At 35.9% G+C, this 62,053-nt stretch overlaps 1 protein-coding gene across 1 annotated transcript; it reads left to right on the top strand.

The window, feature by feature from the left end:
• The first annotated feature begins 11,992 nt into the window (after window positions 1-11,992).
• On the top strand, window positions 11,993-44,509 carry LOC118741376 (lipase 3-like). Its single transcript, XM_036473328.1, has 6 exons — window positions 11,993-12,238; window positions 36,197-36,374; window positions 36,745-36,956; window positions 37,042-37,191; window positions 37,305-37,463; window positions 42,755-44,509. Exons 1-6 carry the CDS (start codon window positions 11,993-11,995, stop codon window positions 43,832-43,834), a joined length of 2,025 nt encoding a protein of 674 aa, XP_036329221.1. The 3' UTR covers window positions 43,835-44,509.
• Window positions 44,510-62,053: the final 17,544 nt, after the last annotated feature.

The raw sequence follows: 62,053 nt of genomic DNA, 5'->3' as shown, positions 1-62,053 counted from the left end.
GTTAAGATGAAGATGAAGATGAAGATGAAGATGAAGATGAAGATGAAGATAAGGATAAACTTTAACTCATCTTAACTTAAAAACTTACGCCACCTGAGCTCACCACACATTAATTCACCACACTTTAACTCCCCACACCTAAATTCACCACACCTCAACTCGCCACACCTTAACCCCCGCACCTAAATCCACCACACCTAAATCCACCACCCTTAATTCACCACACCTCAACTTTCTCACCACACCTTAACTCTCCTCAACTCACTACACCAAAATTCACCATACCTCAACTTTCTCACCATAACTTAACTCACCACACCTGAATCCACCACACCTAAATTCACCACACCGTAACTCCTACACCCAATTCCACCACACCGCAGCTCACCACACCCAATTTCATCACATGACATGATATCACTTGATGTGGCATCAAAGGCAACATCATTTGGCATAAAATGAACCAAAATAAATAAGATTTAGATAGAGGTGAAAAAAGGGATAAAAAGGAAATACAACTGAAGAGTGTGCGATGTTATATTGTGGTGTGTTATGCTTCATATGTTAAGTTATTTATTCTCATGTTATGGTTATGTTATGTTATGCCAAGTACTAAGCTAAACTCCCCTCCACTTAACCCATTCCAACTAATGTTATTTTAGCTCTTTCAACTTACATAAACTATCCTTAATTTTATCGGTTGAATTTCAACCGCTGGGCGAACACTAGTTAAAATAAAATTGTATAGACTATAAAACTGCATACTCAAAAATGTTGTAAAGATTCAGATTACAAAGTTAAATTTTGATGAATATTTGTGGAATGTTTCTAAAGTTTTTATAGAAAAATAACAAAAAAAAATTTGTTCGAAAAACATTACGAATGTTAAAAAAAATCAACACGTGGTCACTTGTTGGAGTCACTGTATATATTTTTGTTGGACGGCAAAAAATTGTACATTTTATTTTATTTTGAGCCTTTTTACTTGTATATCGTGGTACACAAAATTTAGATGAAGTGAAAACCATGACTCCATTAACAAAAAGTTGAGAGATGCGATCAAATAGCATACAATATTTTTTTTAAATTCCCTGTTTTACATAAACTAGTAAAAAAATGCGCATCAAAAGTACTTTTGCGTTACTACTCCCTCTCATTACATCCATAAAACTTTTGGATGCTATTGATTTGAAAGTACTTATATGTATGGGCAAATCTAAAAAACGTTTTTTTTTTTTAATATTAAGGAATAGTTAAGGTAACAAAATAACTTCAAAACTGAGGGAGTTATTTATATAGTTAAAATTTAATCAAATTTACAACTTGCTCAGCTTAATTTGAACCGAACTTATTCTTTTGTTTTCTATATTAGCAATCTGAATTTGTATTCCTTGTTTAACTTTTGAAGCACTTGATAAAAATTAATTACACCTATATTTATCGATTTATTAAGATATTACGAATAGAATCATATATAAAACACACTGTACGGCAAAATCAACTTTTTTCTGCGTATTGGACCAAACCAATTTTTTACGACCTTGAGTCATAGGTAAAACAGTGATTTCTCCGTTTTTCGAAGTTGGCCTCCGAAATCAAGATATGGGCCTTCGAATATAAGGAATTAAATTTTTCGAAGGCCTGAACTTTGACCCTTATAGCACCTGTAGAATAAGTTTGCACAAAAAATGTTATATACCATTTAAATAAGAGAAAAAGGAGGACGATGTCTATATTTTTTGGTTTTTATTTATTTACATGCAATAATTAAAATAATTTTTTACCAAAGGTCCAATTTCGAACTTCGAAGGCCCACATCTCGATTTCGGAGGCTAACTTCGAAAATCGGAAAAATTACTTGTTTTACTTATGACTCAGTCTCTTAAAAAAAGTTGGTTCTGTCCAATACCCAACCGAGAGCTGTACATTGATATATATAGGTGTGCCAACAAATTAAAAAAATATATATTTTTTTTTTAAATTTACCTGTTTTTTAGATTCGCCCATATAGGACGTAGATAAAGTATCAACTTTCTGTTGGAAATTCTGTCGACAATCTAATACCTCGGGTCTACATATTTTTCAAGCGTGTATTAATTCAACATCTGTAATTTTTATAAATATGCTTCGCGTACTAAAGATATTCAATGGCGGCATATTAACCCCTTTCCCATATGATTAACATGTTCTAAAAAATATTTCTTCGCGTTATCTGACAGAATTACAGGTTTGAAAAATGTAACGCAGTGCTTACCAATAAAATGGTTAAAATTAAAAACTTTTTTCCAATATATTTATTCCATCATATGACATTTATATTTCGCAAAAATAAGTATCCTGCAGCCCTTATCTATCTGCTAACTACACGTATGTTTATTGCCATCTTAATATAGAATAGGGTCTACCCATTTTTTTTCTTTACAGAAGTGATAAGAAACAGTTCTAGAAAATCAAGTTCCCTAGCCAAAAATTCCTTTTAACGCTGTATTTTATTAAAGACTCTAAGTTACGCTGGAGTAGTTATTTTTAAGTTCTAATAGGAATGCAGTAAGTCTCATAAAAATATAAATTTTCTAAATATCTCGACTCCAGCACGACCTGGCTAGTAAAGTTTTGGCTAAATTATTTTTTACCAAAAGGGGACTAAGCTTTTGAACTAACTCGGACTATAAATAGGTATTTTTTTAAATATCTCGACCACAGCGCCGTCAAATAAAAGTGACTTGAGAGATGATGGAGGGAGGGTCTTCGCGAAATCTTAACTAGGATTGCCACCTGCCTGCCCATATGTATGTATGTACATATGTATTTAATTCAATTCACAACTACTTTTGAGTATATTTCCACTAACTCATTTTAATGTTGCATTGTTATTTTTGGCTCCCCACTGCGTGTCGCTTCTGTGCGGGTGTTGCAGTCCACTGCCATCCAGTCAAGGTTAAATGAAGTTTAATAGCTGCAATAAGCCACACATCGTTGGATTTTTAACATTTCCAGCTTTTGACATTTTACCAATTTCTCAGCCTGATTACCATTGTTTTGACCTTAATTTGTTATTGCAGCGGCATGTTTTTTCTTGCAACCACAACTTCATCAACTTTGTTGTTGTGGTAATTTTGGCCCAAATGTACTTTGGCTTAAACAGTGCGTGACATTGAAATTACAAAAACAGAAGAAGTACAAGTAAGAAGAATAAACAAAAACAAAAAACAAAAAACCAAGAAGCCGCTCAGTGAGGTTACTGTGCTGCCAATTTGAGTGGCAACTACAGGCGAACGAGAGAGTATCTGCTATAAATATGTATGTATGTATGTATGAGTACTGCTCAATTGCCTTGCCGTCGATTTAATCAACCTGATATTTTATGTATTCACTTAACTTTTCACTTTTTGTCTTTTTGCTAATTTTAATTATAGCTCTGCGGTTGGAGCACCGCAAATAAATGCCGCGCACGCATACATACATCAGTATTCTTGTATATAAATACACATAGATGTATGTATGTATGTTTGTAAATATGCCCCGCAGTTTGCTTTAATCCGTTTTAGCCTTGACAGGAATTGCTGCCACTTTGCTGACAGTTGCCGTGTGACACACACAGTGTCTTGTTTTTGCCTTAATGCATTCTCAATCACCGTTTTTTTAGTTTAACGTGCAGCAGCATTCGGTCTCGAGGTACACAGCATCAGCCACCGCCTTTGCCGCTATTCATTCCCTTTTCTGACTCGCCTTCGCCTTCGCCTGCCGCCCTCATCCCTCTCTCGATCGTCTTAAGTAAATGCACTTTTTAAGCAATTTTTCAATGATGCATGGCACAAAGGCCATCGCAGAACTGCAACAGAATCCGGTAAGTGGGAATTGCAACTGCAGCAGTCAACTTAGTGTTGCCGCAGTTGACACAATTCCGCCGCATGAAACCAAGTTAGTGCATCGCGGAGCTGAGCAAAGTGTTACAAGGACTTTCGAATAAAGCTCAATGCAGAAAAACGTAAAGCGGCTACTTGGGCCCTGTAGGAAATCAATGCAGTAGTTTGTCGCGATCTACTTCAATGAATTGTGAAGCGTGTTCCTTTCAACACAATCAAAGTGTTTCGGCGATGTTACGGCGATGACACATGCTCGCACAGGATTTTCGATACGAAATCTAATGGTAGTGCAAGGTGGTGAAACCAGTTCCGTATGGTTAAATAAAAATATTCCCATGCCAGGCCTTGACCTTTAACGCATTCATAGAGAATGTATCAAGGCTTGTATACATAGCTTTTATATCTTTCAGATCAATATGCCAAAATTAAAAAGATAAACATTTTTCTCGAAATCAAAGAACCTTCAATAATGCCTGCCAAGAAGCCATTATCAGGAGACTCATTCAAGTGCGGCTGAATCGGCTTGGTGGAATTTGTAAGAGGAACTATCTATTCATAAATGCAGTGAGGTTTACCTCAAGATGTAGTCTTCTGATCCGTACTGTAGAACCTGGGACGGTTAACAAATCATACTTTATACTGACACTCGCAGCATCGGGGAAGCAATTCCAAACACAAAGCGACTTTCTACGGACTATTCTCTGTTTCATGAACTCCAGGGAGAGTGAAGTTAATGTTTATCCGATCATACCGAAATAACACTTTCCACTTTTCAGCTACTCCCTCCCTCCATGAAGTGAAGTTCACATTCTCTACCGAGGTTAAACACCTCATTAAATTGTGGCTTTTAAGTCCGACTGGAATCACAAGTTGGAGTCGAATGGAAGAACAGCACAGTTATCTCATGGACAACCTTGTGGATATCATTCTTCAGTCTATAGAACACTGGTGCAACGTTTGTCATATGGCACGCCTTATTCTCAGGAGATTTACTCTTGGAGTAGGAGCGCATTGTAACCTCGGTCGTTCCAACCGCCGAAATAGTGCGACTTTGACTCCGTGTATTCGAAGCATAAAGGCGGATTGGAACCTAAGCCGTTGTTCTCAGTTTATCTGAATGTTTCAGCTCTGGGCTCAAGAGTCATTAGCCTTACTTTTTTTATAGATAACTAAAGTTCTTATACATTATTTACTTACACGCATTTATGTTACAGTATCTTGATTATTTGGAAAGCGATTCCTATTTGGATCATTCACTTAAACTGACGATAAATCTCTCGCGCTAGGCAGTGAGCATTAATATTCATAAAAACCCATAAATATGTAAACATGCGAAAGGATGAAAACCAAAGCTCTCAAATATACATACATACATAAATATGCATATAAGCAAGTGCACGTACACACATGCATACTTACATACATAGGTATTCATATGTAAAGCGTATTTTTCTGCCACTCGATGAGACAAAAGGCAAAAAGCGAGCTCTTGAAATTTGTGGCTGAAATGTAAAGACTGAGAAAATAGTCTGCAATATTCCACATAATTGCACGAAAGCACGAATGATAAACAGCAGCTTTTAAGCAGCACAAGGCACAAGGTAAAACTAAAGAATGAAATTTATAATCAAAACAAAGGATGGCGCATTTCAAAAGAGTTGGATTTATGTATGTTAATGCAAGACTTAAGAAAATAAACTTGAAATGAGGAAATGAAGGCGAGTAGCGGCAGATAAGTATGTAATCAACGAAATAAATTTTGAAAGAATTTTAACATTTCAAACAATGCGTGAACGAGAGTGAAAAGGTAGCTTGAAAAACTTAAAAACTAAAATATTTGTGCCATGGTTGCTTCATAGAATTCGCACGCAATGGAAGAACCAACCTTGGTGGTTCAAAGAAAACGCAAGTGTAAACCACTTGGAAGGAAAATGTGAGATAACATAGTGGACAATTTATGAAAAAGAAAACACATTAACGTAAAAGGATATACAGAAAGTTAAAAGGAAGATAAAGCTCTAATAACAAAATTCTTGATAAACTAAAATCCTGGTTTCAATTTGAGGCGCGCAGTTGACCTACGCATCCTTCTTCTAATTTTACTAAGCCCTAATTCAGATTGGTTAGTTACAAAGCCATTAACCCGGATGGTCCAGAGGTGCTGAAGCTAAAAGATCAGGGGTCATGGAGTGTAAACCTCAACTGTGTCAATGACCTGTGGCTCGCCATCCTAGTCATAAGAGTAGCGGCACCTCTTAAAGCCGGCATACTCGTAAATCTATCCCTCAGAATGTGGGGCCTTATTGCTTTCGTCAGTTGTGCAACATCTGAGCTCATCCATGAGTACATCCATAGAAATAACGCCATTAACACGCTGATAAATTGTGGCCTTAACCAAAATCATCCACGTTAGACAAAGCTTTCGAAACGTCTACACAAAAGGCAGGTTAAGGGGTCGCGACAGAGTTCTCAAAGACAAGAAACGGCTCTAAACTATGCTGCGCCTGTGCAGTCGTCTTAAACGAGTAGGAAGTACCGGTAGAAGTGTCAGATCTGTCAAAATACCAAGCATGACATAAGGAGAGTTAGTTCGGCGGATCCACAGCTCAATCAAGCGTCAAGCGTCGGATGGAATTTCGCAACCACCGTAACTTACACAGACAGTCATAACTGTGTTGACGTAACACGGATCAACATCCAGAATACCATTTCGACTATTTAGAATAAATACGTATGTAAGTGGAGAAGCGCATACAACGAAGGAAGGGTAACATCTTGCGCTACCGCTTCATCTGCCTGCATATTCCTCTCTCACTTTCTCTATATCTCTCTCTCGCATCTTTTATAATACGACGTAAAAGCTGTTTAAAGTTTACGTTAATAAACTCCCTAAATGTATTTAGATGTTGCTCAGACAAGTGATCGAACCTAGGTCCTACGAAGTTTCTTATTAAGAAGAAACCGATTTCGTTTCCACCAAAAAATGCAACCTTCTCCTATCCCTCTACGCACAAACACTACGAAGAGGGCGATGAGAAGGCAACATTTTTTGTAGAAAGGAAACCGCCATTAGACGATTACGCAGACTTGGCAAACTATTGCTTAAAGCCTTTCAGAGATCCCAAAGAGATTGGAGATTTTACTCTCCAAGCTCTCCAACATAACCTCAACTATGATGATGGCATAACGACACATTCAATTCAGTTGCCATTGATAAGGCGATCTATATAAAATAATACAGTCTTAAGTTAAGAAATTTGCATAGCAAAAATACCTACCTTCAAGAATACCAAAGATTCCAATAACAAGAAAAAAAAAATAAAGTCAATGCAAATGCGAAGCTATTCATCGAACTTAACAACCAACCAATGAGCCAACCACTCGACCCAAGAGCCAGCCAGTCAAACATCTGCCGCATTACCGCATTCATTCAAAACAACAAACAGCAACATTTCCCAACAGCAGCAGCACAAAGCCAGCAAGATTTAAAAATAATATCAGCTTGAAAGAAAAAATAGTAGAATAGCCAAGAAAAGTGCAAAAATCATCAAAACAAATGCGAAAACTCAATGTGCAAATAATATACAAATATAGGTAAAAATATCGAAGGAAAAAAAAGAAATAGAAAATAAAATGCCAAGCAATAAAATATGGAAAATGCACGGCAAAAATGTAAAGTGAATGAAATGGAAAAGATGCCAAGTAGTTGAGTTGAGAAGCCCCGAAGAAGGAGTAGAAGAAAATAAAGAAGTATGCCCCATTAGCAAACTACTCGTAAGTGCTATTGCGGCGACTTACCTGTCGATAGAGAGGCAGACAGACAGGCATATGGGTAGTAGACAGATATACAAACTAGTAGCTGGTAGCAAATCTGTTGGTTCGGGGTATGGGAATACATATGTACATAGATATGTGCATACATGTAGGTTTATTGCACTGTTCGATCACAATTTACACATACATAATTTTTGCGATACTCTGAGGAAAATGTGAAGCCGGAGACGCACTCAACCTGAGTCACTTATTTCTCTAAGTGCACTGTTCCGTAAAAACTTAGCAATTGTACCGAATAATTTCGATATTGGGCGGACTACATGCAAAGCTCCTTGTCATACGTATGTAAGTAGTGTATACAAACCTACAAACGTACATATATATGCATGTACATACGAACGAACATGCGTAGGTACGTACGTACAGGCATCTGTAAGTAGCTCCAACAACAATAGCGCTGCGCCTGGCACGAGCCAAAATCACATATGTAGCTATTAAGGTAGCCTCGAGCCAAACCAAAATGTCCGTCCGTCCAACCAACAGCAAGCAAGTAAGTGCATATGCACTTGTCGTGTCATATGTTGCATTGTATGCCAAATCGCCGCTGTGGGCTGTGGAATGTCGTCAGACACCTGTTTGCAAACTGAAAAGCTGTCGGCTGGCGGTGGAGCAAATAGAAGAGAGTTCCCAACGCGCGATCAGCTGATCGCTGAAAAAGCAGAAAATTACAAATCAATCGACTCATACCGCTGCGCGCATTCATATGTACATACATACATACGACTTGAGCGTGTCTAATTGAAGCTATTGCAATGCATTTGGTCAGACATGTTGCAGATGGCAATAGTATTCTTCTTTACGTTACTTTTTTTTTAATTTAATTGTTTCACACAAATTTTTCCAACACTCTCACAGTTTTTGATGGCTGGAATCAGTTCAGTCTCCCATTTCTCAATCGACTGATTTGTCCACAGTTTGCAAACTCGAAGATATTCGCAATAGTTATCGTTGCAAATAACAAGAAATATTTACACTTACAAGCTCTAGACAAAAGAAGCAACCAGAAAATAATAGGAAAGTGCAAAAAATAGCTTGCGTTGGCAACAACTCAGGAGAAGCTTAACATGATCTTTCATGGTGTGGGGCTCAAAAGCGCCCACAGACTTAGGGTAGCCAAGATGTGGAAAGCCACAGGCAACGAAAATACCAGGTGAAATAAAAAGGCCGGCTTAAAGGAATTAAATTTGCCTTAGTAGCCGGTACGACCTACGTCACCCCCGTTAGGAGCTTCAATACAAGCCTACATAGGTTTCCTTCAGAGCAGGGTCATGGTCTACCTGTGGACGACGATGATATATCCATCTGCACTGATGGTCCAAAGAGGGGCGGGTAGTCGATGCCGATCACTTTCTGTGTCGATGTACAGGCCTGCAATCGAGGCGACTCAATCACCTGCGGCCACGTTTATTTGCCAGTGAGGCAGAAATAGCTGAGGTGGGAACTCTATTACCTTCTAGACTTCTTTTGCGATTGCAGGTGGACATCAGGTTAATGGCTTGCTTATTATTCCCTTTATCTTTGGAAATAAACTCCGATTAGTGTAATGTTCCTGAGCCAGGTACTTACTCACCACGATGGACAATTTCAAGTTGAAGCATGGAACTTTATATACACACCCTCCTAAACCAACCTAAACATAAAAAGTTCTTAAGGAATACTTCATTCCAAGAGCTTCTCCCAGTGCTGTGGAGTAAACCTCACACACTACAAAGAAATGATTGCTTTTTGCAGCTGTGGTACATCAACTCTAGGCAGCTTAAGCTAGACCATATAATTAGGTCTGTACAAATAGCTGGAAGGATGAAAATAAATTCTCTTTGCACTTGACTAAAGTATCAATGGAAAGAACAGTTAATCCTATTGTTTTCATATTAAAAAGATGAACAAAACACTGTACAGGTAAAATATTTGCAATCGCAGAAATAAGGAATGCTTACCATAACCTCGAATCGGTTATGAGGAATGAACATATCGCCATGCTGCTAGAAACACACGTCGTACACGTCTATATTGTTCATCTAGGCCAAAATAAATCGATAATATTCGTTCTGTAATGTTCGCTAATGGCGCCGCCGGCACAAAACTCGTACCAAAAAGTAACTTCTTCCGCGGGGTGATACCAGACCGATGGCGTCGAATTTTCGTACCGAACGGTAGAGAGTCACTATTCTAAAGTGAGTTCAAATGGTGCAACGCTTTGACTAATGGACACTAACTTTGATATTATAGTTTCATCACTTGGACTTGCTGCTCAATCATGTAACTTTTCTGTGTGATTTGGCATTGGTGACTCAATAGTGGCGGCGTTAGGCGTCGGCGATTGGCTTGCTTGTATGCTGAAATCGAGGGCAAAGGTCCCTTCCTGGCGCACCCTGAACTGAAATCTCCAAGCATGACTTTTGTATCATGATGAGATCAAGCGCTCATAGAAGACATCTCTGCCTCGTTTTTTTCCTCTACCGTTGGGGTGTTGGCCCAAATGAATGAAATGGATTCTAATCTCGCTTTATTGCAGGCCTGACGAGTTTCTTGTCCTGCCCTGTCTATCGAATTTCTTTGATGGCGCTAAAGTCAGCCTTTGTATTTTTGAGGACATCAACCAGCCTGCCAGAGGTACCTTCCACATTAAGGGTCAGGACATTACATGTCCAAGACATCACATCGTTTCCTTTCTCACATTATCCCGTTTCCGAACGTACATATGTATGTTCGTATGCTACCCATAGGTGTAAATATCGGACGTCATAAGCTGCTTTAAATGGCTGTTATGTGGCTATCAATCAAAAACGTTCGACATGCGTGGAGTTCTGCACTTGACAAGGGATGACGGAAATTCGTTCCAAAATAAATAAATAATCTAACTTTACTTTTTCATTTTAATTAAAAGTATGTAAAAGTAAGTATAGAGTAAAATTTTGAATTAAACAAATATATCCTCATATTTTGCTTAATTCTTGCAACCAACTTCTTCTTTAACGGCCGTCGAGCAAGTTCGCTACTCTGCTGCCCGACCAAAACCGTTCGAGTTCGAGCTCAGCGGCGTCAACAAAGGCGAGGTAGCAAACAGCGATGCGATCGCCGTCTCAAAATTAAAGCTTTGCTTCAAAACGCGCTTAGTGCCGCTGCAGTTTGTTAGCGAAATTCAAGTCGAGCGGTGGTGTTAAAAACCTAACGTGGAGATTCCAACTAAGCATAAAACTTGTGAAAGAGCGCGAAAGGAAAATATTGAATAACCACTGCATTTTTTAACAGCAACAATAACAACAACAACAAAAAAGACGCAGTAAATATAATGTGAATGTGCATTGTTTCTGTGTTGCAAAATTAATAGTCCATTTTTCTATGCTTTCAAATTTGTGGCCCAATTAACGGTAAAACGAATGCAATCACCTAATGTGAATGAGTTTACTCGGCCGTGAAGCGCGCGCGGAAAGAAACTAAAATTAGTGCAAATAATTTGAATATTTTGTTGCGTTGAAGCGCGGAAATTCGAAATTGAGAAATTTAACGAAAAACTGCATTTCCTACAAATAACTCAAAATCCAAAAATAAATAAATATAAAAATCAACAACAACAAATAAAACGGAATAACTAAAAATTATAGTGCATGAAGTTTCGAACTATAAAGCAAACAGTAGTGAAACATCAGTTATTAGCATAGCATTAATACATTTTAAGCCACAAAGTCAGTAGGTAGCGCTCGACAGGCACGGCGCATAGCCAAACAAACCAAAATAGGAAGTAGCAAAAACGTACATAGTTGTGCGAAAATAAATAATAATAAGAAAAAAAACTTGTAAATAACTTTTTTGCTAAAAAACAAAAATAAATCACTAAGCCAGCAGAAAAGTGGCAAAGGAAAGTAGCCGCCGCAGCAACAAAGAAGTGCAAGCAACCGCGAATAGTCGCCCACTGCGCCCCCACCGCCTAACAGCCACCGAACAACCCGCGTTCAGGCGATTGCGTGCCGCGCATGCGCAGCGCACATTTTAGCTAAATACTTTGGATATTCGAAAAATATTTTTTTGTTTTAAATTTAAAAAAAAAAAATCACTTCGCAGCGTGCTAATTTTTCACATTTACGCGTGTCGTATGCCCGTTTGCCTGTTTGTTGCTTCAAGCGTATTTTCTATTTGTACGCACATGCGCTTACGCTTTTGACTTGTGCAACAGATCGCCGCCGCTGCACATTTTTGGGCGCGTTTGCCGCGTAACTAAATTTTATTTGCACAAATTTTCTCGTGCTGCTGCAAATAAACAGAAAGACTACGTTGACGACGCGGCGACAACGATGCAGAAAAGTGAAAATATTTGTTACCGGATTTTTGGCCTGTGGCCGCTGGCGTTGGTCTTTTTGATTACACTACAGCTGCTGGTCGGCACCGCGGAGGCCTTCACTATACTCTCCCCATTCAGTTACACATCGTTGAGTTTTAAGAATCTACTAAACTCGGTGCTATTGGCGAGTAATGCGAATTTGGCTGGCGGTGGCCGAAATCTCAAATCAGATGTGCTCGAGGATGCGTCTTTGATAACGGTAAGCGTACACAGAGAAATTGAACGTAAATTGTTTCAAATACTTATTTACATATAAGGTGAAAAAGTTGGTGAGCACATTAAGAGCGCGGTTACCCACGAACGTGTACGTAGCGTTGCGTAGAAGTACGTAGAAAGATATCAAGTGTGCTGTTGACAGAAAGAGAGCGAAGCAACGTCTAGGTCACGACCATGCGGTGCTGAGTTTTTGTTATCACGCAGATCCCATAAGATAGATCGTGTCAGCTGACACGTTCTCCGGTTTTTACGTGCGTACGTAACTGCACACAACAGTTTGTAGATATTTGCTCGGGATCACATAAGAAGATCTGCTTTAAGTTTAAGCAAAGTATAGATACTAAACTGAAAGGTTTTCCAACTAAAGGGTATCAACGAAAATCATTTTATTTGCGAAAGCTCCACTAAGGCCATTATGAATGGAACATAGCATCGTCAAACTTCCCGCCACCGGTTCAATCTGCCATATAGATCCGGCTATTAGCTGTACGGCTATCGGTCGATCGCGGCTTATTGGAATTAACCTGCAACTTTCTAACGGGGTCAAGTCGCACGATCTTAGTGGTCAAAATACAGCACCTGCATGCCAAATGTGCGTAGTGGTATCCGCTGTAAAGGTAAGGCAACCACCACGAAGACAACAATTGTAAAATGTTGAAATACTTTGTCTGGCACATCTTAAATATCCCTGAGGAGCTCTGGGGCATTGCGACTAGCCGAATTTGTAATTACATAATCGGCTCGAGATATTTTCTCGATTAAGTGTGGGTGCTTTTCAGAATGTGATATCCCAAGGGACAAACTCTTAATTTCCTAAGTCAGACTCTTCCTTCTAAGGCTGCCCCCTAACCTAACTTAGGAGCAAAGACAGGAAAAACAATCATTTTGTACTTCAGATATGAATATGTGTATGGGACGATTACAGACAGACAGCTAAACAAGCAGTACAACGTAAAAATGAATTCAGAGCTGTCCAGCTGACGAGAAGAACTAACTCCTAAGTTAAAGAGAGTTAGGTTTTTCGTAACAGAAGATGTTCTGCATATGCAGATGATGAGACCGGTATTTTCTCCGGATCCAATTCCCACAGATGTTTTAGATAAAAGTGCTTACAAACAGATGTCTCCACTTTTTGTATCTTGAATTGGCTTTCCGCAAACGCAAACAAAACTAATATTTATTTTTGTATGGGCCAAATTCCTATTAATGTTGTTTGCTGGGTTGGCGCTGCTTCGGCCGACGCTCTCGTGCCATCTTCCGGGAGTCTGTTGTATTTAAACGATAAACAATAAACATACATGGTTATATTCAATAGAAAAGAAGATTAAAAGTTTTGATTGCCTTTACTTTTAATGGAGCTCTGCTTCCGATGTTTTTCGAAAAAAGGTTTTTGGACCCCCAAAATTTTAGAGTTTAATAATAATACTCCTTAGCCTTTTACTGAAATAAAACACGAGTAATATACAATGAAATTTCTCGAAAAAAAACACTGAAGGTCAGGAGATATCCAAAAAGCATTTAAGGCTTTGGCTACCCACCTAATCATTTCCAAAGGGGGTTCACATTGCACGTTTTGGGGTTAAGATTTTTGCACTCTGAAGTCTATACCACAGTGAGCGTCAAATCAGGACTAAGAAACCATTTGCAGTTCGGAGGTGGCGCTATTTGGTCCCTCTATTTTTGTGGCAACATCAAGGCACATACAACAATTTAAAGCAGAAACTCGATACAGCTCTTAGTTAAAAGTGTGTTAAGTGTCCGCTATGTTTTTTAGGTATCTCAAAAAAAAGTTAGTATTTAAATAAAAACAACAACATTTTTCAAATATCATAGCCACTTGACCACCTAGTCCGAAAAGTTAACAAAATCTAAGAAATCTCTGAAAAGTTTTAATTGCATTTAACTTCAATGCGGTAAAGCTTGAGCACAACACCTCATTTTCCCACATTTAAAAAACCAAAGTCATAAGAACACAATGACTTTGACCTAATTACAAACCTTTTGTAGCCACTCAAGCACAGTTTATAAATAAACTTATGTTCAACTGACTTTCAAATACTTGTATGTACAATAAATATTCACCATCATTATGGAGTATTATTTGATTTACACTATGCTGCTAATGAGTTCTTCCAACAATTGCTTTTGGAAAACCTTCAAATATTGTACTAATGGCTCATAACGTCCACTCGTTGAATGGTCTCATCACAAACAAATCAAAAAAAAAAGCTTAAGCTTTAGTTTTTCAAGTGTCTCTGTTGCAAGCGATTCTATGCGCTTTCATTCTTTGGTGACTTATGTACACTTGTGGTCAACTGATTAAGTCAAGTGACATTTTGACCAGTTTTGGCTATTTTTCTTTTGTTTATTTAATATTTATACTTTTTTTTTGTAAAAGTCTGGCACTTTACCTAACCAGCGCCACGTAAATCCACATTTCAAACTTCGTACAAAAATTATGAAAATTCAACAAACTTTAACATCTGAAATCGAAAATTGCAAACTTTTTATTCAGAATTTCTAGAAAAATTTTGGGTATGCACTAGCTAGTCAAAACTTCATTCGACTTAATGAGCTGACCACAAGGTTATATATTTGTACATGCATAGGTACATATGTTTAAGCGTAGAATTGTAATGTCATTCAACTTCATTCTTTCTTTGAGCTTCGCTTAACGCTTAAGTTACCTTTTTACATTTTCATGCTTTCATCTCTCTTTGCAATTGGAACTTAGTGCTTTCTGCATTCAGCTTTTCGCCTGACTGCAATGAGCAGTGAAAAGTGTGAATTATATTTGGCATATGAATGTGTTAAACATAAGGGTTGTCCAATAAAAGTTAAAAGTGATTTTTTTTAATCAAAAAGAATTTAGAGACTGCTCAAAGCGCTTCAAGTTTTCCAATTTAGCATTTTGCATGGGGAAAAACCCAATTTTTCGTAGAATGGTAGAGCATTCCTGAAAATTAATATTTTTGATCGAAAAAATCGATTTCGTACCATACAAAACTAGATTCCTCTTCAGGAGATTTCTAATAATAACATCCAACTGTTTCTTTAACTACTTTTTAAAATTAACTCTTTTTTGGTCACCCAAAAAGCCCCAAAAATGCAAGGGTGGGGGCGGAGGGGGGGGGGGGGGCGTGCCATAAAAAATCGTTGGAATTAAAATATGGTAAAGAAAACAGTTGGATGTTATTATTTGAAGTACTGATTTTCAAGAATTCTATACCATTCTACGAAAAATTGTTTCTTATGGAAAATTTTGAGCGCTTTGGGCGACCCCTTAATTATTTTTGGATCTCAGAATAAAAACACAATCCTGAGAGCATTAAAATTCCGATTTTACTTTTTTCATATTCATATCTGGACCACCCTAATGTACGGACATACATACGAGTATATACATAAACAAGTTTGCTGGTTGTCCAAGAAACTGACAGTGACTCTAAAATTTGGTTATTTACAATCGGGCATATCCGATTTTTCGTCTAGTGTCTGTAACTAAGCACATACAAACATACATACATATGTATGTATGCTTGAATGTCATATTGCAGTTCTGTCTGTAACCTATGTCATTGTCAATGCTAAGTGTAGGTTAGTCTTTTTAGCGCTGAAATTGCATTTTCATTTGTGTACAATCGTCCGAGTTTTTGTTGTTGCCGTTAATATAATTTGTATGTGTGGTGTTGTTTGTGCGTAGTTTTAAAGTTTATTTTAACTGTTTTTTTTTTGCTGCTTGCATTAACCAATGTCATCACCCGTCTGACAATGGAAATGACACTGCATTTTCCGAAAGCTAAATTATCGAAAACTTAATGTACATTAGGTGCATGCTTACCAATATACATATGTACATGTGCACAATACTTTATAACACAAAGTTCCTCCTCTATGAGATCCGATCACCCTAATGTACATACATACCTGCAGACTATGCACTGGCCCTTTTGCACATAGTTGTTGCTGGATTCTGTAACTGTGAGTTTTGAATTTTGTTCGGTGAGTTTTGCACTCGGTGTAACCTACATTTCCTCACAGTTACAGAATTCAGCCCCTGGTCCTCAAATTTTGGCAGGGTACATATGGAAATATTGTATCGTTTAGAATACCGATAGGTATCTGCATATCAGTATCGATGAGTGTCGATATTTGATGCTCAATATTTTGCCTACACATCGACAGTTTAGACAGTCCGAACGGTTTTAAGATATTTAGAAATACACTCAAAGGTATTTTATTGGCAGCCGAGGACCCCCTTTTTTCTGAATTTCTTGTAGCTCTGCATCCTTGGTTTTTAATTTGAACCATTGTAGAAATCTCTAGACTCTCTGAAAGCCAAATTATAACGATTTTAAAGCCAAGCTTCGCAAACGCATTCGACATTTCTGCTCCAGTTTTAAATTTTTTTTTCAGAGTACACTCTATAGCTCGACACATTTTCTTTGAGTGTGATACCGTCTGCAAAATACCTGAGAGAAGTTTAGGCTCAATGTGGCCATAGTTTAAGAATTTTCACCCCCTATCCAAGAAAGTGCCGCTGAACTTTCTTAGCAAATTCGGTTTTAAAGAAGTGTTGTGAAGAGTTTAAATATTCAATTTAATCATTCAAATATTCATGTTCTTATCCCAACTTTATCAGAGTGTTATTGTTTTCGACAACAAAATTTGTAAAGCTGCAAATGCGCATGTTGGAAATATCTTTCTGTTAATATATGTACATATCTGTGGTCATAAGCAAAAATCGGCTAAGTCGACTCAAGAAAGAATTTAGTTAAAAAAAAGAATTTAGTTTAAACTCCCATCTCGCTAGCTAGTCTATGTATAAAGTTATAGATGGAAATATTTTGGTTTCCCCATAAGGTTAACATTACAATCCAAATCTTTAAAGCGTTTTTTCTCGAATTCAGGTTTTTGACTTCGGCGAATATTGCTTATGACCACAGACACGTCCGTTATTGAGCTTTTACTAAGGAAACATGTTTTTTCTTTTAGATTTATCTATTCATTTACCTATTAATTACAAACATGAACTTCTTTTGTGCAACATAATAAATGCATTTTACACACAGATCTATCACAGTTGATGTCGCCGAGTGATAGCTCACTTAGAGTGTATTTTAGAAATTATTTTGTGCATTGTAAATTTTTGCCACATATCGTAAATGCAGACATACATACATACGAGTACATCTAGTGACATTTTTCCAATTATTCATTCAAAAGCAGTAGCTTGCCAAAAAAAAGGCATAAATATAAACAATGTTATGCAATCGAAGTGGAAATAAGCAAAGTGAGGAATCGGAAGCACTGCAGCTACGTCCAGTAAAGTAGGTGAATGCAAGTGGGCACGTCTCCAGCCAAACGACAAGCATGACAAATGTGTATTTTCATATGTATGTATGTAAGTGTATACGTATGTATCTGCATGCAAATTTAAACAATGAAATATAATAGATTGATAACTCTTTTGATATAGCCCCAAGGGAAGCTCCGACACCTGTGACGCACCTTTAAAGTAAATAAATATTTTCATAAAATTTTACAATAATTGATGTGAATAGTTATGAATTTGCATTAGATAAGCTTAGAAGTATATACTATGTGTATGTGTACATGCACACATACATGTGCGTATGTAGGCAAATGTCTTTATTTTTTTTGAAGCGCTGTATTGTAATGTTCCGCAAGCATTGATTACCGAATAGAGTCAAAGTGATGAACGAGTAGAAGTTAAATGACATAGTAAAATTGGGTAAATCAAACAATTTTAAAGCGAATATTGCAAAGACAGCTGACAACATTGTTAATACTTTTTTCATATTAAATGAAATATTATTTCCTTCTGCAATGTATTGAAATAGGCTACCTGCTCGTAAAGAGTAACAAGCGCATGTGTAAATGGCAATAAAGTAAGCTGTGATTAGGAGTAATATCTTATATGCACATTAGGAATGTTAGTCCCGGGATCCCGGACTTTTTCAGGTCTCGAAAATCCCGGGATTCTTGGCAGGTAATCCCGGGATTTTCGGGATTTGTAATTTGCACTGATGGCAATATTCTTTTTCTGTTTAATAACTAATATTTTTTTATAAATGTCTATAATAGCTATAATGTTATAAATAGTACAGTAAATAGTACATATAACACCGCGCGTTAGTAAATTTTAAACACAAATATCTATATATTCGCGAAAACCTGGGCCAAAATTGCGTTTTTAGGTTATCGCTCTGCCGTCAGTAATTCCAAAATGATTTAAAAAATTCAGAGAAATGTGCTTAGAGAAGAAGTATGGGTATAAAATTAATGAGGAAATCCTGTAGAATTCAAACAGATTCAAGTTTCTGGCGCAGAAGGGCTGGTAAATATGGAAAATGTTATTTTAAAATTTTATACTTGAAATTTCGCAATATTTGTTTTTGAAAAAATTATATGTTAAGGGCTTATATAAACTCGATAACATCCTCGAATTTCGTTGTTCTAACTTTGTCAGCTTAAAAATTACCTATTTGTCCTTGTGAATCCAAAATATTTAAATTTTTCATATCTTTTTCATATTTTTTTTTCAAAATAAATCCTGTGGTCAGAGAGAAAAAATAAAAACGCCAGTTTAAATAAAAAAGAAGGCTTCTAACCCACTTATTTACTATTTATTTCATGGTAGTCAAGTTGCTGAAATGTAATAAATATCTAAATCCCGGGACTACTCCCGGTATCCCGGGATTGTGATGACGCCATCCCAAAAATCACGGGATCGGAAAAAGCCGAAAAATTAACATCCCTAATGCACATATTTATATGTACGTAACTGCTGTAAGTAGGTAGGTAATAAATCGCGAAAAAATACAAACAATTAATAATCCCAAGTGTAAGTGACAAATAGGAGAGAGAGGAAGATAGAGAGCAAAAACAGCTTATGAAAGCTGAAATCTACATACATACGTTAGAATATGATTGAAAAAATATCTTAAAAAGTCCAAGTGTTTTTGTTTCTCAACCGGATAAAAATAAATAATTCAATGGAAACTAAAAAGTTTTGTCTTACATTTGTGGGATGACAAAATTTTAAGGCAGGGCTTGAACGGTCAGCACCTTGAAAAGTTTTCCGGCTTTCTCCAGGCTCAGGTTACATACCAACATATGTACATATAATCACAGCGCATAACAGTGGGCACGATATTTGAAAGTTTTTATGCAGAGGTCCTATTCGAAATGTTTCATTGGAAAGATCTTGCAGAGTGTGTCCAGAAAATGTATTCAAGTTTTAGAAACGATTCTCCGAATTCTTAAAAATTTCCAAATTTTTCGGTCCTTTTGACAGGCCGTATTTCGGTAAAAAAAATGGGCGTATTGAGACTTAAAAATTGTTTTGAAGCTTTAAGACTCTAATTTTCAGATATCTTGGCTAAAAATTTTTAAGAGCCGTGGTTTTCATACACTCCTATCACAAAGTTAAAAAACAAATTATCAATTTATCTTTAATATAACTCAATTCAAGGCGAATTCATACAGGGTGTTGTTATTAGACCAGCTGATTGCTTCTTCTTTCATTCGCCTTGCATGTAGTTTGTTTTTGTCGTTACCTACTGATTTGACAGTTGTCCCAGGTTCGGGAGGGTGAGCTCAAATATTCGATATAACCAAAGTCTGTCTAAAGTGACAAGTGCATTTGATTAATATCCCCGAACTCGAAAGAAATTAGCTGTTAGTAAACGCAACGTCCCCAGGAAGAATGTTAGTTGTTTATGCTCCTAAACATTGCAAACAAATATCTTTTAAGTGCAATACACGTTTGTCCATAATATGGCGTGGCTAAGTTAATCGTAATTGGCAAGCAGTAATGGGTTATTATGCCACTTAAGTACGTTTTCGCAATGGATAGCGGCCAAAACCTTGTAAATGTAAATAAGTAAGTACTTGGTCAAACTAAAAGCACAATGCTCCATTCACTTATTTTTATATAAGAAAAGGAAGCAGTAAAATTTAAAAAAAAAATAATAAAAACAATATGGTGCACTAAAAGTTCAGTGTGCCAGCCAATAAAGATGCTAAATACATGCATATCTGCACACATAAATATGTACGCTGTTATTACCCAGGTGTGTTTGGGTGTGTGTGTGTGTGTGTGCGAATCGGCCTCATGGTTGCATGCATGCAAATCATTCAGCGCTTGACATTCTCCTTTCAATAAATCCATGTAATTTTACACAATCGCAACTTCCTAGTTGTCACTGTCAATTTAACAACAACAAAAACAGCAAGAGCAACACAATGAGAGCAGACAAATAAAACAACAGAGCAAGCACTTTTTGCCCAACTCATTTTGCTAAATAATTTGCGAGCTTAAATGCCGGAGAAAAGGGAAGAAATGGCAACAAAGGCAAAACAAACAATCCACAAATTGGCCAAAAACGATTTGGCACAATTTTGCAGCAATTGAAGAAAATAAAAGAAAATTGACACATAAATGCCAATCAAAAAATAGAAGAAGACTATTAGAAAGGCAGCCAAGATGCCCCGACATCCAATCTGAAGGCTTATACCGCAGATGTTGCCCTATTGGCATAAACTCATTTTTTCGGGTTGAAGTGGAATTTTCAAAGACGCTCTAAAGAAAGTGCATATGTAGATATCTGAGTCGTATATTTTGCTCTTAGAGCGAATCCAGAAAAGGTGGTTTGATGCTTTTGACAAATAGTTTTAGTGAACCTAAATTCAAGGGTACAGAACTAGGAGATAGAGTACGCAATATCCTGAAGTTGGTCTACACCATAAACTGAGGGCTCAACATTGAAGAGCAAGCGAGAAAGGCTTCAGTAGTCTTAGTTTCATGGATTGGACACTGGTTGTAGACGGCTATTGTCTGATTTATACTTTCATATGCAGTGCTGGTCTTCTGGCTAGCCCCTACAAAGGGTTAAGTCGTAAAAAAGCGCTTATCTGAATTTAGAGCTTTGCTGTTGTTGGTGCAACGGTTGCGATGTGATCCTCCTAATGTAGGTTCTGAACCTTAAGTGGGCTCCCATCTGGTATAAAATAGACTCTTATCGATACGGAAGCACTTTACACCGACTCCATTTGACCAATTTTTTACCTGGACCAGCAACGTGGCACAAAAACCCCTAGCCGCAGTGGCTAGATTCGGGGAGAGAAGCAGACCGCATAGCTGATTTCATAGACGAATCAAAGATGGAATGCAGCATAGGCCCAGGTTAACATTTTCACTGATTGCCAAGCGTGGAAGTCTCCTGTGGAGAAACAGAGTTTTCCGATCAAAAATAGTGATTTTAAAGAATTCTACACCATTTGAACGAAAAAGGGTTTTTCCTCCATATAAAATATCTATGTACGTGGTAAGCTTTGAGCAACCTCTAAATATTTTTTGATTTGAATATAAAAAATCAGGTGTATATCTTCGATACAGGGGATGAATTACACCGAAAAAAAGTGAGCTAAATATATTTCTCTCAACACATAATTTGGTTATAGTTGCATTATTTAGTTATAGTTACCAAATCCTGTGTTGAGAGTAACATTTTTAGCTGAGTTTTTTCTGGGTGTACAATACACTTTGCAAAATTTAAAAAAACTAAATTTTTCGCAAACATTATCCTCATCTCACCCTCAAAAGTAAGGTAATTTTTCTTTAACTCAATAAAGTATATTTGTACAAAGTTGAAAATGTATTTTCTTTGTTGCTGCTGGAGATGTTACAAAACTCTATTCCAATAGTAAATATTCATGTACGTACTTAAACTTATGTACGCTTGAAATTTATGTACGGTAAAAATAATCGAGTAACGAAAATATTGGCCATAACAAAAATCAGCAAAAGAAATTGTGCCAAGTCGTGCAAAAATAGACCGAATGCATCCACAATAAAACTGAAGACCAAAGCAAAACCATAACAGCGACAAAATGCACTGCAATTGGTATGTATGAATGTCTATTTATCCGAATCCGAATATTTCCGCGTTTTGTAGCAAGTTTTTATTTCGAGTACGAGTATCGAATTCACTTACCTGTTTCGTTTTGGGCTGTCTGCCGGCATTAATTCGCAGTATTATGTAAATATACAACTGCTGCCTTGTGTGGTGCAAGTGGATTTGCTGCGGGTGGCGAAATATGTATGTATGTACTTAGTACCTGATAACGAACATGCAAATGTGGGTGAACACAAGCGCACGAATTTTAATGCTCATTTGCGATGTTTGTTGCCTTGTTCATGGGCAGGGTTGTCAATTCAACAGCAACAACGTCGCTCAGGCGTATCCCGATCAGGTACAGTGAACAACTTTAAGTTTGACCAAACAACTTTTCATTGACTTTGTCAATTGTTGACCCACTGCAGGGGAAAATATTTAAGTTGATTGCCATTGTGAAAAATGTGTCGAATATATAATAAAGGTTCATCCATTTTGCATTCTCTAAGCTAAACGCCAATAACACCAGCATTTTCGGAACAGAATAACCTTGGTATATTTTTGAAAGATTTGACATTTAGCCGACCATTTCGTCATAGCCTTGCATGTCTGAGTTGTGTTTTATTTGCACTCAGGTCGGTCATCTGCAGAGAATATACTCTGTACTACTTTATACTCCAAGGAAGTTAAGCGCTAGAGCTCTTGTCGACTTTTAGACTATCCGGCTATTCGGTTAGTCTACTAGTAGATTAGCAAATTTTTTTTGGGTTGGTAGTCGAATAGCAATTCCTTAATTCGACAAACCGTTCACTTCCGACTAACTGCTCACCATCGACTAGTCTTAAAATCGACCAACTGAAATTATTCGAATACTGACAGTTCTTTACTATAAAAATATTATTATTAGCGCGGTTAGGCTTTATCAATGAGCATAAGTTTTCATAAAATGTGAAAAACTTAATTGAAAGGAAATAAAACAATCGAAAAGTCTAAAATTAACCGTTAGTTGTTGGTGAGCGATTAGTCAGAAAAGTCAAAAGAAAACGGTTGGTGTAGTGAACTATTTTTTTTAAAGAACTTTTACTGATCGATTAACTCGACTAAAGAATCGATAAGTAAGAGCTCTAATATGCACAGTGCGTATTCGATGATACCTATGAAGACCATAAATCGTTCCCATGGGATGTGTCCTGTTATCTGCTCTATTAGGGCTCGTAATTAGTCAGTAATTTCCTGGTGCTTAGTAAGTGCTTCAAGCGTAAAATGCTTCATTTCATTTCACAGAGATATGGTGCTGAGTTACCGTCAAAATTTCTAGCGGCAAAGAGCTGACACTATCAAAATAACATACGATTTTACTTATACATATGTCAAACTCGTTATGTACTCAAATTACTGGCATGGATATTTTTTCAAACTGTATTTTTTATGTATGTATTCCATTTTTTGCCTGCAGTTAAATCTCTAAAAAATACTCAAATTCAAATACTAGACACTCCAGGGATCACTTTCTACGTGTATTCGGGTATGTGACGATTGTTTACTTAGTTTTTTTTGTGCTTCTCCTAACTATTATTTATTTATTGTTCATGAAAAAAAGAGTAATCACTAATAGGCTCAATTCCAGTATCCAAAATTACAAATGACTGTTTTTATGTATCAAATAACTACTGGCCATGTTTTCTGAATCAAATTAAATCAGATGCCTCATGAAGGCTGTATGTACAGCAATAAAATCTTTGTTGACCGCTACAAATTTTTTTTTTTTGCCGATATAAACTATTCGCTTTTTAATTACCACCTTGACCGTGGCTCTTCTGCGCGAATAAATTTTGTAAACGAAAAAAAAAAAATGTAAATTTAAAATGCCAATGCCGTCGAATAAAATTAACAGTTTATTAATGATAAATAGCTATGTTTTTTAATAAATGAATCAACAATTTCCTTCCGAGATGCATACTAAATACAGATGCATATGTATATATGAATATATGTGAACTAAGAGAGCGGCTTTTTACATTTTAGCAATAAACAAAATTCATAATTACAATAACTATAAAAAAACTATACCGTTAACAATAAGGATCACCTATTAATTCTTGACATATATGTACTTATATCAATACGCGTGAAAAAATCGCGAATCACCAATAATAATTCCCATAAAATTCGATTTTAATAATCGCTTCCTGAACTGTGTTTTAATTTTAGCTGGAATTGCCGGAAAATGTCATTAGTTTTAACTTTATTATGCTTATCAAACGCTCATTATTCTGAAATATTCGTCATTCATACATTTTTCTGATTAATGACCGATTAATGCAGCCGCAGGGCGATTGAACTATTAATTGAACTCTACGAAAAGATAACAGCCGTTGATTAAACTAAAAATTTGCATCAAAACATTAGATAATTAATAGTCGTAATTGAGCTGTAAGAAAGCTCACTTACTAAGATTCATTTTAATCCATTTTTATTATTATTAATTTATTGTTTTTATGTATTTATATAGTATGTATTTTTTTCTCATTAATCTATATATTCACACGCATATGTAAATATTTATAGACCACCGAATGATTATCTCACTATAGTTCCGAGAATCATATACTGACAAATACCGTTGCCTTATCGCGTCGGTTAAGTACTTAAGGAATATATTGAAAAAAACTATCAGTTTCCTCTTAAAAATACAGTTCATAGCGCAGTAGTTGAGAAGATTAAGTTATTCAAAGAAATATTTACTTTTCTTTGGAATATTTAAAATTTGTAGTTTTTATAACAAAAAAGTACATCAAGTGTTAGTTTTTTACTCGCAAATTCCATTAATAAAAAAGGCTGTTACATAATTGATAGTCGATTTTTTTTATTATAAACTTTCCTATTCCGCATCTAAAAAATTTAGGATATTCTGGACCGTTGCATTACATTAAAAAATACTTATCGATCTTATTTTTTGTAAAACATTTTTTTTTTTTTTAAATGGTGGTCGTTATATATAAACTACTACATAGTTTCATGTTGTACTTTTTTAATTATCATTCATTAAGAGGTGCCTCAGTATTACGTGAATTTTATTAGTATTTAGAGAAGGAAATTCGCTGAAAAACAAAAAGCTGTAACCAACTAAAAATCCAAAATTCTTTTTTTAATTGCTTATGATGCATTTCATCGTATTATAAGATCCTACATAATTTTATTCAATAAAAAATTTTAGTTAGTTGTGGCCTTTTTGCATTTACGCACTTTCCATACTATACTGACGAAATGCTATTTAAAATTTCGTTCCATACTAATTTTTCCGTTTTTTCCACCAATTTCGACTTTCCTACGCGTTTAAGGTTGAGCGAATACTTAATTTTAAGATCTTCATTTTGAACTTGAATTACTAGAGATTTGTCTACGTTCGAGGAGTAGTTCAGCTCCGCTTACAAACCTACAAAATAACGAAAGCTGCGAGGTGTGCTTCTCCGCTGCAAATCATTTGTTATTATTTATTTGTGAGCTTTACACCTTCATCTATTTTTGTATGTTTTGTGTTTCTTTTAAAAATGCGGTCACGAAATAAGGCAAAAAGAGTCCGTTTGGAAAATAGTTCCCAGTATTCGGATCATATTCGTTTATAGGGATCAGCACAGGCGATTACTTATGTCCCTTTTGGTTACCATTTATAGGTGAAATAAGTTTGCTAAGATAATAGGTGTGACGCATAAAAAGTGAGCTTAAGCTCAGCTCAATTTTTCCACTGATGGGGTGAGCTGAAACTCAAGAATTTGTATTGAAAATCGAGTCGGCGCGTATGCTGACTTTTTAGGCATGTGGGCCAATATTATTCGTCTAGCATTGGAATTTTTAAAGTTTGAAGATACCGAACAAATGTAATCATATGTATATACATACATACATATGTACAATAAATTCAACAGCGATTTTGTACATTTCAGTTATGATATGAACACTTAATCATATTAGCTAATTAAATTGCAAACAATTATACAAACAAAACTACATAAATATGTACATATGTATGTACATACTTGTATGTCCCTTAAAGGTACACTTGTCATTGCCAATGCAAATATTTGTCAAACGAATGTAAATAAATGTCAAAATCGAAGTTGTCAAGTGACCGTAGCGAAGAGACAAAGCAAAAACCAAAAATCACCAAAAAAAAACAGTTATGGGCAATCGAGTCAATAAACCAATGAACACACGAAAATATTAGCACCCTAAGCTAACAAAAACAATGCTAACAAAATTTTAACTAACAACTGAAATTTAGTCATTTTGGCATTAGGAAAACAAAAGCCGTCAAATTTGCATAACATATGTTTGCGTATGTACAAACATACATATGTACGACTAAAACAACAACTAACTAAGCCGGTCGTGATAACGCTAGCCGTTGTAATTATCACCATTGTAATTTACATTGCGCTGGCCCGCCGAGCGGCACGAGTGTTTTACCAATGTGTAGATACATATGTATGTATATTGATTTCATTTATTTATTTCATATGCTTTGATTAGTTACATATGTATGTACGAGTATGTTGTCTATAGCTTAGGTGCGTACTTATCTACTTACATCAATATTTAATTTTTTTTGCAAATGCAATTCTTATATTTATAAGGGGTATTCTCTGAGTTTTGCGCGGTGCACAGATTGCGTGGTTTGCAAAGCTATCCCAGACCTAAACCAGTTTTTACCATGCATTCCGTGCAATCTATGCACCGAGCAAGGACTTTGCAAGACTGGGAGAATACCCCCATAATATATTATGTACCCAGATTTCTACTTTATATGCTTACATTCATATGTATGCATATGTACATATGTATGCCCACATGTGTGGACATACCTACTTTATGAGCTGCTCTTCTATTTATCTTTGCTATTTGCGCGTTCGCTAAAAATTCCACTTCAACTCCGCTGTTTCTTTCACAATCGGTTATGAGTGCAACAAATCTCTTTATGTAGTTTGTACTCGTTCATTTATTTATTTGTATTACATATGTATGTATATATGTATGTATGTACATACATGAATATGTGGAAAAGGCATATTTACAAATCAGATCTTTTACCATCAGCGTTGCCGTTTTGCTTAAATTTAAGCAAAATTGATTAACTTCCTCCTGCCTGTTAAAATGTTAAGCCTTTCTTCGTTTTGCTAAATTTGCTTATTAAAATAGTCAAAAGGGATAATTTTCTTCAAAAATTCATGAAAAAAATTTTCAAATTGATTTTGGGAAGACTGTCACATCCAGATCCCATATAAAGTTCCCAATCTGCGGTCGTCGCTTTTTCAAACCTCCGAGTGTACTTCTACCATGAAATCGCTTCAAATTAATCAACTGACTATAAAGTCCTTATTTTTGACGACAAATCTCGACCTTAGAGAGCCTTTACTTACTTACCTGCTTACTTTTTATTTTTATAGCCAATTTACCAAGCTCAGGAAGAACAAACAGTTACTACAAGCATTTTTCATGTTATTAAGACCCGTTAAATAAGTTGCTTAATTTTAACGGGATTTGTTAAACTTTTTGAAAGATTTTATTAAATTTTATTTTGCGAGTGTGGCAACACTGACTACCGCCATCGCAGTTGTCCGTAAACGCAGTATGTACTATTTCGCAATTCTTCACACCATCCATATTGCAAAAATATATGTACATATATGCTAAATACTCGTACCTACGTTGCGAAAAAGTGGTACAAGTGGAAAACATGTTTTTAAATAAAAATAGGCATTGATGTGCTTATTTAGATGCAAAAGTTCGCTTCAAAAACAGAATTAAATGAATTAAATATACATTACTACATAATACTTAGTATACTTTTATGGCTATTATCTTATTCTCACCAATGGTGTTAAAATTATTCATATTGTCTACCCTGTCATAGACCATTTTAATTTCGACCACTTTATGTGTAGAAGTTGCCTGGTCACCTGTTTTGAATGTCCTCACAGTATCATATCGCTTGCAAGAGAGAGAAATGGCCAAGGACTAAGGTGCAGTACAAATTTTGAATAGATATACACATATTTCCACGATTCTAATTCTTTTGTAAACTGCTTCTAGGAAAACCGCACACTGTAGATAGACAGTACGGTTATCATTCGCGCTCCTTGTAATTTCTACATTTTAATGCTATAAATATTTATCTTTTAATCACTAATTTGCCAGTTTATGCCATTTCACACTCATTCCCATAGCTCCTACATTCAGTGCTTCCAAGCAGATAATCAAGTTAACCATCAAATCATATGATAGTTATAGGTATATTCATTAGCAGCATCTTCAAAGTGCTTTTAATAAATCAAAGGCCGCTACCGTCGATAAGCAAAAGATAAATTCACAAAATCCAAATCACCATTGGCATAGGTATGCAAATATATAGTATTCTAAAGTATGTTATTCATCTTCTTTTCAGGTTGTATCCCGTAGCACACACCCATTGGTTTTACGAGAAATTGCAAATAAAGAGTCTTGCATATATCTTCTGTTTCCCTTTTCGTTTTTTTTTTCAAATTCTTATTTTTCTAGCTCTACCAAAGTTTTTCTTACCTTCCTTCATCGAATATTTTTTTCACTACCTTTCGGTCATAATCATTTATGCATACATATATCGCGGTTTAAAATAAAAAACCACGTAAAAGATATTTGCTCACCGGTAGCTCCTGCCATCAACCCCTAAGCTATTCATACTAAAATATCGATACTTAGATATAACAAATAATTTTTAAGCAAAAAACAAAACCGACTTAAATTCTCATATAAAAAAATATATATAAATATATATATACAAATATTTCATGATCCAATATTCGGATCTAAACCAAATTAGTATGGGACCACCTCTAAGACACATTGACGTGATCCAAGTTATGAGGTAACATACATAAAACAAAAAAAAAATTTAATAAAAAATTTTCCGACGAACTGAAAACCTCCTCCTTTTTTGGAAGTCGGTTAAAATGAAGAAATAATTGGGGACAAAAGACAGAACCATTTTAAAATAAGACAAGTTTACTTTCTCCTATAAAATTAAGGCAACCTCACATACAAAGTTTTGCATTTTCTTGATATGCGGTTTTGTACTTTAAACGACGATATATTTTATCGCTTTTCGCACTTCCAAGCAAGCTTACTACATATTCATAAAACGTCAGCTATAAATGTCTGCGATTTTTGATAATTTTTTAGTCTTTTCGGTCGCTGTGACTGGTATTTTCTTACACCAGCAACAAAGTCCCAGTAGGGAAATCCAATATGTAATATCAACCTGGTGCGATGCGGTGCGTTTTTACTGAAAACAAAAAAAAAACAATAGCAGAGGGTAAGGGTTTTTGATTTAAATGCAATTATGCAATTATGGTGTTTTAATTGGGTGGCTATCGACAATAATTGAATAAGTCTTCCATAGAATTTTTTACCAAAAAGTTAGTTTTCCGAATCATGTTAATTGCGGTAAGCACAAGTAGCTTTTGCAACATTTAAATAAATTTTTTCAGATGCAATTTCTGCTAGCAGGACTGTTCTGCGCTGGTAACAAAAATTCTGTAATCTCTAAATAAAGTTTCTGTCAATTTTTAAACCCTCGTAGCTGATTTGTTGAATATTTTAACTGCATTAGCAACGTACCTAAAATCGCGTGGACAAGAACTGGTAAGATTTTTTGATAATCAAATTTTCCGATTACAAAGTCATCTGTGACCAGCAGAATATACCTGTAAATAAGACTTTTACGGTAACAAAATAAGTGTATGTGTGCGTACACAAAATACTAGCGAAACCAGCCTAGTGTGGTTTTATCGAACATTTTTGTAAATAATAGATTGTTGAACACGACTTAAGCTCAGCCTTTCCTGCAGGGTATGCGCTCACGTTTAGTGTTATTGATTTTATTTCTGCTTCAGTAACTTGCGGCCATTTGCGACATTTGTTGCTATCTTTTGTATATTGCCATTATAATCGCCATCACAAAGCCGGTCGCATAAATATTGCATTTGTTCGAATTCATAAATCGAAATCGCAGAGGTGTTTAATAATGTCAATAACGTCACATGCACTGTCTGTGTCTGTAGGAGCGGAATTGAAACAGCTTTATTATTTGATTTAATTCCATTTTTGTTGAGAAGAGGTAGTGGCACACGCTTTGTGTTTTCCGATTTCTCAATTGCATTCCAGTTATCAGCTAATTGACCTTGATTTTGACTTTTGACCCATATTAGTAAGATTTCCTTTTGATAAGCTTTTTCCGAAATATTATTAATTGTATAAAGCGACTGCCGGGCTGAGTGAGTGGTTAATATGTCACCTGCCACTCGCCGAGACAAAGGTTCGATCCCTGTTCAGAGCAACATCCAGAAAGAAAATTTTTTTTTTCTAATAGCGGTCGCCCCTCGCGGCAGGCAATGGCAAACCTACGGTTATATTTCTACCCTGAAAAGGCTTCTTATAAAAAAATTCCCGTTCGAGGGCAGCGTAAAGTTTTAGGCCCCTTCTTTTGTGTAACGCATACCGCAAATTGGAGAAGAAGCTCGACCAAAGTCTTATCAAAAGTGTAAGCGCCATAATGTTGGTATTATTATGGAGCCAAATTACATTTAGGTTGGATTTTTGCAAAGTCAACTCTCGATTGGTATGTTAAATAAAAAAAAACTAGGAGTTCCAGTTACCATCGAAATTCGACAGATTTTCTAGTTTTTTAGAGTATAAGGTATAAAGCACAAAAGTACTGGAAAATATCTCCTGCTTTGGCACCAAAACATGACTAAAACTTTTCATATCTTTTCTTTTTAATATTTAATTAGCGTTACAGTTTAACGGGCAACAATTCCTCCATAACCGATATTTTTTATGAAAACCCTTTGGTCGTCAAACAAATGACCTTGGTCTTAAGTATCTGAAATTTAGAACCGCAATCTGACAAATGAACGAAGACGGTAGCTAGCATTAAATTTTCCATGAGGAAAGACAAGAAGCGGGAATGATTGGAAACTGTTTACGCTGGAACGAAAAAGGTAAAAGAGTGCCAAAATAGGACAAATGTAAGCGAGGGATTCATATTTGCAATCCACTTGAAATGCCAGTTAAAACTTCCGCAATCCGCTGTCAGATAAATCGTTCAAAAATTCAATGGGGTAACTGTTGTGCTCCCGAAGATAATCAGAATTAATTTTAGCAAAACTAAAATGAGATTTTTCTGCATTGATAAAAGAGCCATCATAATTTTTAGATTTCTTGAGAAATTGGACTTTTCCATTACCAAGTGATTTGAGAAACTCAATAGGTTCAAATTCATGTGGGGTAAATTCAGACTACGATTTAACACTGTTTACAATTAGGGTGAATTAGGGAGAATTCGATGAATTTCAAAAACAATTAATCCCGATACCTCGATAAAATTCGATAACTCTACAAATGTTGATAGCTACCGATAAGTTTAGATAACTGTGTGTTTCCAGAACTGGATAAATTTCGATAACTCAAAATTTTCCTTCTCTCAATATATACCGATAACCTGATTTACACTCTGGTAACTGAATAAATAGTGATAGCTCGATAAATTCATGTAATTTAGAAATTTCTATAAGCCGATATACACTTTGAGAATTCCAAAAACTTTAATTCCATAAAAACCAACAAATGTCGACAAAACAATAAATATCGTTTACTTGATAAATTGAAAGAACTCGGTACAACTTGATAAATTTCGTGATTTCGATAAACTTCGATAACTTTGCAATTTTTGATCGCATTATAAATATTGATTATTCAACAAATATCATATAAAATAGAATTTCATTATTTTGATAAATTTCGATAGTCCGATAAATTTTTGTAACTCGATAACTATCGGTACATTGTAACAATTAAGTACCTGCGTCTCGAAAAATTTTGATAACTCAATAAACATACATCAATTTCAATAACTCGATACATTCCAATAACTTAATGAACATGGTTGCTCTGATATATTTCGATAACTAGAAAAAAACGGCGATAAGAAACTTCATAACTTTCGATAAGTAAATTACTGATGACTGAATTTTCTTACCCCTTCAGTTACCCCATTTCATATATATATATATGTATAATGTATCTTCTTCATTGTTTTCCATTTTGTTTTTATTTTCAATTTTGCCTTCATTATTTCTTTCTTCATCTTCATATAAATTATCTTTATTACAAAGTAAATACGCTTATATAAATTCCGATAAATAATATTAATGACGATCGATAAATAAAATCACTTATGAACTTATCGATTAAGGTACCAAAAATGATATCGATAACGACCACACTATCGACAATATGAAAGTACCTGTATACCATAAATACTCAAACCTTACCTGGCCAACAGTCACAACGTAATTGCATAATCACGTTGCAAATACCAAAACCCGCATTCATACCGCCGTAATCGATCAATCAATCGCTTAATAAGCGAATGATCGCAAAAAAAAGCGCACACCGATTCGATTGTAGGCGGAGGCGGACACCGTAATTGGCGAAAAGCAATCAAGCAAAGTTAAAAAATTAAACAATGAAAATTATAAAAAAAAAAAATGAAAAAAGACAAAAACACTTGAGATGCCAATTACGGTCAACTGGGCTTTAAAAATGTAAAACAAATTGTCTGACCGGTGCCCAAAGCAGACGGTAAACGGCCGCTAAGTGGCTGGCGCTTGACGCTCGGCGGTTGATAAGTGATGCTCAGCTGTTTGCAGTGCGCAACGACCGACGTTGTGACGTATTCATACATGGCAATGTACATAAGGGTGGTCCAAAAATACGAAGGACAATCAAGTTTTTTGGTTTTTTCTGCTGCCACCCTCCCAGAACTGAAGAATATAAAAAATAAGGAGACACGTAGTTTTTTATTTTGAAATCGGGTAATATTTACCCGTGCCGCCGGGGCTTTGAAGTTTCCCATATATTTCATATGAGAAAATAAATTTTTTCGTAAAACTGATAAAAAAAATAGTTAAAAATACATTTTTTTTTATGGAATAAGACTACTTCCCTTCATAAGTCTTCAAAAAATAATACTACCATGCCTATTTAACTTAAACATTTTACTGAGTGTGGTTTAATAACCGATAATCCTATCTGTTATATACCAAAATTTGTTGTTCTAGTAGGCTTCTGAAGGGAAATAGTCATATTCGAACAAAAAATATTTATTTTTACCGATTTTATAGCAATTTTACGAAAAAGCTTATTTTCCCCATGTAAAATACATGGGAAACTTCAAAGTCCCGGCAGCACGGGTAAATATTATCCGATTTCAAATTAAAAAAATAAGTGTCTCCTTATTTTTGGTATTCTTTAGATCTAGGGGTGGCTGGTGGAAACAAATTCCGGCCCACCCTTACGTACATACAGTCATTGCTACATACATATATGTAAACACAAATGCACAAATGCGTCGCGCATTACAATTAACCTTGGCAAAGAAATGAGGAAATGCGATAAAAAATATGCTATGCTGTTAATGGTTGTTATCGTTTTTCAGATACATATACGCGGATTGGCTATGATGGTAGGTTTGATGAATTTGAATTTAATAAAAAGAACATTATATAAAGTAATAAGAAATCGTTTTTGGGGTATTTGTTTGGGCATTTCATTTTCTCTTATTTTCGCTTTATATATTTATTGATAATTGGTTAAGCTCATTATTTCAACACTTAATTTAAGACTAAGACTTCTGCTTCAAAAATGTTACAACAACTTTAATGTCCCCAGCTTTAAAGTCTATCTAATCTCAAGTTTCGCGCAGTACACGCAGTGCCTGTATGCTTATGCATTTTCGATATATCAGTGTAAATAACCTCAGAATTAGTCATCCTCATGCGCTCTCATTCATCTCGAAGTACCGATCCGGAATCTCGTACACGATCTGTTTAGAACGTTTTGACACTACACATACTACTACTGTAACCGTATGACATGCACTCCGCATAGACCTTCTTTGACATTCTGCTCTCCAGTATTATTCCGATGCGTCGTGTTCCTTGTAATTTCAAAAAAAAAAAAAAAACTTTATTGAATTACATCGAATAAAATACATAGATGCGTCGAATAATATTGCATTAATCGATACATCGGAATACATTCGATGAATCGAATTGAAAACATTAATGTTTCCGAGACACAATTTCTCCTTACTATGACGGAGCAACAAAGTTCAGCAAATTCTCTTTGTATTTGCTTCAGTATTTTGTGAACCAGCTATGACCAAAGTAGCGACCTTAGCAGACGCGATACTGTTCAGGCAAATGGTCTCTTTAAGCCTTCGGCTAGTAAGCAGCCCCCACTATCCTTAATGGCATTGGCATATAGTACAGCCTTATACAGCCGTCGAGAATATTGCTCAGGCATCCCCTTGTTTGCTGACCATATTCAGTTGCAAAACGATAAGAATTATAATTATTTCATCGATAAACATATCGATAGATAAATATGTTTAAAATGGCGTTATAAAATTAAAACTAATCAGACTAATTTATTTTTAAGTTGGACCGGCCCCACTCCCACAAATAGCCGAGTAATGCCAAAGGTCTGCGATACACTCATCCTCATTTTTTGAAGTTCAACAATCAAGGTTTTAAAAGTTCAATTGGCATAAAATGAAATAGCATTTTTATGCGATTTTTACTACAAAGCACGAACGCGTTTTCCACATTGCGAGTCGTAAAAAAATGCAATCAATTTTTAATCAAAGTGGCTACATTGCCTAACAGTCTAATTCACAAATAATCGCAAATGCTAATTACTTTCACATATTCTCACGATGCCAAACACTAATCTAACTTAGCATTGAGTTAACTAACAAACTAATTCATGGCTTACGAAAATCAGCGGCTAACAAGATATTGATTAACTGCTTATAAACATCCAGAAGCTGTGATCTTGGTGCGCTCGGCAGCTTGGTGTGCATTTGTGTGTGTGTGTGTATGTGTGTGTGTGTGTGTGTGTATGTGTGTGCGGTCATTGCCGATTTGTTACTTTTCTGCACTAACACTTCCCTGACACACTTTGTGTTACCATGAAAATGGCACATCCGACGGTGGCAAAGGAAACAAAAAAACAATAACAGCCCAAGAAAAAAAAACGTACACAAATGTTAACATACATATGTAGATATACATATACAACAACATGTAGATACAAAAAAGTTATGAGTAACCCAAAGCTGCTTCAGCATCTCAAAACAGTTTCTGCAGTTTCTTAGCTGGCATTCTCAAATTGGCAATAGAAACCAACAGATTTAAGTGTAAGTATATATGCACAAATGTCTAAATAGCTATATGTAGGCTAATAAGTATGTACCCATACAAATGTATTCAGGCGTTGTGTATCGTTGGCCAAAATGCCCAGCCTGACCAACGACCGCCTTTACCTTTATTGGCATTAATAATTGCAAACAAATAAAAGTATGTCATCACGCTTAAAAATGCGCGGAGATTGTTTCCAAATTGCCACACATCTAGGTGTACTTATTCCTCTTGCTATGTGTTGAGAAAAATCGCATATTAGTGCTAAATAATTACCGCTTAATTTAGCAAGGTCCCTTCTCCAGCAACCATCTGAAGCAAGCCTGCCATGTAGCGCTTGAAGGGCACACCTTACTGGCGACATTAAGGCATTCACCCAGGGAAAGAGTTTAGTTACTTACGTCAAATAAGTAAACATTTTCCTCGCAACAACAAGATTTGGTAACTATGATCGAATCACTTTACTATAACCAAATCAGTATTGATTGATTATTTTCAATTCACTTACGATAATATTTTGAGATATGTAGTAAAATAAAGTAATAAGAGAGCATAGGAGAAGTCTCAATCAAACTTCCTTTCCTTCCTAATAAAATGTGGACAAAAAAAAAGAATTATGGACGGATTTACGTAAATGAAAATTAGCTTCTTAGTGACGCTAAAAATTTTTCACGCTGATTTCTCACACTACACACTCATTGTTTTTCCATTTCTTTGCAGCCGAAATTAATACGCAAGTACGGTTATCCATCGGAGACGCATACCGTGGTGACAAAGGATGGCTATATCCTGGAGATGCATCGCATACCGAAGCGCGGCGCACAGCCGGTGCTGCTGATGCACGGCATACTGGACACGTCGGCCACGTGGGTGCTAATGGGGCCCAAGTCGGGGTTGGGTGAGTTGTGTTGTCGCACAAATTCACTCCATGGAGTGCTTTTTTGCATCTGCATTTTTTTCCCCCCCATTCTCTTTCACTCTCTCCACACATGCTACACTTTGTAAGCCTAAATATTTGTATACAGACTTGCATTTTTCATGCATTCAGTTCTTTGCGCGCGCCTTCGTCAACTTTGCCGCATTCAGCCCTACGGGGATTTTTTAATTAACTTTCTGTGTTTTTGATGCGCTCGCGTGTATCTCATGTATGCATTTGTTTGTACGTGAGTGTGAGTTGTACTAACCAGTCATTCACTTTTATTTCTTTCCCTGCTCTTTTTCACCTCTCCCTATGCTCTTATCTTGCTATCTGCGCCCATTGCCAATAGGTTACATGCTCTCCGACCTGGGCTACGATGTGTGGATGGGCAATGCGCGTGGCAATCGCTATTCGAAAAATCACACCAGCCTCAATAGCGATTACCAGGAATTTTGGGATTTCACCTTTCACGAAATGGGCAAATACGATTTGCCGGCAAACATCGATTATATCCTCAGCAAAACAGGCTACGACCAATTGCACTACGTGGGACACTCGCAGGTGAGTTGCATTGCCACTTTTTAATGCTCCTTTCCGGTGATTGCTTTTCCCTTAACGTTTCTGTTTGCTTGTTTTTTTTCCATAGGGCACCGCCGTCTTTTGGGTCCTCTGTTCGGAGCAGCCCTCCTACACACAAAAAATTCTCTCCATGCACGCATTGGCGCCGATCGCCTTCATCTCGGACATGAAGAGTCCACTGTTTCGTACTTTGGTTGTTTTTCTGGATTTCCTCACGGTGCGTATGCTTTGCAGACGATACGTACAGGATAACGGCTTACTACTTGCCGTTGGGCGCTTTTTTTGCTGGCTGTTTCTTTTTGTTGAAATTTTTTCTTTCTCTGCTTTTAGGCGGCGACGCGCATGTTACGCATTACTGAATTTATGCCCAACACAAAGTTGTTTGTGGATCACAGCCAGGTGGTGTGTCATGACAATGCAATGACACAGGACGTCTGTTCGAATATCCTGTTTCTGGTGGCCGGCTATAATTCCGAGCAGTTGAACAAGGTATTTGTGTGTGTGTGTGTGTGTGTGTGTGTGTGTGTGTTGTGTGAATTACATATGTACATACATTTTCCTACAGATAAACTCCTGCCGGTACGCAATGTCGCACGCAATATTCAAAGAACTTACATATATACAGTGACTCAAACAAGTATTCACATGTTTTTAAGTAAAATTTTTTGTTATTTTTCTATAAGAACAATGTTCATGCTTTAGCCAAAATCGTATAAATCAAAGTTTCAAAAATGTTTTTTTTTTCTGAAAAATTTAACTTAAAAACATTGTGAATATTTGAAATTTTGATGTGAATAATTTTTTGAGTCACTGTATTACATGAATTGTTAGTTATTCTGGAAAAGCCCTCCCTAAATTCTGCAGTCAGATTCCTCCATGACTTTCCTGTGTTATAGGTGCACTGCTCTTAGGAAGAGCTCAGCTTATTCCGATCACTTCGAAAATCTAAGCAAACCTTCCTAGGAAAGCGTCCGTATTTTCGGTTTTCTCTTGATTCATATTTAACGCCTATTCTTCGATATACAGGGCACACATAAATATTAAGCATATTCTACCCCATGCCTTGCGGAAATCTGGTGAATGACGCTTTGTCGTGTAAGGAATCCTAAGTATATTTATTTCGAATTTTCATTAAGTTTACCGTACTTTGTTCTTTGAAAACCCAGAGTGATACTTATGTATTTGAGACAGAACGAAGGGTCGATCATCTCGAAAAAAAAATCGCCCACTAATCAGGGGGTTTATAAAATTTGCTATAAAGAAATTTCTAGGAGCAGAATTATGGTTTGGAAATCGTCATAGGATCGGACAATACCTGAAGTTTAAGAACGTAGATCTATTCATAGTTCATCTTTGCCTTATAGGAACAATTAGGAAGTTATTAATTTTGAAAGTCCGAGTAGTAATAGCTTAGATTAGTTATAACTTAGATGCGTGGCCGCGTGTTTGCCTCAAGTTGGCGGGAATGCGTACAGTACCCTTGTGATCAGATTTTGATGTGGCCAATATCATGAAGCCATCTTACGGTCTTCAGTTCAGCCCCTTTCAATATGACGAATAGTCAATTACGCTCCAATTTTCTGTCGTTTTCATAACTCTCAAATCTGTATATCCACGGAAAATAGAACATAAATTTTTTCTAGTTCAAATGTCATGTGATAATCACATCATCACTTGTATGTCATATGATGTTAAGTCATCTTATACTAGCGTTATTATAACAACTTTGGCATTTGATATATGTAATATGTTCTTTAATTAACCTAGCCATTTTCAAAACATAAATAAATATGTCAATCAATTTAATTTAATTCAACTAACAATTGGCCCGATTATCTTATGATAATCACTTCATCACCATGTAAATGCGTAATTTTTGTTTTTTATCAAAGCAGGTCATCACAAATTACGTTCGCATGTCAAAGACCCCGCATGCGGTGACATAATTTTGTTATAAATAATTTCTTTGCACGTACAGCAGAGCGCAGTGCGAACACCTACATGCATACATAAATATTTATGTACATTTGTATGTAAATAATGCATAGAGCACTTAGCACACACCCCAACAATTTTGTCACTTAAAATTCCTAAATGCCACTGAATTAACTTTCGCTGACGACGGGTGCGCGCAAACGAATGCACAGCTGACGGCGTTGCCAACATTTAATTGTTTTGCTTTATTTTGTGCACTGCCTGTAAATGTAAAGAAATAAACAAATAATTGGCGAGAGCTAGGCAGACATCAAATGAACGACTACTAAGTATGCACATTGGAGTATGTGTAATGTTTTTGTTTTGAATATATATTAATAAGATATATGTATGTAAGTATCACGATTATGTTTGCTGTTGCATAATTGGCGATCATAACTAGCATACATACACGCATACAAAATTCAGTAATAATTCGAGAAATCATTTGATCTGCAATTGCACAGCTAGAACAATGTGGAGCTGTGACAGCTGCCAACAAAAACCTAAACGCTTCGCCCACCGTTTGAGCACTCTTGTATGCATGATAGTATCAAGCGTTAATCCATTGTCTTTGTCATAGGCACTGATCTTTTTTTTATGCCTTACAGCATAGTTATGTATATATTAGAGGGCTGCATTAATTCATTCAAAACGTCTTTTGAATTATTCATATACAAAACGAATGAATGATTTTGGCCTAAAATTTTTTGGAATTTGAGTGAATACCTGTTCCGATATACATATGTGTCGACATTAGAATATTCAAACAAAGTGAAAATAAATTGAATTGAAATAAATGACAAATTTTTTGTATGACTATCCAAAATTATTTTTTCTGTGCACATATGTACAAACATACATATGTATGTATGTATGTATTGCTGCCATGGTGGAATAATAACAAGGTGTTGTCAGTAGCGACGTGTTTGTTGTAATTTTGACAAGATCGGCATGCTTATTTTCAGTGCTGCCGATATTAATTTTTATACTACTATTCGTTGGGAAATAGTATCTAAAATACTCCATTTTAGTATTTCGTTTTATCGCGATTTTTAAAGAACTTGTATTAATACTTAAAATTGCTGGATTGGTATAATTTGTGTCCTCAAAATATAAAATATAAAAGATATCGTGGTAATCAATGGAAAGAGAGACGTACACAAAAATTGTATGGAAAGGCGATTTTTTTTTATATTAAATATCTTTTGCTGCATTGTCATAATATCGAGCCAAATGGACTACTGACACACTAGAATAGAGCCGCAGTATGGTTAAATTACGATTTCGCTAATATTATCGATATTTATGTGTTTTAACCTATTTAAAAAATCATTTACAGTCTTATAGGAAATTGCTTTACTTTTTTATAAGTTACAATATATGTCCAAGTTACAATATATGGAGCTAACGATACAAACATATATTCAGGCTTATAAGCCTGTAATTTTACATTTTTCTAAATTTAATTTGAAATAGTATGCACAAACGGATTAAAAGTAGTAAATAAGTAGTACCTTTTCTAATACTTTAAAATACGTGACCGGAACTTACACCATTTATTGCTGCGATCCTTTTACAATACGAAAAAACCTGTTTGTAGAAATAACTTTTACCGAAATGAGTTTAAACGATTTGAATGTTTTCCATTTATTCATTCACATTCTTCCATTTGAAGGTAGAAAATTTGAAACAAAATGTATATCTATTCATAACTTACAAAATTCCAAACGCTAAGTGTTTTGTATGTGAAGTAAAATATTCAAATCGACTGTACTCTGTTTGGCTGAAAGTTTGAATGAATTCATGCAGCCCTCTAGTACATATGGTACGAATGTATGTATGTGCACATGCCAGTTTGCTTCGTGGAAGTATGGCTTCGTATCGCATTGTGAATTTTGCGAATTTTACCCACAGCGTTATCACATTAACATGCAACGCTCACCCATCAGTCACCAAATTTGAACATCCGGCTGACGAGTGCATAGAAGACCGCCGAATGCCGGCGGTATGCCTGTTTATGGGTGCGTCAATTATGTTGCATTCAATGCAGCTGTAAATAGAGCAAACAATGCCACTTGGATGTCTATGGCACCGCATTACTGTAGGAAATGTCAGATATGACAGAGGGCACTGTTTGACTCTATGTAACCAATGCGTAGATAATTATTATTCCATATGTTTGGCACTTCACTCATGTACATACATACATATGTATAGTACATATGTATCTATTGAGGTGATCATTGTTCGACTGATTCGCGCTATGTTGGTGCTGAAATGAATAATAAGTGCATTATTTTGCAACCGTGCTACAAAAAAAAACACCCGCTTAAATGACGAAATACAACGCAAACTCGGCTATTTAAATGAGTTCAGCTAGGTCGCTTAAAAACTTCCCAACCTGAAGGGTAGTGTTGTTCAGTGAGGGATCGAACCTGCGTAATCGATGTTCAAAGTCAGAAGCGTTAACCACTGAGCTATGTACATCCCGTAAACTCTTGTTGCTAATTCATTTTCCTTATTCAACAAACTACTATCAAGTGCAGCAGATTTGCCGCTATATAAACTCGACAGCGTCGAAACTATGATTGCCCACAGTCTTCTGAGTGCAGAGGATATCTCAGACTCACCCACTTGAAAAATACAGAACAGACTATGCGCTTGTTGATACCCATAGTTTATAAAAGATTGATTCTTACCAGTTTAACTATGCAGCGCTTATTATATTCACCAGCATCAGGTTAAAGAAAGCCCACGATGGAGAGTCTCCCTGTCTGTAATCTCATTTGGTATCGCACAACTCGAAGAGGCTGTAACGAATTCTGCCGACTGTTTGAAATGAAAATAGTGATGATGTGAGTCGATCCTCTCCTCGTAAGCCTTTTTCCAAGATTTCACGTTTAATGAATACAAGGCGGTACCCATATATAAGGCTAGACCATTAATTTTTATCACGGTGGGCCTTAGCTTTTCACACAAAACGCCCGATAAACCTTTTAAGCAACCATTAAAAGGCTGGTCTCGCGGTAATTGACACTTTTGTAAGGTGCAGGTATGCGTTGATGCGAACAAGGTATGCAAAATTTTTGGCAGAAATTCGCCAGCATTTGAAAACCTTCCGGCTAGCTTCCGTAATAAAAGCTGACCTCAACTCTTAATTTTAGTAGATCCAACTGCAGATAAACCGAAATATATTCCTCTAGGCTTAGCAAGATTATTCCCTAAAATATGCTTCGCTATTTCATCGTTCTTACGCCAAACCCTGTACTCTGTCGTTGTGCATAAACCACTCGGGCGCTTGAAAATGGGCCGACGATCAACAAGCATTAAGTAAACCTAGCCAGTTGAATACTCTACATTTCGATAAAACTGAATTAAACTATATTTGTGTACTTATTTTTTTTATGAACTGACACATCTACATTTACAGGTTGCGATTTTGGGGTGCAGAAGAAGCGAAATACTCTTTTCACTAGCTTTCAATCATGATCAAGTTCGTGTCTTAAGTCTTTTGTTTCCCAGGCGACTGATCTGCTATTTCGCTGGCAGGAGCGGGAGTCACTCAAAACATAGTATTTCCATGTGAAGCAAACGCATGCGAGCATATAGGCTCATAGATAAAATTGGAAAAATATATATTCTGTTTGCAGAAAATGCAATTAATCTGATTTTTAAAAACTTTGGAATCGCAAACTACGCTATGTGTTATAAATTCAATATTTCAATATTTGTGGATTTGAATTTTTTTTGCGCGTCCTAAACAATCTAATTCTCTTCTAAACTCTTTCCTTAATATCTTGCAGACTATGCTGCCTGTCATGCTAAGTCACACACCCTCCGGCGCATCAATCAAGCAACTGGAGCACTTCGGACAACTCATGAAGTCGGGACATTTTCGTAAATTCGATCGTGGCTATTTGCGTAATCAACTCGAATATAATCGCATCACCCCACCCGATTACGATCTGTCCAAGGTGAAGGTGCCGGTCGCACTCTATTACTCGATGAACGACATGCTGGTGTCGACGACGGGCGTCGATCGTTTGGCACGCGAATTGCCCAATGTGATTGACAAATATTTGGTGCCCATGGAGAAGTTCAATCATTTGGACTTTTTATGGGCGATCGATGTCAAGTCGCTCGTGTACAATCGCCTTGTGAGGAATATTCGACGCGTGGAGAATTATAAGCAAAAGCAGACGCAACAAATTAATGCGAGCATACAACAGTTAGGTGCGCAATTGCAGCAGCAGCAACAACAACAACAGCAACAAGAAGAAGAGCTGCGCAAACAGCAGCTAGTACAACAACAGCAGCAAGTGGAACCAAAACAACAACAGAGAAGCGTCAATTTGCATTCGCACTCAAACTTAAATTATCATTCGATTTCAGCCGCCAATGTAAATTCGAATACAATTGGCAGCGCTAGCCAGCGCATAAATGTGCGCTTACACCCGCATAGCGTACTTCATGCGGTGCGCGTAGCGTTGCCAAAGTTCATGCCGACGCCAGCGACAACACCAATGCCCACGCAAACGACTTCGCTGCCGCTGCTGTTAATGACGACAACGTCGAGGACCCGTTCAAAATTCATAACCAATTTGACACCGAATTTTCAAACGAATCCACCCATTAGCATCGATTCTAACTCGAATGTGAATCAAGATTCAACTGTGATAATTTCGAACGTACACCCGGTTTATAAGCCAGAGGACGATGGGGGTGCGGAAGCGCCTAAGGGTTCTGATGGCGATGAAAGTTCTAGAGCAGACACAAGTACCACGCCACAGTGGTCAGGCGGCGATTCGAGTACCGAGCTCAATGCGGAAGTGACGACAGTAATGGCCTTGCTTGAAAGGCCGCATGTGCCAGCGAGCGCGTGAGGCATGCGTGCCTGATTTACATTAGTTTTAGCAACGCTTTAGTTAGGTGTTATATGTCTATTTTAAGTTTTTGCGTATTTGATTTTTTTTTTTTTTTTAATTATTTTCGTTTCATAGATAGCTTGGCTAACCTTTTTCATTTTCAGAATTCCACACTTTGGTTTATTCACGTTTGCTTTTAGCAATTTTTATTTTTTATGTTTAGATTATTTTCGCTTTGATCCTTGTAAATCAATATTTGATCGCATCACAAAAGTTAATTTTAATATTGTGTTTAATGTAGGTATGCGGAAGTTATCCTTGTAGCCAAAATTCTATAGAGAAAACAGTGGACGTGACCACCCAAGCTCCAATGTTTTGCCAACCTATAACAACCTGTGGAGCAAGAGCTTGAGCCGCAAGAACTATTTTAGCGACAGAACGGTTGCCAAATAAATTTTTTTACAAATGGATTTGAGTAACAAAGGCTATATTCTCTATGGGTATAGAGAAATTAGGGTCTTCGTTGCCACTAGTTCTACCTGCAAGAGATGACATAGCAAAATCGTAGTCTTCGAATAAAAAGGGTTATCTCCTCTTTTTAGAGGCACTTCCGGACTGGCAACCGGTATTTGTTTAGATGACTTAAAAACTAAAAAAAAATTTAAATTTTTTGGACCTACAACCTTACACTGATAAAAGAATTTAGTTATTTCATTAAAATATGTTTCTCTCAGCAAATTATTTGGTTATAGAAATTTTTTTTGTGTAGCCATCAAATCTTATGTTGAGAGAAATATATTCAGCTGCATTTTCTCTCAGTGTAGGGAAGTATTCCAGCGTATTTCAGTTGAAAGTTTATGCCATTAAATTTACGTAGAAACTACCGAAATTCTTTTTTCTCTTGGGAAATGTAATCACTTTTAACAAGCTTAACTCTCTTGGTAGACACAACGAAAGATAAAGGGTAGACTTGCTTACATCGAAAGAATTCAAATCCAAAAAATAAATAAAACAAGTAATTTTTAATTCTCATATAAAAATTTAAGATTATCGTTAAATTCTTCATGATCCAATGATCGGATTTAAAACCAAATTAGTATGGAACTACCTGTGAGGCAACACCTTTCCTTACAAAGAAAAATAATTATAGAAATCGGTTAATGCGGTCCAACATACACAAAAAAAATATTCCGACGAACTGATAACCTCCTCCTGTTTGTGAAGTCGCTTAGAAATTTAATTCTTAGGGCGCTTTCCCCAAACTTTTCTTTTGAGCTTTTATAATATTTTTATTTCAATTAAATTTGTTTTTGTTTTTCATCTTGCTTTTTATATTTTTTATTTTATTTTCTTAGTTATGTAAGTCTATGATTATTTTGTTAGCTTTTGTTTTACAATTTTTATTTATTACTCACAAATATTGACTGTGATGACAAACAAACAAATATATCTCTACCGAATTGCGAGTAGTATGTGTGTGTGTGTTTGCATACCAGCATACATACCAATCAAACATAATGTACAATAAGTAAATATGCATAAAAAATACATTTAATAATCGCTTTGCTATCCACCTAACCTACACGCTCCTACAAACACAAAATGTAAATGAAAAAGCACTTAGACTACTCGTATTCATAAATTTATTAAAAATCGAATTAGACTTCTTCACTTAAATCTAATTTGTACGCAACTCTCGTCTCTTCCGCCTTTTCATAACTTCTTCTTCCCATTTCCGCCTCTGTTCTGTTAAGCCATTCAATGCCTTGTTTTGTTTTAATATAAACTCTTTTGTGTCATTTTTAATATCAATATTTTTTAATTCTAATTTTTCTAATTTTTATTTAATTGATATTCATATTGTATCTGTTTTTAATGGAAAATATACTATAAACTATGATTATAAAAATATTTTTTAGCCAAAACCAAAAATGTTCAGCTTAATTAAGGCAGAAAAAGATACGCAGCAACTCAAAATTAAACGCCTTTTAGACTTACTTTGTATTCAACACACATATTTAATTTCATAACTACAATACATATATATTTATATGTACATCAGTCTAATGATTTTCTACTGAACGTTTTAATCCATTAGCTTCCACTTATAATAGTTTGTAAATAGATAAGTGTAGTTATAAAACTTGAACACCACTTTTGTATATTTTTTTTAGTTATCGAATAAAAATCCGCAGAAGATGCGTACAGTTTTCTTATAAATTAAAATGTGTTTATTTAAAATGGAAGCAAGATTTTTAATTTTAAAATGCTTCATGTCGAACCACCGTGGGCTTCTGGAAAGAGTCAATTAAGAAATACTCAAGCAAAACTATCGGGTCAATGACGAAATGAAAGCCAACCAATTGACTTCAACTGACATTATAACCTTTCGTCTTCAGTGATGGAAAATAAGGTGCAACTGTACTTTTTCAATCCTTTTTTAATTCGAAGGTACATTTGATCCAATTACGGCATTTTTCTATATATTAAAAACGTAGCCAAATAGATTTTCTAGGAATTTTTTCTTACTATGCCAAGTTCGGGAAGTTATCCCATTCAAGTGTAGACAGATACATCGGAGCTTTTTTAAAGAAACGCAAGGACGGCAAACCCAAAGACTTATCTACTTTATGAGACATTATCCGATCTGTTATTAATGCTGGTTTCTTTATAACTTCGAAGTAGTGGCTATCAACAGTGACCTACCCAATAAGCGGGCGAGCCTTCGTTTGTTTAGGAGGTGCTTTGACTAGTCCCCGTTAACTGCTAGATCAATATTTTTCGCTTTTTTCTTTAATTTTGAGTAAGCCGCGACGAGGGCTTTGGTACTAAGGCTAACAACACCAGTTACATTTGCGTACGCCTGAAGCGTCATGAGCCACTTTTGGACTCCTCAGCAGCTTAACCAACATTTTTGGCAACATATCAAGCAACCAGGCTAATGTGCAAGTCAAATGGCCTCCTATTGAGTGGTCACAAGTTGGTGCAGTAATAAGTCTGGTATTGCCGACTGATAATGATAAAACTGGTATTAATTTTTTAGATCAATTAGTCCAATTTTAGCTAATTTGTTTCCCTTAATTAAGTAAAATTCGAATATGTCATTTAGGTGGATGATTAGACTGCTAGTTTGTGCCGCATAATAAAACAGACTAAAAGTATGCACCAAAGTATATAACAACGTCTCACCTTCGCTTGAATTGACGATGTTTTTTTTTTTATAATTTTTTCAACCCAAAACTAATTCACCTAATGAATTTGAGCTTTGCAACACCGCATTAAAAGCTCGACGGACTCACGCTCCACAAATGAAGAATGACGTCGACAAAAACAAACAAATAAAAATTTGGTATTCGCAACGTGCAATTCGCTAACTACCACAAACAAGCAATAAATTAAGTGCAAGCAGACAGTGTCGTTTCGCGTGCAGTGCATGCCAACCAACACAACTCCTACGCAACAGCGTTCAATTTTCGATTCATTTAACTTGAGCGCTTTTAATTGGAAACTTAAGAAATTCACTCTCACTGCGTGCGTGGTGGCGCGCGTATACTTATTTATAGTAGTTGTTGTTGTTGCACACTGCAGCAGCGACTGTTTGTCGAAGTTTGCCAATCGCTTTCGCAGTTCATCTTCACAGTCATTTTTTATCATTTGCTGCAACTTTAGAATTTGTTCGCACAAAAGTAGACTGCAGCAGGGGGGCAACTGTAGTCGAGTCTGCGGCTATCGAGCTGCTAAAGTTGCATACTTTTCGATATGCATGTACGTAGACAATAAGGTCTGTAGCTCCGCATGCTAGTTTGCCAAATACGAAACTGCACTAATGTTGAGCCAAATTTAGTAGAAGCGCAACAGTTGCATTTCCTGCTGGGTTCTTCCAAAGTGGTCGATTGTCTATGTATGTATGTATGTACACCTGCTCAAATTCAATAGAGCTCTTTTTTCAGTGCAGCAAAAAGTTCATTTCTTCCGCTGCGTCTAGGAATTGTCTTCGTTTTTCGCCACATTGCCTTGAATGGTGTCTGCTGTGCAATAGATTTTATGGCTACACTCGCTTGTTTGTCTCTTGGTTCTATATTTCTTTTCCTATTTTTGAATACAACTTCCACCACAATTCACAGATGGCGATATTTCGTGTCATTTCGCTTCATTTGCACGGCGGCGGTAAGGCGTCTTGTGGCACAAAGCGAATGCGGTTAAGAGGATTGCGAAGAAAGGAAAGTGCGGGTGCAATGAATATTTTGTGTAATTTTTGTGAAATTATTTCAAGTAAGGAATAAGGTAAAACTATTTGGTAAAGATTACATAAGTACTTGGCATTAAAGTGTAACGAAAACTATTTCCTCGCAAGCGCCCAAGAAGTTTCATTTGCGTGGGTCCAGTTCGTCTCTGGAGAAGTATACGGCTTATTTATACGATTCCTATGTCAGATTCGAGGTAATTTGAAGGCCAAGTAGGGAAAAATATGTACATTGAGTTCACCTGAAAATTCAATAAAATTCTTCAGAATTACCTCAAGACGATCATTCATTCGTTACAGGGATGTATGTACTTGCTGGAAAGTATAATTTTATATGAGCCTAAATTGAACACATACTGCTAGAAATTAGGGTAACTTGGCCTTTGGTAACAAGTTATAAATAGAAATCATAACTACCTTCCTTTGCAACCTGCCTAATGTAATATCATATACTTCCCTGGGCGTGGCGAAAGCTTATAATTTATTTAAATTTACCAAACAATCCAAAAGAGAAAAATTCAGCCTCACTAGACAAAGTCATAAAGTAACATGAAGCACTCAACCTGCAGTCCCAGGCATTCTTTTTATTCCTGGAAGAGAGTTGAATCTTCTGTTAAATTTGAGTGTAGCAACATTTTGACTAGAGCAGCTTGTACAGCACTTAACAGAAAACATAAAAGAACATTATATGGTAAAGTTTCTAAAAGGTCAAAGTTCGCTTCCTAGTACCAATTTTTCTGAACGTGCATAGCCTGGGTACCCACAAATAGCTGTAATTGTTCTGAGGTCTCTTATAAAATATCAGCTCTGGCCGCAGTATCTAGGCGAGGGATATCAACCTCTTTCACATCCAAGGTGACTGGAAAGTGTATCTGTAAATAGATATATACTGCACTCACTTTGCAAAAAGTGATTATAATAAACGAAAGCGCGAATGGCTGAACTTAACTTCGTTGATTTCGAAGAGCAATCTACGCCTTGTAAGCAGCTTCAGTATTTATGACGGTTTGTTAGCTACTTTTCAGCTCTTACTAAGTAGTTTGATTAAAAATACATCTTTAAGTATAAGCTAATATACCTTTGTGCACTCCAAAGCAACTCAAGTACATTTATCAACAAATTTACATTAAAATTTATTTCAACAAAAATCGCTCTTAAACTTCAGCACACTAATGCAAAGTAAACCCCTCAAGTTGCACTCAATATGCCTTGGCAGTGTTGCTACACCTCAGCTCAGCCAATCGTGAAGCCACTCAAACTGAGCTAACCAAGCCACCACAGCCATCAGCTCATCGCCTGCTGGTCATCAACTTCCATGTCAATTTATCTGCGCTCCGAGCTGCCAACGCGAACTGTGTCTCCTCATTATTATGCATCAACGTTTATGTTATGAAAATTCATGAAAGCTCATTGCTCCAAGTCCCTTTAGCTCTCTAGCCGTCTTACACACACAACGTCACAACGCATAAAACAAAATTAGATTTGATGAAGGCGACAGCTATCAGCGACATAGCGTCATCATTTGTCCGCAACCAAGAACGTTGACTGCTGCTAAACAGCGAGACTGCGAGCTGATGGCGGTGGCAGTTGGTGTAAACGAAAAAGAATAAATATTGTTTAAAAGCAATTTAAAATATTTATGAGCAGTGATAAAGGTGAACTCGGCTGTTATGAAGTAATAGGGGAGGCAAACAAAAAACCAGGCAAGTGAAAAAAGCAACAGCAACACTGAAAGTACGTAAAGAAAAACATCCTGTTTGGGCAGCTAAATATTTCACTCTGACTGCAGCTGCGCCGCCAAAAACTCTTAACTTTTCGTCGAAAATTTGCAAAGTTTTGTTCAGCGAATGCCAATTTGACGTACATAGTAGCTGCCTTTTTTTTGGTTTGTTTATTTGTTTTGCTTCTATTGTTTTTCTTTCCTTATTTGTGTTCTTGTCACTTTGAATAAATTCGAAATTATCTTGGCTGTTATTACTTTTGCTTAACACTTGCTAATGAATGGCGCGCGGCTTCCGTCTTGCGATCAACTTGCTGATGCGAATTTTGGGCAAACAATGGAAGCAGCTTATTGCAAAGTGCCTGGATTCTTTAGCCGTAATGCCATTTTTTAGAATTCCATTAAAGTTTAATAAAGTATAGGAAAGTAATTAATGATCTTCGATGCCCTGGAAGAGATTAAAATGTCACTTGGAAGCTTAAAAGCATTTGATGGACTCAAATTCGGAGGAAACAGGTGTATACTTGATTGCCGATATTTTGATCTTCCAAGTTACTCATACGCCACCGCCAACATTGTAACTATAAATCATAAAAAAATGCATAAGTACTTATATAGAAAAGTTCACTTTATTTGAAAACAAAAAAACACTTAAGAAGAACAATGATAATAAATTTTCACGCTATTAACTCTTAGGGCCGTTTGCTCAAGTAGATTTTTTTTTTAATAAAAAAATATATATCGAAATTTTTTTTTTCATAAAAAAATATGTATCGAAATTGGCCAATCTCAGAGTAGTCGATTGTATACGTAAATACCACAAAGTTGCCTACGTGATAAATTTATTCCCAAACTGGTACATTTATTAATTTTTGGTTACAATTAGCGGCCGTTGTGATGTTGTGGTTAGCAGTACGCGCTACCATTCCGCAAGGTCTGGGTTCAAGTCTAATTTACGAGAAAAATCAAAAAATAGAATATATAAAAGTTTTTCCTAAGCGGTCAGCGTAAAATTGTAGATCGGTCCTCTTTGTATGACAACATCAAGGCGAATGCCAGAAATCGGAGAAGAAGCTCGACCAAACAGTAGCGTCAGTGTGTAAGCGTCAGTCTATAATTATTATTGGTTTATATAAATGCACTTTATAGTATTTATCTATGGAGACGGTGAATAATTGTTTAAAACTTATCATACAGTCTTAGGTAGAGTCTTGTATTTATTTTTATTTTTTTTTTTTTTTAAAGATCTATTCAAAAATTCATTTTTTTATTAGCCCACTTTCACAAAATTTCTTTTTAATCCGACATCCCGAAGTGTAACAGCAACTGGCTCTAAACGATTTTCCACACTTCCAAGTGGCAACTCTACTTCCCATTTTGCTTGTATAGAATACACAGAATAGCCTTTGATGCTGATAATATTGTGTCATTTGAGGCGATGGCTTTGATAAGGACACAACGGCTATCAAAATATTGACGCCAAGTAAGGATGCTACAGCCATTGACCAAAGCAATAATGATAGCAGTAACAACAAGGAGAAGTAAACAGGCGCCCACAAGTTGAGCAACTAAAATGTAAATAATAACAATAAACACGCTCAGCTACAGCATTATCAGCAGTAGGTAGCAGCCAATAACTAAGCCAAGTGGAAGCAACTTAAGGCTTCGATGGGTACGCAAATTCTCCTCAGACGTCAATAAGCAGTCATAGCGCAAGGCTGGGTTCGACTGCCAATTTGATACTTATGTAAGTATTTGCTTTGAAACTCATTATGTCAAGTAAATTGCAAATAAAGTGAAACAGTAGCTGAGCAGCAAATTGCGTCACATTCGACTGCACTCACGACTGAACCGTAGGGATTTACACGCTGCTCAGGCACAAAAGGCTTTCAAGTGTTAAGTTATTTTATTAATTTGATTACTTATTTTTACTTTTGAGAACAAAATAGAGAAATCTAATGCCGCATTTCCACTAGGCATTGAAATAACAAAAAATTTATGCCATTTAAAAAAATGCCATGTGAAATGAAATTAATGACAATTTTTTTAATATAATGACACGAATATTTTTTAATGCCCGACTTTGTCATTTGTCATTTTTGTCATTTAATGCCTAGTGGAAATCCAGCATAAGACTGTGGAAACTGGTTATTCGGTAATTATATGAAAAAAATGTTGATGCATATTTCTTGGACTGAAAATAAAGTTATTCCACCTAGCTGAGCTGCAATGCAGACAGGTGAAAGATTCTGCCCCTATGAATCTGTGTGCAGATGAAAATATCAGCCGCTTTATTTCCCTCAATTTCACTAGGTAAGTACTCGTATTAGCAGCTTTGAAGTGAGCTCGTGCACTTTCAAGGCGAGTAACCTTGCTGTCATCTTCTAATTGTTAAATCAGAGAATGTGATCCCACAGCTTTAATGGCCTCAGAGCCATTAGCATGCCAAATTTGATTATCTTTAAAAATGCTTCTTTAAATCTGTGCGAGGGGTTACAGTTCGGAAGACACAAACCTACGCAGCTAATTGGCCCCTTTTTTCTTTTCCTATCATCCTGTCAGTGAGATGGTGTACTACTTAACTTCTTATCTTCTGCGTTGTACGCTGAGATTAGTCTTTTTGGAAGCAGCAGAGCTACTTTCTTAATTACAGATGGAGTTTGTATACATAAAAGCGCCTCAAGAGCCCTAGGGGTTACAGCTCTAAGAAACGATACTAGTGGCGTCCGCGCAGGAAGGTTGTTGAGGTTTGCTGACCTGGACTTACTTCTGCCTTTTTCTATCAGACGTACCAAGCTTATTTTTCAATAGGATTTGTAATATTTTCGTATAATGAACTTTCCACTTTTCGTCTGATACCCCAGTTCCTCACCATTAGCTTCCGGCAGAACCGAATGGAGATCTAGGCCTTTTGAATGGCTTTATCTAGGATAAATCCTCCTCAGACAACATTATGACCCATAGAAGCAAGACGATTGTCTCTATGAAAAGTTTCTAGGCTAAGGGAGAAAAAAATAGATGAAAAAACGAAGAAAATTCTATAGAGATTCCTTGTTTATTTTATGTGAAAATTATTCTTGACTAACAATTGCAAAAATTTAAGTTCGCGCGAATGTTATGACATTGGCAGATGGCATCTGTCGGATACCACAACAAGCATCTATATTTTAAAAATCATAGAGAAAACTGCATTGTTGCATCCTTTAAAATGAAAGACTCCGTAACTGTAAGTGATGGCATCTTGAATTAAATAAATAGAATAGTAGCCGAGTAGCTACCATTCAGTAGGCCTCAGGCCTAGGTTTTTCTTTTCTCTTATTTTAGCTTTTAATTAGGTAACCTAATAAAAATAGAGGAAATTCCTTCCTTTCTTCCTGATAAGGATATTGCTTTGCTTTTATTCTATTTTACAAGGCTTTCACTCTGCGCATGCGCATATGTATATTTTATATTTTTTTTCTTAAGAAATGTATACCTCTTTCTTCATAATCGAGGGGGATGAAGGTTGGCGGACGAACAGGCACAATGGATCATCTACTATATGAGTGGTGTAGTAACCAGATTTTGGAGTCAGTTGATAATTTTAGAGATAAGAGATGACTAAGGGGGTAAGTGGGCTTAGACTGACTATGACTAGGCTCTTCGACTATACTGTTGTTGGAAAGGACTACAGTCTTAAAAAGCCAAACAGTTATCAAGATAGATATCCTTTTGGACAACTCGTAGTTTTATGTAAATATTAACATTGCTAACTATTTTCCTTGCCACTAGTGGAAAGGATATATAAATTTTTAAGAGACTCAAATACCACAAAGTAAATTAGTATATTTTTAAAATTTGCTTACTTTTTGCCATTGTAACAATATTGCGAAGGGCTACTAAGTATTTGTACTAATAGAGGCGACACTAAACATAAGAATATTTTTAAGCATTTTAAATGTACACTATCACACTTGATAAGATTAAAGAGGTCTTATTTTACTACAGCCACTAATAGCTTAAGACCGAATTGCAAACATTACAAAAGTTTTCAGTTATTAGCCATTTTGGCAAGTGTTTCAGTTTGAACTATGAACTCGAGTTCATAACGTACAATTTACTAAAAGAGAAAGCAATAAATATTTGTACAATAACAATAGGCAGCCCGAAAAGCTGCTATGGTTAACAAATTTTTAAGTACAATAGTCAGATAAAACTGTGTCACAGGCTGCCATGGAAAGTAACAAAAATATGAAAGCCATAATAGTTACAAGCACATATGTACTTTAGGGTGGCCCTAGTTATATGGAGAAAAATAAAAGTGTTTAGCTTATCGGTCCCACCCCCTAGAAATGTGCGAATATCCTAAAGACTAAACTATTCAAAGTTTTAGGTCAATCAAAAAAGATTTATAGGTGGCTCAATGCGCCCAAAGTTTCGCATGTATTTTATATGGGGAAAAAGCTTTTTTCCGTAGAATGGTGTAGAATCATTGGACATCAATATTTTTCAAACGGCAAACTCAGTTTCTCATCAGGAGACTTCAAAAAATATTACACAATTGGTTATTTAAAATTTGGTTAGTATTAACGATTTTTTATGGGTTCCCCCATTGCATTTTTTCGAGTTTTGGGGGACCCAAAGAAAAAAGTTAATATTAATAAATTATTAAATAAACGATTGAGTGTTTTTTTTGAAAGTCTCCTGAAGATAAAAAAGAGTTTGTCGATTGAAAAATCTTGGTTTTCTACCATTTCTACGAAAAATAGTTTTTTCGCCATATGAAATAAATGGGAAACTTTGAGCACTTTAAGCCAGATCTTAATCTTTTTTGATTGACCTAAAACTTTACGTAGTTTAGTCTTTAGGCTGTTCACACTTTTCTAGGAGGTGAGACCGAGAACCTCAACCCTTTTCGAAATAAGAGCCACCCTAATGTACATACGTAGGTATCTCTTTTAGTCACAAATATATGTTAGATACATGTGTGGCTTAGGTAATGTATGTACGTATGTGCATGCTTATGCCTACGCTTTTGTTGGCGAAATAATGGGCAAAAACATTTACCAACATCAGCACAAAACACACAACTTCATTGGCAGCAATGATGTCAAAACGTTTCTATTGCTACGGAATCAGCGCCTAAAAGTATGTGTGTGTAATTGCACAAATCCAAGAGAAAATGTTGGTACAGTAAAATCTGGCTTAAGCGCACAAACTGTTTTTTGTATTCTTGGTCGTTTAAAATCATCCATATAAAAGCAGAGGAAAAAATTTTGAGATTAATTAAATTTTTTTTTAACAATTTACCATTTCTATAATATTTTTAAAGAGCGAAAAATTTCGGATAAAAGAAACATTTTCAGCCTACTATACATGCTCATACATGTACTCCTATATTGAATCGCTGCGCTTGGCAGGCACTGCCATTAATCAATTCGTTCAGAGATCCCTTTTTCTGAGATAAATTTATGTAAACATCTCTTTACCAATTGACATACATATACATATATGTACATATGTATGTATAAGCATTCAATAACATTTTACAAAGTCAGCTAATTTGTTGCGACTTTTGTTCGCACTAACTATTCCACTTGCCCCCCAGCTCGTGGGTGCTTTGTTGTTGTGCTTCGACGCAGAATTCTTCATTGGTTGGTAATTTTAGCCATTGTTATTATAGACTAAATCTTGCTGCTCTTGTTGTAGATTAAACATTCTATGCGAGTAATATTTTATGTCTCCACTTTTGTTGCTGCGATAGTCGTCTGGTCTACAGCGATTGGTTTATGATACTTCGCGGCACTGTGCTAAATGCTTTTTTTGAGGCTCAAGAATTATGTTAGTATTTTTGACACTGTTAAGTTCTACATTTGTAAGTGTATGTACATGTAGCTGTGCATTAGCGCACACAAGGGGTGGGTTTTGGGGTTCAAACCACCCCTAAAGCTAATAACCTGAAATACAAACTGTATCCTAAAGCCAGCTCTCAAGAAAAATCACAAGAAATTTTTTTTATTATAAAGCACTTTGCTTTTGCTGTAAATTTTCTTGAAGAAATAAATATACGAGCATTTTTTTCTTGAGAAATGCAAATTGATTTAAGAAATTTTCATAGAAGAAAATTCCTATTCCATTTCTTGTGCGCCATTTTATATGAATTTTTCGTTTTTTTTGAGAGATCTTAAAAGTTTAACTGCGAATGAAACCTAAAAATATGCAATGCATACTCACTTACTGAGCCTAAAAGAGTTTACAACTGATATGTCCTTAACAAGGATTCGAAGATTTAATTTGCCCACTTCGAATTCGTACCACCAAAATTGCCTACATAACAAAAATTCAAGTTCATTTCATTTTCTCGGTATTCGAAATATTAAAAAAATTAGGCAATCGTAAAAAATCACCATCTCATTCGATAACCAGAAACCAGATATCGAGGAAAATGAACATTAAAACTCTTTTTTTTTTATTTTTTTTATTACTTTTGCAAGTTGAGCGCATCTTGTGTTTATAGAACTTTATATTAAACAAGTAATTTCAAATTACGGGAAGACCCTTGAGGTACCATCTTTCCGATAAAAAAAAAAGAATTATTGAAATCGGTTCACGTGGTCCAAAGTTATGCGTTAGCATACTATTCCGTCGAATTAATAACCCACCCCTTTTTCGAAGCCGGTTACAAATGTTTGAGTTTTTTGCTAATTTTATGTAAATAAATGCAATTTATGAAACTTCAAAAAGTTTATTTATTTATTACATACTGTACATAAAACTTGCATAAATGTACTTTAATGATCATTTTATCTGAAGCGAATTCTCAGAAGTATAAACCCCTCCCAAAATATATTCCTGGGTGCGCCCCTGTAGCTGTGTGAGCGCATAGTTGCCTGAAGGTTTGTTTTTGTTGTTCTCACGAAAAATTTTGGGTATGCAATTTTGTAGCCCATTCAATTTTAGTACAATGAAGTGCAAGTTTCAGGTGGCTGCAAAATATCATTGATTCATGGCTTTTTTTTTGTTGGTACCAGGCATTATATTCATATAAAAATTTTATGTAAGAAAATGCGATACAAACCTGCCTACTCAAATTATTTCTAAAAAGGGTAATTAAGCAGTGAAATATGTATACAGTTAGCGAAAAACAAAAGCTTTAGGGCTAGGAGTTTATGAATTAAGTAAAAGGCGTTATTTGGCAAATGAATGACTTAGAGAGATCGATTTATTTTCTGACGATTTCTTTCTGCATCGATTATTTCCATTTCGATTCGAATCGGTTACAAAATATATATTTTTTATTTCAATCTGGGCATCTCTAAAGCGAGGTACTGCGCGCCAAGCGATGATATATACATACATATACATGAAGTTTAAGCGTACAAATTTCCAATTTCAATACCAGTTTTGTAGTTTTTCGTAAATCTTAAGCCACTCATTTTTCTCTCAATGGGTTACCTTTGTCTTAAAATTAAATAATGAATGCATTAATTTTTCAAAAATACAAAAAGGCACTCAAAATGCATAAACTTTTCACATAAACAAACTTTCGCGCAACCAGCGAATGTCCTTCAGGGATTACACGAAATACGCAAATACTAAAATAAATAAAACAAAAATTTATGCAAAAAAAAAAACAAAAACAAATGAAAAAATATGCACTCGAGCAAGCTAAACTTTTTAATCGCGTTCTTGTGCCATTTGTAGTCGACAACAATTGGCCGTACAAAATTTACAAACTTTGAGTGCACTTATCAGCAAGCGTTCCCCAATCCGCAAGCGCGCGCGCACAGTTTCCTCCGGGCAGCAATGTGCGACAAACTCGCCAAATCGTTTGCCACAATTGCCAGCCACTTGAGTGTTCGATGTGGAGTAGCAATCGATTTTTACCGCACGCGCAACCATATTTACATGCAACAGTGGAGACGTGGCGGTGGGTGAGAGCGAGTGCGAGTGCGAGGAGCCCAGCGGCAGTGAGAGCACTTGACGCAACTTGTAAGTTGCAACTTATGCCAGCGACATTTAAACAGTTTCAAAAATTAAGCATTCAAATTGAATGCGAAAAAACGAGGCCACTCAAAACCACTTCAAAGAGGATGGGAGGGGATGCGGGAGCTGGGAGCTGGGAGCTGGGAGCTGGGAGCTGTGAAGTAGAGAGCGACGAATGGACTTTCCACAACGGGACGGCCATTGTGGCTGCCTGCAGCAAGTTATTATGACCACGATTGCCATGAAAGTTGCTCGGATGGGCGTTGCATGTTGCAACAACTGTAAGAGCGCGCTTACATTGTTGCTGCCACATACTATTATTAAATAAAAAATTCACAAGGATTACATTTTAAGCGCTTTTGTTGTTTTTACATACATGCATGCATACTTATGGTCGTTTTACTTTTGGTTATTGTATTTACAGCATAAAAGCATGAACATTAAGTTTTCGATTAATCGATAATTTGCAGTTGTGATTGCGCAGCATTGGCGCTTCTGGTTCACTTAAAGTTCATCATTGTCTTTCCTGATGCTCCCAGTTATTCTGCATTAATTAAGCCTGGATTCTGCATTGTTTCTTTAATGTTTGGGTTTTGTTAAGGTGGCCTTATTATCAAAATTCAATTATCATTAATATTTCACAGCTACCTTACTGCATTCAACCAGCATTCGGTGTTGATATTTTATCACCGCCTTAATGAGTGTAAACATATGTACACATGTACGTTAATACTTTGTTTTCACACACAGTAGCACTTTAAACCTTGTGACGTATCCTGAATTATACTTTACTGCTTCACCATTTTTCCCATGACTATTTTGGTGGTTTGACTTCAGTTTTCGAGTTACATATTCGCATTTGAAAATTAGCTACTACTTACTTGTACCAGAGCTTTTTTTTTTGCTAATTATGTCTTCTGCTTATTGTTTTAAATAGTTCGTTTTATATTTAAATAAACATTTTCAACATTTACGCCAAAGTTGCTTACCTCTATTGGAGAAATTACAAAGTTACAACTTTCAAAGGGCTAAAAAATCGCGTTGATTTTTGAGAATTTTGTTTGGTGACGGTTTTTTGCACTTTTTTCATATAAGTATGAATTTCTTATGAAAAAAGGCGAGAGACCGTCAACAACAAAATTTCGAATTATCAACGCAAGTTTTTGTAAATTGCGCTTGTTATATAAAAAAAACCCGAAAGAGTAGCCTCCAAAAAAAAAATTCTCAAAAATCAACGCGATTTTTTAAGATGAGAAGAGAATAATATTGAAAGTCAATTAAAATATAAGATTAAAAAATAATAACAATAACGGCCGCAAGCTCAATAAAATTGTTGAAAGTATTTATTGAGAGGCCAAAAATATCCAAAAACAAAAATATTTTATTATTGTTTACTCTGTGTAGAAAAGACGGGGTGAATTTTAGCATAATTTCGTTGGAGTCCTGAAAATAAACCTTAAACTTGTTTCACAATCTCGTCGCATCAAAAAACGTTATCAAGTCATCGGAATTTTTTTTTCTTTTTTTATGTATATTACCGAATATATTCAGGCTACGTTAGCCGTTTCGATAACTCTAATCGGAAAGACGATATCTCAGGCCTATCCCATACTTATTTAGTTTACTTCCGTTAAATGGATCTTGACGAAATTAACGGTACTCTTAAATTTTTATATGAGCATTGAACTCGGTTGTGTTTTTTTTTTTGCCTAAAAATTACAAATTTAAAGCTTTTCGCAACAGGTACCGTACAGGTAGCGTATTGCTTTTACTTACATATTCTTTTTATGTTTAACATCGCAAAGACTTTCACTTGCAACTAAATTCAAAAAGAAAGAAATACTTAACTTCCTATTGTTTTTAAACTAAAAGTAAATTTAATCGCCCAAGACTTTCAAAGCTTCAGGCCATATTTTCTATTTTGCTAAATACATATATTTACGCTTCATATAATATAATAATAAATAAGAAATAGGGTTAGAAGCTAACTCACTGCGTCCGTAAGCGCAGCAAGTGCTTTCATCAGCTTCACTGTGATTAAAGCCAGTTCCACTGTTAATGGTCTTAGCTATTAAACATAAAAAATAAAGCAAACATGTCAACAAGCCAAGAGTGAAAACATCGAATAACCATTCTCTAGGCGAACACTAACTAGAATAGAGTGAGAAAGTGAGAAAGACACAACAAATTTTAGCAAAGTAAGTTTAATTGCACACATGGCGATCAGGCCAAAAGAAGCGGCAACAATCGAAAGCAAACTGGTAACTATATCGAGCCCTAACCGCCAAAATAACGTAAGCGAGATTTTTTTCAAATTTTATTTTTTTTTATGCAGAAATATTCCTCGATTATCTAGATACATTTCTGCATCAAAAAGAAAATTTTGAAAAAAATGTCGCTTACGTTATTTTGGCGGTTAAGGCTCGATATATTCACATAGAATAAAATAATAAATATAATAACAACAAAGCAAAGTCAAACTCGTTTCGCCATAACAAATGGCAATACCTTGCTTCTGAGTCGATTTAAATTATTTAAATACTCACCGCATTAAACCGCCATGCATTTTGTTTTTTCTAAAAACCAGCTAATTACTAACCGATGCCGTGTATTTTTGGAATTTTGTATACAGCTTTTGGCCTACGCAATCAAACGCCATGAACAAATAGAATACATTCGAGTATGGGAGCATTCGAAGAGTAAATAAATTCGCTCTATCAACAGCTAATTCACAATTTTTACGCTTGCCAATTCATTTATTGCCTACCCTCCTCAAATTTAACAAAAAAAAAAAAACGAAAAAACCAAATCAAACACAAAATTATGCAAAACATTGGAAAATCAAAGCAAACAAAAAATTTCAGCAACAAACTCACGAAATGCAATAAATATTTACATATTCATACTTGTTTGTGCGCGCACTTACATGCACGAGTATGCAAGCGAAATACCAAGTTTTTATTTAAAATGAACATAGTAAATAATGTCTACTAATGGCAAAGGAAGGTGGTCTGTGGGGGCCAAGCAAATAAACGCAAGAATGCAAAATCAACCAAGTTCAGGTTTTTTTTGTTGCGTTTTGGTTTTCCTGCTTTTATAGCACGCGCCCAAAAGCGATTGCCGTGCGGCAGCAACAATAAATGCGGTAAATGGCATTAATCATAGACATATAATTAGGCATTAGTTTGAAATATCAGCCATCATAATACTTACTTAGCATTAACAATAATAAAGTAAAGTAAGTAAAGCCAAAGTCGCAGGCAAGTTATTCGTCCGTGGCAGCAATAGCAGCAAATGTAATGCAGCTGTGCGCATGCGTAAAGGCGCTGAAACATGTGTGTGTGTGTGTGTGCCCATTGGTACGTGCGGGTTTAGTTATTGCACTACTTTACATTGACGCTGAGTGCTGGGTGCTGAGTTGCTTGGAAATGTTATATATCTAACTGCGATGAGGAATGGAAATAATGCATTTTTTAAAGTATTAATCATATAAGTATTTATGTTTGTATGTAGGTACATATGTTCATGTGAAGTGGCAAATCGAAGTAAAATAACATAAAGGTGCATTGTTCCCTCGAAACCGCCAAAGCGTTCTCTTCTTTGTTCGTCGCCGTCGTTCATGTTTCTGCGGCCTAATAGAACGGACATGATAAGAGATTTTTCCGTAAAAACGTAAAGAACAAAATACAAACACATTTCCCGGGAACGTTCTTAAGAAGAACAGAATGAGAACGAAACTTTCTGAACGTTTTCAATGCGAACAAAATGAGGAACGAAATTATCGAGAACGAAAGTCTGGGGAACGTTCTGCTAGAGCACAAAACGAGAACAAAAGTTTTGAGAAATTAAATGGGCGTCTGCGTGTTGGGATGAAAAATCGTTTCAGTGAGAACCATAATTGTTAATTCCAAGCCAGATGAAAGCTGGATCATTTCAACTTCCAGTTCGTTTATCATTAGTTTGTAGTGTCCCTTTAAGGAACAATTTTTCATTTTCTGTACAAGAAAAGTTCGTGTCTTAAATCTTTCGTTGCCTCACCCATGGTAGCCTCATAATGAGGAACTTAGTTCCTGAAAATATTGGTGTAGTAATGCAGCGAAAGTTAGAGTCCAAAGTGGTAGAAAGCGGACTCTGCCTTGCGACTTTAATATTTCTTTAACCCATAGTAAGGAAGCCAAATCAGCTAATCGATAGACCTCCACAATATCCACATCAAGAGGCACTGCATACTTATTGATGTACATTAGGGTGGTCCAAAAAAAAGTAAAGTCGGAAATTTAATTCTGCGCTTAAAGTTTCCCATGTATTT

This window comes from Rhagoletis pomonella, unplaced genomic scaffold (assembly GCF_013731165.1).
Source record: "Rhagoletis pomonella isolate Grant_MI unplaced genomic scaffold, Rhpom_1.0 Rhpom_scaffold_00006, whole genome shotgun sequence".
NCBI classification, from domain to species: Eukaryota; Metazoa; Arthropoda; class Insecta; order Diptera; family Tephritidae; genus Rhagoletis; species Rhagoletis pomonella.
This window is presented reverse-complemented; position numbering and strand designations above follow the sequence as displayed.

Coding starts and splice junctions, on each gene's coding strand:
- LOC118741376 (XM_036473328.1), top strand. CDS start 11,993: ATGCAGAAAAGTGAAAATATTTGTTACCGGATTTTTGGCCTGTGGCCG. Junction 36,375..36,744: donor GGGGCCCAAGTCGGGGTTGG/GTGAGTTGTGTT, acceptor CATTGCCAATAG/GTTACATGCTCTCCGACCTG. Junction 36,957..37,041: donor ACTACGTGGGACACTCGCAG/GTGAGTTGCATT, acceptor TTTTTTCCATAG/GGCACCGCCGTCTTTTGGGT.